This window comes from Pinus tabuliformis, chromosome Q (genome assembly GCF_031772625.1).
Source record: "Pinus tabuliformis cultivar Carrire ecotype Pingquan chromosome Q, CPIR1, whole genome shotgun sequence".
NCBI lineage: Eukaryota > Viridiplantae > Streptophyta > Pinopsida > Pinales > Pinaceae > Pinus > Pinus tabuliformis.
Genome location: NC_142296.1, coordinates 14,218,974 through 14,291,062, shown reverse-complemented (window position 1 = coordinate 14,291,062; position 72,089 = coordinate 14,218,974).

Sequence of the window (72,089 nt, the reverse complement as noted above, 5' to 3'; positions counted from 1 at the left end):
GCGTCGTGACTTCGTGCAACCGGTTCTGCCAGCGTTCTACTTCTTCATCTGAATTTGAAGTACAAGAACTGTCGCACTCCCATGAAATTCTCCCATCTTCAGTCAGGTTTACCCAATCCTGGTCTTGCATCGTTATCTGATAAATGTGATCCAACTCATCGTCGCTATCGTCCTGGCACACAGGTTCAGTGTAGCATGCTCCTTTGGCAAGATCCAGCGGGACTACTACACGAAAGGACTTTTTCTCAAAAATTATTTTCCACTTCTTCAGGTTGATGACCCCATTTATTTCCATGGCCTAATTGATCCCTAATAGCATGGGGTAAGGGTTACTATCATCCACAATTTCTATTACTTCAAAATCGGTCTGTGTGCTCGCACCTTCGATATCCACTGTTACCCCTTGCAATCTTCCCATGGGCATGATCTTTTGTTGGTTCGCCATCTGTAATTGAATAGGAGACCACTGTAGCGCGGGCTTGCCCATGCGTTACCATGTCTGTTTTGTTAACAAATTCGCGTCCAAACCTAAGTCTAAGATCACCTGATCCATTTCATACTCACCAATTTGCGCCGTCAATCTCATTTCCCTCCCAGTGCGCAGTGAATGCCTTCCCAATTTTCGGACTACGCGCGCTTCACCCAGTCCTGCACACCTAGCAATCAACTCTTGTAGCCCCTTAACCGCCTTATTGTTGCATAACAGCTTCATGCATGTCTCTAAAAAGGTAGTAAGCATAGAAGGATCCATCCCTGTTTCTGGTTGATCCTTACTACCTGAAGTAGAGACCTCTGCGAAGCTCTTCTTAGCTTCCATAAATGTTTCTCTTACATGTCCCAAGTCAAATTTAGGTTCCTTTGTAGGAGCCTTGTGTACCCAGGTGTCTTCTTCAGGCTACTTCCCTTTATCTTCCCCTGTAGTTGCGCCACTTATAAGTACCATATTCATGTTGGGGTCTTCTTCATGTGGTTCAGACCTCATCATTTGGATATTTTGAGTTGGATTATGCTGTAGTACCCCTTTATCGTGCATTTGTATGATTAGCGTCGGACAATCTACCATTTCATGATCAAACTGCTCACAATACGGACAAGATATTCTCATTGGGTTGGTACAATCGCGAGCATAGTGCCCTGGTCCTCCACAATTATAACAGATCAACTGTTTGTGCCCTTGTCTAGGTCCCATTCCTCGCCCTCGTCTGTGTCCTTGGAATCCACTGCTTGCTATTGCTACGGCTAGATCGAAACCTCACATTTCTGTCTACATTCAATAGGATGGGGTCCTATCCATAATTAGCTCATAGCTCCGACACGTTCGCTCATCGTGACCCACTGATCTACAAAAATTACAGTACAGTTGCTACGGAGTCTGGGTATACTTTTGAAACAGGTGATAGTTGTCCATCGCATGCTTTCCTCCCACCTGAAAAATTGTGCACCAGAGTGCGGGTGCCACACTTAACCCTGCTTGTGCCTCCGGTCTCAATGGCACCGGTCCCCCTCCCACCAAATAGTTCACGAATACAGGACAGTGATCCTTGTCATGACCCTGGCCTTTACATTTTATACTCCACACTTCTTCGTGCGCCTCTTGCCATGGCACCCTATCCTGCTTCAAACTTTGCATCTCTAAGCATAGGGTTTGTAGTTGCATGTGGATTTGTTGCACTCCCAACCCCGGGTCCTATATCGGTTTTTCATGCAACCTCATCACCGTTTCCAATGCCTCTGCCTAGGTTGAGAGCTTCTGTTGCAACAATGTCGTCCTCAGGTGTGGTGTCAAAGATGCCACAAACTACGCGCCGTGCTATGCATCTTTCAGTGTCATATTAGCCTCACAGATCGTACTTTTCAACCTTTGATCCAAATCCTAGGGGGTTTCACCTGGAAGCATCGCGATCTCCTTGAATCCAATGATTGACTGCGTCTCCGATTTCAGCCAGCTAAATTCTTTGTTTAATGCAATCTAGATTTCTATTATTTTGACATTCAGATGATCATTCGAGTGCTTTATATACCAAGTCAGCACGCGATCATGCGGTGCACTTACCAATGTGGCCTTCTTAATGTTATCATCTGTAACCCCGTGTGCTTCCCATACTACTCTTACTACAAACCAAAACTGATCTGGATCTTCGTTTCCTACTCCTCTAAATATAGGTAGCTTGATCGCGCTCACCATGCTAAACTGTTGGTTTGGTGGAGGCAGTGTGGGTGAAGTTGGAGGTGAAGAAGGTGACGGGAGTGGTGGCATTAGCGGGGATGATATCTGCGGAATGCGTTGCTTGATCAAATTGACCGCACTCCTCGGAGAGACCCAAGTGCACTCTTTGTCACTTGCTCATGGAGGTGAAATTAAAGGACTGTTTCCTAACCCTCCGACCCCTTTGGAGGCCTTTCCACTCCACGTCGTTCCACTCATTAATGTATTCGCATCACCTATTTTTCACATAACAGCAACTTAATCCAGGTATTCAAAGACTTGATGTATTTACCTCGTGGTCCCTTGAGAAAACGTCTCTCTGCTTTGTTGTAGCTGACAATTGTGTCTATCGCAAATTCAGTGATAAACCCTCCTATGATCCGATCCAGCCAGTGGTCTATAGCCCACGCGATCTTATCTTCAAATGCCTCTAGCCTTTGCACCAACTCGGGAGTCCACACTATGGGTTGATCAAGCTTGCACCTTCCCTGGCTATCTGTTAGCCTCGCGATCCACTCATACAGTTCTGAAGAAAAAGACACGAAGAAGATCTCGTGGATTTCTATATATACGTAGCGATCCAGCCACCTTTTTTCAGATATTTGCGGGGTTTTATTTTCCTATACCACAAACTTGTAAAGCTTCTGATCCAACCAATCTTCAATTTCCTTCTTTGTAGGGTTCTAGCGTTTCAACATCAGGCATCCCTTAGGTAGATCCCGGTCTTGGCAACGGAACCATTTGTTGGCTTAATGGGGCCTGACCTAGGTTCAAAAATGTTTAGCCAAACAAATTCTGAAACTACTGGCCCTTTCAGCAACAGTCTGCAGAGCGCGGACTGAAGTCTCACCCGAGATAGTAGGGGAGGGTGCTAGAACTAGGTTTCTGCACCCTAAGGATGTCTTGATCAGGTCTGGAAGGTCTGCGAATCGATCCCACACATCTGTTCAGAACAACGACCTTGCATGGTTTGAAGAATGAGCGCGAATGCTCTTTACCCTTCCTGTGCTTAGTATTATTATAGAAGATGAAATAGCAAGGTCCAAAGTGGAGTCATTGTCCAACAAATGAAGCAGTGGTGGAGTTGCTCTAATTAGTCTCCAAGTGGGATATTTTTGGGAGTGGAGCCTAATTATCTTCTTTATTCAGAGGTATCACGACATTGGACCCCAGTTTGTAATGTGGTGGCAATGCCACCCGTAATATTTGCGCTACAAGGGGGGTTCGGGGGGGCGGCAACAATCTTTTGGAGGCCCCCCCTAGCAAGGGATCGGGGGCAGCACCCCTGAAGCTAAAAATAGATGTAAAATTGCCTTGTAAAATGTTGTAATTTTGTAGTCAATCTGAGCCATTCATCAGGCAAAGATCTGGTGGTAGAAGTTATGTTTAATTTAGGGTTTTTTTCTCTAGAATGCAACCGCTCACTATATATGAGGGAATTGTATTGCGTCTATGTAGATATGTATTCTGAGCGAGAAAGAGAGAGGAGATTGAGCGAGAGATAAGAGGGAATTACAACGGATCTTTTGTAGGCTGTATCTCTTAAGTTTGCTAGATACTATAAAAGGAAGGACTGGTTGTTTCTCCGTGGATGAAGCCCAAATTGGGTGAACCACGTATATCTGTGTCTCTCTTGTTTTATGTGTTTTCTGTGTTTATATTTCTGCAATATATTTTATGTGTTCCATTACTCTGTAATATATAATTTTTCTAACACTATATAAGGAGGAAAATATCATAAGGCCAGTGTGTGCAAGTTAAAAGGGTTTTTAAGGAATACTTCTATCTTAAGTATATTTTATATTGCATGGTCTATGTTGGTAATTTGATCTGAAATATTGTGTGCACTTTGAATTCAATGTTGGATCATGATCATGAGACCTGAATTGACTTATCATTGAATGATCTGATATTGGTTGCGCTAGATATGATTGTGTACACCAGTTTTATTCTTTAAATGTCATGATCTATGTTTGTCTGAAGTCCGAAATAACAACGAAGTTACGAGTTACTATTTGCAGATCTATACGCTAGTTCATCTTGGTAAAAGTGCGTGTACATGTAGGTTCTACTCTTCCAAGTAGTGTATATAGAGGAAAAGCCTATTCTTCAAATATAACTGATTTATCTTATCAGTTTTGTCATTTTACTGTTGTCTACCATTGAAGTCTTCTTAGATATGAATGTAAAACTGAATGCATAAGGATTTTGATATCTGATTGATTGATTGTATAAGTGAGAAGGGTGATCACTACTACTTCTTGTGTAAAGCTCTATAAATTGATAATAGATGTTCAGTATATTGTTGGTTGGTACAGACTTGATTCAGAAGTTTTATGTTTTAGTAGTTTTGAAGGTATACGCAGGTTTGATTAAAGGAAGTGGTGTATACACGTAGGTTGGGTTCAGTAAAGTAGCATATAGTATGATTTTTGGGGTTACAGCTGGTTCGTAATGATGAGGCAGGTTTCTGGGTTCAGCAGAGTGTTATGGTGACAATGATTTGGTTGTTCAGATTAACTAATTGTTGGTTGATGCAGTTTGACTTTCAAAGTTTCGGATGGGTCCAGTATGAAAATTTGATGAAATGAGGCCATCATGTATATTGTTGTGTGCCAGGAGCATCCAGTCTGAAAATTTATGAAACATGGTCCCTGGAAAAAGAGAGAAGGTCGTAGCCTTCTGTAGGCTGGTGCCTATGTACTAGTAAACACATTGGCTAGTACAAGAGCTAGGGGGTTGCAGTTCCCTTCTAGTAGAAGCTAGAAAATGAGAGAAGATTGTAGCCTTCTGCAGGTGGGTTCCTGCGTACTGGTATGAGTCTCCACCAGTACAAGATTGTAAATAGATTTTCTTATTACAGAGACGACATCAGCAGGTGGTTTTCACCCACATTGGGTTTCCACCTTAAATATTGGTGTTCATGTGTGTTGCTTATGTGCGATGGTTTATTCTATTTTTACTGCACTGTTTAATAAGTTATTGATGCACTGATTAAAGATCAACACATGATAAATTAACTAAATCACATGTTCTCTGGGTATATGCTAGTTTCTCTAATCACAGTAGCGTGTACACACTAGTTCACTTCACAAAAATAGCGTATATAAATATGTTTACGAAATGAAAAAGTATTGATCTGATAATATTGATTCACCCCCCCTCTCAGTGTTATTTCCAACAATTGGTATCAGAGCAGGTCCTTCAGAAGAAGCTTGATTGCTTATGTTATCACTCCGAAATTTCCAGGGGTTGTTCAATGCATTAAAAATAAATAGTAGAGGTAACTACAAACCTACTTTAGATCTTAGGATCTAGCCTTCCTAACCTCAGAGAGGGCTCTCTATATATGATTTTTTTTTGTAACCGAAACGGATATTTTATTTATGGGTGGCCAAAGCCATATCAAGTATTACATTTTCTGTTTCTAACAGAATAATTTCTGCTTTTACAAGATCGACTTGCCCTTTTAAGGGATGGCTGCCATACTCGGTTCTCCTGCATTTATACTTATCATGTTCTTTTCTAGATTGCATCCAATATTTGCCAGACTGTCTGCTTCTGAGTTTAATTCTCTGAGGATATGAAAGATTTGAACTGAAGAGAAGTCCTTCAAGAGTCTATTCACTCTTAATATCTGTTTGTTCAGAACTGGATCCTTAAGCCCTTTCTTTTTTAGTAGAGCTTTTATCAGCAATTCTGAGTCTCCAAACACTAAGATTTCCCTTGGGTTTCCTTTTCTGGCCAGTTGGCCAGCTTTTAAAAGACTAAGGACTTCTGCCTGGTTGTTGGTTTTAATTCCGAGTCCCCAACTGAATTCCTCTTTTCTTCCATTCGGGAGATAAATGACCCCCCCGGCTCCTGACCTGCCTGGATTGCCTTTCGAGGCTCCGTCAAAGAAGATAGTGCATTTTCCTTGAGATTTCCACCACTTCTGGAAGCTTTCCAAATTGTCTCGAATCTGCCAGTTTTCCTTGTGATTTGGGCGTGTGATTGTTGAAGGACTCGTTGTAGGAGTGTAATCACCCAACCATGCTCTTTCTTCATCTCTTAGGGAGTTATCTCTAACATTGGATTGTCTCAGAGTTTCTATTAGAAGATTCTTGGCCTTTTCTGCGACATTTCCTGCTGACATTTCCTTTTGGTTAAAGACAATTTCGTTCCGGGAGAGCCACAACTTCCAACACACATATTTTGGAGCTGCTATCCACACTTTGTACCAAAGGGATTTGTCTGCGATGCTGTAGGGATACCTAGCTTTCCAGGACAAAAACATGTCTGTTATCGAACAATGCACTGGGGATCTTACATTCAGTCCAGCCAAGAAGCTAGTCCAGGCCTTCTGAGCATACTCACATTCAATAAAAATGTGAACTGAGGTCTCCAAGGCTTTTTTACAGAACACGCATCGATGTGGACCAGCTATGTTCCTTCTACATAGGTTGTCTCCAGTTAGGATTTTGTTGTGAAACAAAGTCCAGAAGAAGAAATTGATCTTCGGAATGCTGAAGCTTTCCCAGATCTGCTTCCACACTGCTTCCGGGTGCAAAGAGTCCTTTTTGCTTTGCATCTGTAAGTACCCTTGTTTGGCTGTGTATACCCCTGTTTGTCCCCAACCCCATGAATCTTCCTCGTCTTTATGCACTGGAGTAAAGTCTGTGATTTCATCTATGAAATAGTTTAACTGATTTTTTAAGTGCGCTGGTATGTTGGGCAAAATCCAGCACTGCCAATTGCCTTTGTTATCCCACTCTGCAATGTCCTCGATTTTCCTGATTCCTTTTGATCTTAACCAAACTCTTAAATCTGCGATTTCATTTATGTCCGAGAGTGGAGGATGGCCCATGATTCGGTCTCTCCACAGCAATGTTTTTTTGCCATTCCCTGGAATTTTATACAAATGTGTTCTGAAGAAATCTATCCCTTTACAACAGAGCCTCCAAGCCTGTGTTCCTTTAGGAGAAGACGCTGGGTTGAAGGAGATGATCGACCGATTTCTGAGATATTTGAGATTTAAGAGCTGGCTGATTGGATGCTTGGGCTCAGATATTAACTGCCACAGGAGTTTACATCCCAGGGCTAGATTTGCTTGTTGGGGGTCTCTAATTTGGAGTCCTCCCTCAGCAATTGGACGCTTCACCATTTCCCAATTAACTAAGTGAAAACGATTACTGTTCCCCTTCCCACCATTCCACAAAAAGTTCCGCATTAAACAAGAGATCTGATCTGCGATTTGCCTTGGAGCCATCAGCAAAGAGGCTTGGAAAGTAGGCAGAGCTGAAAGTACAGAACGGATGAGAGTGAGCTTGCCTCCTGTGGTAAGCCAGACTCCGCCCCACGCTGCTATCTTCTTATTGAACTTGGAAATCACCTCCTCCCACAAATTATTACGATTGGATCCCATCGTCAACGGAAGACCAAGATACTTTATTTTATCCCACTCTGCGTAGCCTTTGAACCCCAGTTCACTGGCTATCCTTTCAATTGTTTGTTGATCGGTATTCCATCCGTAAACTGCGCTTTTCCTCTCATTGATTAGTGCTCCAGTAACACTGCAATACTTTTGGAGAATTGTCTTGAAGGATTTAGCGATTCTCATGGATGCGCCCCCGAGCAGGAGTGAATCGTCGGCGAAGAGCGCATGATTCACTGGGGCTACGCCTTGCACGATTCTTATCCCAGGAATGGTGCCACTTTGTTGCTCCTGTGTCAACTTTCTACTTAATGAATCCGCCATCAGAATATAGAGAAAGGGAGACAGAGGGCAGCCTTGCCTCAGTCCCCTGGTGGCTGAAAAGAACTCTGTTGGTCTCCCATTCACCATTGGAGCGATCCAGATGTTTTCGATGCAGGCTTTGATAAGGTTTATGAATTCCTGTCGGAACCCAAAGGCTGCAAGTACCCTGAGCAAGAAAGAACGGTTAACACGATCAAAAGCATTACTCATATCTAATTTGATAATCATACCTTGTTCTTTCCGTGTGTGGCTGGAATGGAGAGCCTCTTGGATTTGAATGACATTATCTAAGATTTGTCTGCCTTTCACAAATCCTCCTTGGGCTGGAGAGATGAGTTTTTGCAGAAGTGGCTTAATTCTGTTTGCCAGCAGTTTGGCCACGATCTTGTATGATGAATTACAAAGGGAGATCGGCCTGTATCTGTCAAAGGATCTTGGATTTGTTTCCTTGGGGATTAAAGCGAGAAATGTGGATTTTATTCCACCACCCACTTTTGCCTTCCTCAAGACTCCTCTTATCATTCTGAAGAGATCAATTTTGATAATCTCCCAACAAATTCTGTAAAAGTGTATTGTGAAACCGTCGGGACCTGGGGCTTTATCTGGTTCCATGGACCATACAATACTAGTTATTTCTTCTTCCGTTACTGGGCTCATCAGAGAAACATTATCTTCCTCACTGACTAGATTTGGGATGGTTGTGAGGAACTCTGCTTCATCCTCCTCATTCCCATTTCTTTCTGCACTAAGAAGGTTCTGAAAATGATTTACAGCTGCTTCTTGGATTTGAGAGAATCCTTTATAAACCTGACCACTAGAGCTGGTAATTTCTGTTATGTGATTGCGTGAGAGACGGGCCCTGCACTGTCTATGAAAGTATGAGGTATTTCTGTCCCCAGATTTGAGCCACAGACTTCGAGACTTTAAGCGCCAATATTCCTCTTCATTTCTGAAAGAACAGTATACATTCCTTTGAGCAGATTTTTCATTGGCTAAATCTGTGGAAGAGGGTTCTTTCTCCTCCATTTCCAGTTGTATTCCTTCCAATTGAATTACTGCCTCCTTCCTCTGCCTATTGGGAGATTGCATGGATTAATTTATCCAATCTTTAAGTGCTTTTTTTGTATTTTTCATTTTTTGTTCCCACACATAGCTTGGGGAACCGAGTACATCTATCCTCCATGCTGCTTGAACTGTTTCTAAAAACCCATCTTTGCCTGCCCAAAGAGGGTTGAAACGAAATGGAAGGGGGCCTAAATCCTCTTCCTCTTTTAGGCATAAGAGGATAGGCTTATGATCCGATGTGAGCTTTGGAAGAATCTTGGAGAAAACTATTCTGTTGTCCATCATTAAAGAGCTGCTGATAAGAAACCTATCCAATCTGGCTGAGATATGATTTTCTCCGGTTCTATTGTTTGTCCAGGTGTATTTTCCTTTCACTGGTTTGAAGTCTACCAAGTCCCACTGCAGAATCAAATTGCCCACTGTATTGATGAAAGGATCTCTAGACTGGATCCCTCCTTTTTTTTCTTTGGGATCTAGAGTTATATTCAGATCTCCACCTATGACTAAATTTGTGGGACTGATTTGCGCTATATAATCTATAAGTGACCTCCAGCACTCTCTCTTTTCTTCATAATGAACAGGGACATACAAGTTAAACAGAGCGAGGGTAAGATTGCTTACGGTGTGGCGCAGCTCTGTGAAAATCCAATGTTGGGTCGCTAAGTTTCGTTCTAGTGAGAAGTCTTTTGTCCAAAAAGTACCTAATCCTCCAGCTGTGCCCCTTGCACTAACAGCCTTTCCTGAATCAAATTTCCATTTCTTATCGCTGATGTTTAGAAGGGTTTCCCCTTCTATTTTGGTCTCTTGGAGCATAAGGATGTCCGCGGTCTCCATCTTCAATAAGTCTCTGATAGCCTCTGCCTTGCTGGGATTACCCAGACCCCTACAGTTCCAAGAGATCAACTGCATCATTTACCGCTTGAAGGGGTAGGCCCTCCTCCTTTGGAGGCCCTAGGCCTGATATTCCTCCCTAGTGTCATTTCGATGGTAGCTTGACTGCCGAGGGTTTTTTGTCTTTCTGACTCCTCTTCTCTAGTTTCCTTGTTTGATCTTCGTCCAGCCCTTTTTGTTGACCTTTCTAGTGTTTCATCATCTGATGATCCCATATTCTCTATTGTTTTCTTCTTTTTTTTGATTATATCTGCGTATGATGGAGAAGAAATATTGCTTGGGATGGAGATTGGGTTATTACCTGGTTCTAGGGTTTCAATATTCTCCTGCTGTGGTGGTTCTTCTTCCCCTGCTTCCGGAGGATCTGAAGGAGGCGTGAGGATTTCAAATGGGTTTTTATCCCCCTCATTGCCTTTTGTTTCACTGCTTCCAGCGTTTTGGTTGCTTGTGCTTCCATTATCTACTTTGTTCTCTGTCCCTTTAGCCTTGTTTTTGTTACTCTGTCTGTTGAATGTTGTCTTCTTTGCCTGTTTCCATTGTTCTTCTTTTTCCTTCTCTGTTGTCTCATCACTTCTTTTTTTGCAGTATCTAGCAAAATGCCCATACTCGTGACAGAAACGACACTTGAAGGGCAGCTGTTCGTAATCAAGCTCTTGTATGTGTGTCCAGTTTGCCACCGATAGTTGAATCGCTTCGGGTAATCCTGTTTCCAAATCGACCTCCACGCAGATCCGGGCACAGGAATACTGGTCCTTCCTTGGGGCTTGGTCTATGTATTTTCCAAGAGCATTTCCAATGGACTGGAGTGAGCTTTGATTCCAGCAATGCAGGGGAAGATGCGGGAGGCGCACCCAAACAGGGACCGCCTTGGGCACATCTTGCGCTGGATCAAATTCTGTAGACCATTTGTTCAAGTAGAGTCCTTGAGGCCCCATGAAGTATGGCCCGTTTCTGAAAATCAGGCCTCTGTCCTCTGAACTGTCAAACAGGAAAACAAAGAACCCTTTGCCTACAAAATAGATCTTGATTCCTTCATTTACCAAAGGTACCCAGTTCCTTTTGACCCATTCTTCGACAGCTCTCGGGGATGGCCACAAACCGGTGAACTGGCCGATCAGACCTTTTTCTGCAAGATTCAGTGCAGATCTACAGATTTCCTCCTCTGGTAAGGCCACCTTGGGTATACTGTCCAGTTTTTTGACGAATTTTTGCTGCGGGCCTGTGGCCTGACATTTTCCAGTTGCAGATACAAGAGCCTTGAAGGCTTCGATCTCCGGAGGGAAGGGGGGAGGGGCCGCAGGGCCGCCTCCAGGCTCCATGAGGGAGGGCGCTTGCAGGGTCGCTCAGTGGCGCGGCTAGGGTTGCAGCGCGGCAGCAACGATCTTCTCTCTATATATGATTTAACTTTGTTTATTTTTATGGATTTTAGGCTAGTTATGCATGTTTAATTGGATTGGTTTTGATTGGTTGGTGGAATTAATGATCTAGATGAATAGGTGCTTTTCCATTTCCATTGGGCTATGGATTCAATATGTTATGAAACCAACTCACAAAAAAATAGAAAAGATAGATCAACGCCTTAGAATTCAACCTCTTTGAGTGGGCAACCTCCTTTACATTACATAAATGAACAATTCTTGGATGATACAAATGAAAAAACCTCCTTCTATATATAGGAGTCTAAGGGGTCACAATATAACCAAATCCGACCTAACCATAATAATATAAGGCCACATAAATAACAATAGTGGGCTTCTGGGGTGCACAATAATAACAATATGGGGACAATAGGGTCACAACAATGACAATAAGGAATACAATGACAAAAGTAATGGGGTAATCACTAGTATTATAGGGACCTAGGATGCCCCTCTACTTCAAAAAAGTGTTGTCCTCAACACTTGAGTAGTTCTGCATGCTTCTGTAAAAAATTATCATCCTCCCATGTGGAATCTTCAACGGGTAATTTCTTCCACTTGATGAGATACTCTGAAATTGATCGATTTCATAGCTGTCGAGTTCTTGTTTCTTTAACCGCTTTAGGTTCCAATATGATCTTTCCTTCCTCATCAAGTTTTGGCAATATTGTTTGAATTGGGAGCTTGTCACCTATAACCTTCTTTAAGCATGAAACATGGAAAACTGGGTGCACTTGGGAAGCTGCAGGAAGCTCTAATTTGTATGCCATGGTACCTATCTTTTGCAACACTTTGTATGGACCATAATACTTTGGTGATAATTTGTTATCCTTCTTAGCTTGCTTGAGGGACATTTGTTTATATGGTTGTAGCCATAGGAATACCCAATCACCTACATCAAAACTTCTTTCGCTACGATGTTGATCTGCCTACTGTTTCATTCTATTCTGCGCCAAGGTGAGGTTATCCTTTAAGAGTTGGAGAACTTGTTGTTGATTCTCGATGTGATCTTCCACTGCTTGAACCTTAGAATTTTCTCTTAAATATGATGTGATGGATGGTGGGTGATATCCATAAAGTGCCATAAATGGGGTCATTTTTGTTGAAGTATGGAAGGAAGTGTTATACCACCATTCAGCGAGAGGCAACCATTTGACCCAATGTGTCTGTTTATCATATACAAAGCAACAAAGATATCCTTCCAAACATTTGTTTACTATCTCAGTTTTCCCATCAGATTGAGGATGATAAGATGAACTATGAGCTAACTGAGTACCAAGACAAGAAAATAATTCTGTCCAAAAATTTCCAGTGAAGATGGGATCTCTGTCACTTACAATAATCTTTGGGTTTCCATGTAGCTTTTGAATTGTTTCCATAAATGCAGTAGAAACTGTGCTGGCTTTAAATGGATGAGATAATGCACAAAAGTGTGCATACTTGGTAAGTCTGTCAACTACCAGCATGATGACACTCTTTCCTTCGGATTTGGGTAAACCTGTGATAAAATCCATTGAAACCTCCTCCCAACGTTGATTTGGAATGGATAAATGTTGTAGTAGACCCAGGGTCTTAATTGTTTCAACTTTATTTTGTTGGCAAACCAAACATTCCGCCACGAACTTTTGAATATCAGATTTAAGGCCATCCCAAAAAAATTCCTTCTTAACCCTGTGGTAAGTCTTTAAAATTCTTGAGTGCCCTCCTAAGGGAGGGGCATGCAATTTCATAAGAATATTTTGTTTGAGTTGGGAATTCTTACATAGGTATAAACGATCTTTGTACCATAATGAATCATTTCTCCAGCTAAATGTATCAGATGTTCTGGGATCTTGTTGTAAATTTTGAATGAGTGCCCCCACTTCTTCTTCATTCTTCCATTCATCCCTTGCCTCATTTATCCAATCTGGTTGGATAATAGATATGGCACAAAGCAATGCTTCCACATCCTCATCCTTTCTTGAGAGTGCATCTGCCACAACATTTTGCTTCCCTTTTTTGTAGATGATTTCAAAGTCATAACCCAACATCTTTGTGACCCATTTTTGCTGCTCTTCTGAAGATAATCTTTGTTCTAAAAAGTATTTAAGACTATCATGATCCGTTTTTACCTTGAAGTGTCTTCCCATTAGGTATGGTCACCATTTCTTAAGTGCATGTAGTATTGCCAACATTTCCTTTTCGTAAATAGCTTTGTGTAAATACTTTCCTTTGATTAGACGAATTTTGACAGCAATGGGTCTTTCTTCTTTCATTAAAACAGCACCAATTCCATTTCCTGAGGCATCACATTCCACAATAAAGGTTTTTGTGAAGTTTGGCATAGCTAAGACAGGTGCTTCGCACATTTCCTCTTTAAGATGTTCAAATGTTAGGGTCCCACCCTAACCCCCTTATTTATGTAATGGGATCACGTCATAGTCAAGAGTCAATAAAGCCCATATTAATAATTGTAAGTGGTTAATCCGCAATTAATGACGGAACCACAGTTAGTTGCAAATGGGCCGTAGTATTAGATAGATGGTATTAATAAAACCCACGGTATTGGCCCGTGGTATTGCATGTATGAGTCATATATAAAGGATAGAGACTCCCTGCGAGGAGCATCATGCCTTATTTTGTAATCGAGCTCTGCTCTATTGGAGGTTGCCCCCTCGAAGAGGCAATTGAACATTACTCTTTGAATAATAAAATCATTGCTATTCTGTGTTCTGGGTATCTTTTCTTTGCATATTATGTATTTGGGTATCATTTTGCAGGTTAAGAGCATAACAAGTGGTATCAGAGCACTTTCCAGGGCCGGTGGGATCTCCATTTCTTAGCAAATTTTTTTTTTTGGCTAGAGACGTGTTCCGACGTCTTTAAACCACAAGATCTGTCGTTGAGTGCATAAACCTGCGGATTTGGGGAGGCATGCACACAGGAAATACAAGAGGTGGTCACGTCTGTTGGACTCCCTTGTAACCCCTATGGGTACCCCTTCGAGTAGTAGCGCATTAGACAGAACTGCGCACGGATTGTCTTCCACGTACCCTCTTGGTATATCGAAAGCCCCCTAGGCTCCCTTGAAACCTCGCCATAGATAAACCGTCGGCCGTCTTGCGGCTATAGTACACCGAGAACAGCACTCGGGGAGATTACTCGCCCGTATGATAGGGTAGTCAGGTTGTACGGCTAAGGGTACGGTCGATCCTCCTTAGTTAGAGCCCTGAAACATTGGGCCGAGTACTACTGCCAGACCCTTATGTATATTGCGATCTGTAGCACCTGACACTCCTCAAGACCTTAGTTCCCTTTTCTATCGGGGGATCACACAGCATCTCTTCCAGATCCGCCTGTGCAAAGGGGTGCAGCAGTAGCAGACATCAGTCCCGCAGTCTCGAGTTCGCAGATCAGCCATTTCGATCTATTAGATCCATCAGATCCACAGAAGCAGTCTGTTCCGCCATCAGATCCACCATTCAGATCTCTCAGATCCCCCAGATCAGAGTTGTTGTGAAGGGTTCCTATACCGGGGTATAATTTTCGCAGGACTTTTGGCCGCATTGACATTTTGAGGATTTGGCCATTGCAGTATTGATAAGGAAGGAGTAAAACTCTGCTAGGAGTTTTCAGAAGAAAAAAAAAAAAAAAGAGTAAAAAAAAAAGTCTGGGACGATGAGCTGAGCACGGTGGTACCATTCACTTCTTAGTGAAATTTTTTTTAGGCGGTCCCAATTTTCAAAAAAATCAGGTTGGTGTATGGTAGAAACTAGAGCTCAAGCGATGGCCAATGAAAGGATGGACAAACTTGAAGAATCAGTGCAATCCCTCCACATTCAGCTTAGCGGACTATGTAGCATGGTCGAGAAAATAATCCCGAAGGGCAAGGAGCAAGCCCACGAGGAGGCGTATAATGGCAATGAACACAATGAGGGTGAATCTAGCCACTCTCCTCACGTCTGGCACACCCACCAACAACCCAGTCAGCGACCTCCCAAGTTGGATATGCATAAATTTGACGGTTCTCACCCGTCGGCATGGATAGCACAAATGGAGCAGTATTTCAAACTGAATCACATCTTCGATGATGAGACTCAGCTTATGTTGGGGAGCATGTACTTGGACAATGAAAGGTGGCAATGGTGGGAATGGCATCAACGTTGCACTGGACCTTTTAGGACTTGGACCAAATTCACCAAAGCTCTTCAAGACCACTTTGACCAGGAATCATCTTTTTTGGGTCGTCTTACTAAGCTCCGACAGACTGGTACAGTGGATGAATATATTACAGCTTTTGAAGCCTTAGCCTTCCGCACTTGGGGTCTCTCAGATGTGTTCTACATGGAATGTTTTATCAGCGGTCTTAAAGAAGCTATCAAAGCCCAAGTCCTACTGCACCAACCTCCCACATGGACGGAGGCTTGCAAGGTCGCTCGTAACGTGGAACGTGCATTAGCAGCCCAATACAGTCGCCCAAATTTCTCCGCTAAAGGTCGCCCCCCACAGGCTCACAACACGACTCAAACACTTAAGGTCCAAAAGGTGTCACCCGCGGAAATGGCCAAAAGAAGAAAGCAAGGCCTATGTTACTACTGTGATGAAAAATACTCCCCTAGTCATAAATGCAATAAGCCCAAATTTTTTCAAATTGATGCCACTGACTACATCTCAACAGAGGAAGATCCACCACTGGAGGAACATGAGCCACTAGAAAAATACAACCAAAAGGACAATGTCTCTGATGAACCAGTTATTTCGTTGCATGCTTTGGCAGGGATTTCTTCCCCTCAAACTCTCAAAATCAGAGGTTTTATTAAACATCGCCCAGTAGTAGTCTTGATTGATAGTGGAAGTACACATAATTTCATCCATCAAAAAGGCGCAGAAGCAGTGCATTGTTTTGTACGAGCAGTTTCTAACTTCCAAGTTCAAATTGCGGATGGAGGCACAATGAAATGTGAAGGCCGCTGTGAAAATGTCAAACTTCAAATGGGGGATTATCAGTTGAAAACTCACATGTTTGCCATACACATGGGGGGTTGCGACATTGTCCTCAGCGCTGAATGGCTCCGCACTCTTGGGCCAATCACAATGGATTTCCAGGAGTTATATATGAGTTTTAAGCATAACAACTACACACATGCCCTCCGTGGACTCCAGGCGGGAGCCCCCTCTATCATCAGCTCGTATAGGATGGAAAAATTGTTAAAAAAGGGCAATCATGGAGTTGTAGCTCAATTTAATGCCATCCAGGCAGTCGAAACCAAGCCTCTGCCAATTCATCCTGAGATGCAACAGATTTTAAATAACCATCTGCCAGTCTTTAACAAGCCTCATGAGCTTCCACCCTCATGAGGGGAACATGATCATAGCATCACCTTGGTTCTAGGGGCCCAACCCCCAAATGTGCGCCCATACAGATATCCATTCACCCAAAAGAATGAAATAGAAAAAATCATCAAGGAACTTTTGGAAGCAGGTGTCATTCGTCTCAGCATTAGTCCTTATTCATCCCCAATGGTCATGGTGCTCAAGAAAGATGGGGAGTGGCGGATGTGTCCCGACTTCAGGGCCCTCAATAAGTTGACAGTCAAAGATAAATTTCCCATCCCGGTGGTTGATGATTTGCTCGATGAACTCAATGGGGCTCAATTCTTCACTAAGTTGGATCTTCGCTCAGGCTACCACCAAATTCGTATGAAGGAAGTTGACATCCCCAAGACTGCTTTGCGAACTCATGAAGGCCATTATGAATTCCTGGTCATGCCATTTGGTCTTTGTAATGCCCCCTCTACTTTTCAGAGCTTTATGAAACACATTCTCAAACCATATCTCAGGAAATTTGTCCTTGTCTTCTTCGATGACATCCTCATCTATAGTTGCACTTGGGCCGCACATCTTCAGCATGTAGATCTACTCTTGCAACTGCTCCGCAAGCATAAATTATTTGTCAAGATGTCCAAATGTTCGTTTGGCATGGCAGAAGTAGAGTATTTGGGCCACATTGTGGGGTGTCAAGGTGTCAAGGTGGACCCCAAAAAGATCCAGGCAATGCAGGAATGGCCTCAACCTAAGACCTTGAAGAGCTTGAGAGGATTTTTGGGTCTCACAGGCTATTCTCATAAATTTGTTCGCAACTATGGTCGCATAGCGAAGCCCCTCACCCAACTCCTAAAGAAAAATTCATTCTTCTGGAATGAGGAAGCACAACAGGCCTTTAAAGCTCTAAAAAATGCCATGTGTTCCACTCCAGTCTTAGCACTACCTGACTTCACCAAATCTTTTGTCATTGAATGTGATGCTTCGGGTACAGGTATTGGGGCGGTCTTAATGCAGGAAGGGTGATCGTTGGCCTTCACAAGCCAACAACTCAGTGGGAGGAATTTGGGCCAATATACCTACGAGAAGGAAATGATGGCCATCTTACATGCAGTCGAGACCTAACGACCTTACTTATTGGGGCGACATTTCCAAATCCGCACATATCATCACAGTCTTAAATATTTTTTGGAGCAACGCCTATCCTCCCCACAACAAAATAAATGGCTAGCCAAAATGCTGGGATATGATTATGAGGTCATTTACAAGAAAGGGAAAGACAATAGTGTAGCAGATGCATTATCTCGCCAATTTGAGGAGGAAAGTATTCTGCTAGCAATTTCCCTCCCCATTCCAGAATGGATTGAAGAGGCTCGCAGGGAATGGTTTTCACACCCCGGGCTCTCCCAACTCATTTCTCAATTGCAGGTAGATCCAAATTCCACCAAGGGCTACTCATGGCAAGATGATATTCTTCGCTACAAGGACAGAGTCGTAATATCACCAACATCCACCCTCAAAAGTCGCATTTTGGCAGAATTGCACTCATCTCCCATTGTAGGACATTCGGGCTTTCAGAAGACGTATGCTCGCACCAGAAGATCATTTTTTTGGACAGCCATGAAAAAGGACATCCTTACTTTCGTAGCAGAATGTGATGTCTGTCAACGCCACAAAGGGGAAACCGTCAACACACCAGGCACATTACAACCATTGCCCATTCTGGCATCAATTTGGACGAAGGTTTCTATGGATTTCATTACAGGTCTTCCAAAGTCAGGGAACAAATCAGTCATCATGGTGGTTGTGGACCGACTTTCGAAGTATGCTCATTTATGCGCCCTACCCCACCCATTTACACCAACTTTGGTTGCTCAATCTTTCATGGATTAGATCTTCAAATTGCATGGCATGCCCACTTCTATTGTGTCCGACCGCGACCCGATCTTCACCAGTAATTTTTGGCAGGAAATCTTCAGAATACAAGGCACTCAACTAAAAATCAGTACTTCCTATCATCCGCAAACAGATGGTCAAACCGAAGCCGTCAACAAATGTCTAGAAACCTACCTTAGGTGTTTCACTTCAGAAAAGCAACACCTTTGGGTACAATGGCTCCCTCTGGCTGAATGGTGGTATAACACCAACTATCATGCCACCACCAAAATGACTCCCTATGAAGCAGTATATGGTCAACTCCCGCCTTCACCTACTTCGTATCTCAAGGGATGCTCAAAAGCACAAGCAGTGGATCAACTCCTACAACACCGCGCAACCATGCTCGCCCATCTTCGAGAGAATCTGCATCAAGCTCAGAACCGCATGAAGCAACAGGTAGACCAACATCGTTCAGAGCGCCAATTTCAAGAAGGGGATCAGGTCTTTTTACGGCTCCAACCATATAAGCAAACATCACTCAAAGACAAGGGGTGTCAGAAACTCTCTCCCAAATTCTACGGACCATATCAAGTACTTCAGCGCATTGGAGAAGTGGCCTACAAGTTGGCCTTGCCACCTACTGCAAAAATCCATCCAGTTTTCCATGTCTCATGCCTCAAGAAAGTGATTGGGAACAATTGCAGAATTCAGACCAGTCTACCTGAATTGGATGAAGAAGGGTCCATCTGGCTTCAACCCGAACAGGTCCTAGACACACAAGACAAGCAACTGCGCGGCCGCATGATTAAGGAAGTCGTCGTCAAATGGAAAGACACCTCTCCGGAAGATGCAACTTGGGAACCAGCCACTATTCTTCAGCAGTTTCCGCAGCCTCAGCCTTGAGGACAAGGCTAGTCTTAAGGGGGAGGGCATGTTAGGGTCCCACCCTAACCCCCTTATTTATTTAATGGGATCACGTCATAGTCAAGAGTCAATAAAGCCCATATTAATAATTGTAAGTGGTTAATCCGTAATTAATGACGGAACCACAGTTAGTTGCAAATGGGCCGTAGTATTAGATAGATGATATTAATAAAACCCACGGTATTGGCCCGTGGTATTGCATGTATGAGTCATATATAAAGGATAGAGACTCCCTGCGAGGAGCATCGTGTCTTATTTTGTAATCGAGCTCTGCTCTATTGGAGGTTGCCCCCTCGAAGAGGCAAGTGAACATTACTCTCTGAATAATAAAATCATTGCTATTCTGTGTTCTGGGTATCTTTTCTTCGCATATTCTGTATTTGGGTATCATTTTGCAGGTTAAGAGCATAACATCAAAGGCCTTTGTTGCTTCTGGATTCCATAAAAATGAATATTTCTTCAATAATATTGTTAGAGGTGCTACTATTCTCCCATAATTCTTAACAAACTTGCGGTAATACCCTGTCAACCTAAGAAATCCTTGCATATGCTTTATGGATGTGGGGATTTTCCATTCCTTAATGGCTTTAATTTTGCTGGGGTCTGCCTTAACACCTTAATGAGATACAATATGACCCAGATATTCCACCTCTTGTACTCCAAAGAAACATTTGGAACATTTTGCATATAATTTTTTCTCCTTCAATAGGTTGAGCACCCTGTCAACGTGTTGAATATGATCCTTCCAAGACTTTCTATAGATTAGTATATCATCAAAAAATACTAACACAAATTTTCTAAGGGTTTGAAAATGGAATTCATCAAACCTTGAAATGTAGAAGGTGCATTGGTAAGGCCCAAAGGCATGACCAAAAATTCATAATGACCCTCATGAGTTCTAAATGATATTTTTAGAATGTCTTCAGTTTTCATTCTGATTTGATGATATCCTGAACAAAGATCCAACTTGGTGAAGTAAATCGATCCATGCAATTCATCCAATAGTTCATCAATGACAAGAATGGGAAATTTATCTTTAATAGTGAGCTTGTTGAGCTCCCTATAATCCGGACGCATTCGCCATGATCCATCCTTCTTGTGCACCAATACTATTGGAGCAGAGAAAGAAATTTGACTAGGTTGAATTATACCAGCCTCTAGTGTTTCTGCAACCATACGTTCAATTTCACTTTTTTGGGCATAGGGATATCTGTAGGCCATGATGTTCAGAGGAACACTTCCTGGAATCAAATGAATAGCATGATCCTGATCACGAATAGGTGGAAGACCTTTGGGAGTCTCAAATACCTTGGAATGATTGTCCAAGACCTTTTGGAGATCTAGAGAAATAGATGATTTTGATGTGGGAAACTCTAGCGAACATGATTATGCAATTATTCCCCATTGTTCTTTCCCTAGAAGCTTTGTCATTCCATTAGAGCTGATTATCTTTCCTGGTTTCCCTGTGATACCTCTTAATTCAACTTCCTTTCCTTCCGAAGAAAATTTCATTAAAAGTTCTTGAAAATTAAAAGCTATTGTACCCAAGGATTGTAGCCATTGGACTCCTAGTACAACATCAACACCCCCCATTCAAATGGAAAGCATTGGGCTATTCAATACATATTCTCCCATGGATAGCTTGATATTATGGCACTTTCCAGAGCAATTTATGGTTCCTCCACTTGCAACCATCACTTGACACTCTAGTGCTGGATATAAGAAGCAATTCAATTCCTTGGCTATATTACAATGAATAAAATTATGGGTACTTCCCGAATCAATCAACACTATTACCATTTTATTCTTGATATGTCCTTCTATCTTGATAGTTTGAGGAATGGTAATTCAAGCCAATGCATTACAAGATATGGTTGTATTCATTTCTTCTTTCTCTAGGGTTTGTACCTGGTGTATATCCTCTTCTTTTGGTGTTTCTTGTTCCTTTTCTTCCTCCTCTTCACAATCTATGTAAAATAATTTCTTCTCAGCAAACTTATGACATTTAGTGTATTTGCTATCACAATTATAACAAAGCCCTTTTTCTTTTTTTTCTTCCAATTGTTGGGGTGTCAACCTTGTAGGTTGTGGATGGCTGGGGGAAACAACACTTACATCCTTATAGTTGTGAGTGGTAGGCTTCCTTGTTGCCATAATTTTGCTTTCCATTTTTCTTGCCAACTTGAATGCCTTCTCCAATGAGTCAGGTTCCCAAAGGCAAACATCATGTTGGATGTTATCCTTTAAAGTCCCTATGAACATATCAATCCTATGCTCCTCTGGAATATTTTTTACCCTTATATTCAATTTTTGAAAGTCCTCAATGTGCTCCCTCATTGTACCCTTTTGTTTGAGGTTTATCAATTGGCTCAAAAAAGTGTTGTTTTTCGTATCCTCATAATGTGTTGTCATTTCTTCCATAAAAATTGCCCAAGTCACAATTTGTTTCTGAGAGCAAAGCCATTGATACCATACAAATTGGTTTGGTTCCAAATATAAAGTTGCAATGCGTACCTTTTGTGTGTTTTGCACATTATGGAGATCGAAAAATTGCTCCATCTGTAGTATCCATGTTACGGGATCCTTGTCATCAAACTTCCTCATATCGATCTTTGGAACATGGTGGGTCTCTGTTCCAATGTTAGATTCTATGAAATCATGATTAACATTTCTTTTGTTCTCATCATGAGTTTCCTCTACAACATTTTTGCCATTAAGAAGCCTTTCTTGTAGCAACTTTGTCAAACCTTCCATCAATCCTTCAATGTCTTTCTTCAAATATTCCATGTTGTCATTCTTCAAATCATGATTAACATTCCTTTTGTTCTCATTATGAGTTTCCTCTCCTACCTTTTTTCCATTAGGAAGCCTTTCTAGTAACAATGTTTTCATACCATCCATCTTAGCTTCCATGCCGTCCATCTTAGCTTCCATGCCGTCCATATTAGCTTCCATGTCATTCATCTTAGCTTCCACGCCATTTATCTTAGATTCCACGCCATTTATCTTAGCTTCTGTTAGCTTTTGTGAGAGTGACATTTGTTGCACTTGGTCTCATAATTTTGATATATCATGTAGCATTTCTTCCTCTTCTTCATGAGTCATGCTAGGGCTTTCAGGTTGCTTACTAGGTGTTTCCATTTTCTTTCTTTGGGGCATTAATTACCGATAATAATGCTTCACTATTCACTTCGAATTCCTTCAAACTAATTTTTCAAACCAAGCTTATGCAAATATTTAAAAAAAAATACACACCTTTTTTCACTTTGTAGACACTCGATATTGAATCTGATGTATCTTTGTAATTTCGGATCTTCCAGTTCTGAAATTACAACCTACATTATCCCTCTGTGTCCTCTTTCAAATGCCACCAGTCTGATCGGATTTATATTCTCCAAGAAAGGGTTATGCACAATCTCCCAATATGACCTAATTATATACCTTTTCAGAAGAGTGAACTTTTATGAAGTGCCACGTGTCATTGTTTTGACCTTAGGATCTAAAAAATATATACAAGAAACTACAGTCCGTCCTCTTTCTGTAAACTCTTATGAAATTTCAATCTGATGCTCAAAATAAAAGTTATGACTAATTTCCCCAGGTCACCTGTTTGGAATGTAATTCGGGAGTCTGCAAAAAGGCCAACTTCCTCAGATCATATCTCCGTAAATATAGCGCAAAAATCTCTAAAATTCAGACCCGAGGTTTAGAACGATTTCAACCCAAATGGATTTTTGTTTTCGCATCTAAAACATCGCAGAAAAAAAGTTATAGCGAAAATTCCATGATGACCTGTTTGGAGCAGCGAAACCCTAGAATCCACAGCTCTAATACCAAATGTTATGAAACCAGCTCACAAAAAGATAGAAAAGATAGATCAATGCCTTAGAATTCATCCTCTTCGAGGGGGGAACCTCCTTTACATTAAATAAATGAACAATTCTTGGATGATACAAATGACAAAACCTCCTTCTATATATAGGAGTCTAAGGGGTTACAATATAACCCAAACCGACCTAACCATAATAATATAAGGCCACATAAATAATAATCGTGGGCTTCTGGGGTGCACAATAATAACAATATGGGGACAATAGGGTCACAACAATGACAAAAGTAATGGGGTAATCACTAATATTATAGGGACCTAACACAATATGACTTTGAAAACAAAACAATCAAGAAACTATAAAGAAAGTGTCATAGGGCAAGGTAGGTGAGCAATATCAGATCTCAAGGCTGAATGGTGGAATGATTTTTTAATCGGTATCACGGAGCAATTCCTTAAACCAGATACTGAAGAAGGATGAATAAAATCAATCGGGATCATAGGGAAATTAAAAATTCTCTAAACCAGATATCAAAAGAAAACATAGAAATGTTTAACAATCAAAAGCAGAGTGTATTGTTTAAGCAAATTTTGCAGTAAAACTCTTGTTATAACATTCAAATTTAGAACACATGAAAGTTTATGAAATACTTAGAAAGAAACATGAAAAATTGAAATTCATACTTCACTGAGATAGATCAACACATGAATCCTATAAAGAAGTCTCTTTATAACTTGTTACGCATGTCAACTGGAAGTTGGTACAATAACCCTCAAGTAATAGATCATTCAGCTACAAAAATATTCAGAAATCCACCTCTGATACTTCAAATGATGAAGTATTTATACAAAACTTTACCAAATATCCTGTCAACTAACTAGGATTTATTTAAGGAAAATAAATATCTTTAATGCAAAAAGATAGTGAAACCTATTTAACTAACTAATATCTATCCCTTTTTATTTGCTTGTTGTTACTAGACTATTTCTTTCATCTGATTTTCTTTCACCTGCTTTTCTTTCACGCTGTCTATTCCTTTCACTTACTTGTCTTTCACCTGAATCTTTTTTCTATCCTTTATAGTAAGTCACACCATTTTTCCCATGTTTCTGCATCTGGAAGTTTGATTTTCATCATCCTCCGATAAATCTCATCTACTTCTGTATATTTGGAAAATGTAGGCTTGTTCACAAAAAGGTGATTTACCTCATGTTGGAGGTAAAAGAAGTTTTCTAAAGTCTAGAGGAGCACTTTTCCTATGAGCACACCTTTCATTAATGAACTGTTGGAAGTCTCTTTGTCTACTTCTCTCATCCTTGTATCATAGTCTTCATGTTTCATCAGTTTATCATTAATTACCAAAGGATTAGGCAGACCCTTCTATCTCAATACTTCAAACTTGTCAAAAAACCTGTTTACTGCAAGTTTCATGTTTTGACATTTCTCCTCAAGCTGTATCATCAGATTTGTTATGCTCTTAACCTGCAAAATGATACCCAAATACAGAATATGCAAAGAAAAGATACCCGGAACACAGAATAGCAATGATTTTATTATTCAGAGAGTAATGTTCACTTGCCTCTTCGAGGGGGCAACCTCCAATAGAGCAGAGCTCGATTACAAAATAAGACACGATTCTCCTCGCAGGGAGTCTCTATCCTTTATATATGACTCATACATGCAATACCACGGGCCAATACCGTGGGTTTTATTAATACCATCTATCTAATACTACGGCCCATTTGCAACTAATTGTGGTTCCGTCATTAATTGCGGATTAACCACTTACAATTATTAATATGGGCTTTATTGACTCTTGACTATGACGTGATCCCATTACATAAATAAGGGGGTTAGGGTGGGACCCTAACATGCCCTCCCCCTTAAGACTAGCCTTGTCCTCAAGGCTGAAGCTGCGGAAACTGCTGAAGAATAGTGGCTGGTTCCCAAGTTGCATCTTCCGGAGAGGTGTCTTTCCATTTGACGAGGACTTCCTTAATCATGCGGCCGCGCAGTTGCTTGTCTCGAGTGTCTAGGACCTGTTCGGGTTGAAGCCATATGGACCCTTCTTCGTCCAATTCAGGTAGACTGGTCTGAATTCTGCAATTGTTCCCAATCACTTTCTTGAGGCATGAGACATGGAAAACTGGATGGATTTTTGTAGTAGGTGGCAAGGCCAACTTGTAGGCCACTTCTCCAATGCGCTGAAGTACTTGATATGGTCCGTAGAATTTGGGAGAGAGTTTCTGACACCCCTTGTGTTTGAGTGATGTTTGCTTATATGGTTGAAGCGGTAAAAAGACCTGATCCCCTTCTTGAAATTGGCGCTCTGAGTGATGCTGGTCTACCTGTTGCTTCATGCGGTTCTAAGCTTGATGAAGATTCTCTCGAAGATGGGCGAGCATGGTTGCGCGGTGTTGTAGGAGTTGATCCACTGCTTGTACTTTTGAGCATCCCTTGAGATACGAAGTAGGTGAAGGCGGGAGTTGACCATATACTGCTTCATAGGGAGTCATTTTGGTGGTGGCATGATAGTTGGTGTTATACCACCATTCAGCCATAGGTAACCACTGTACCCAAAGGTGTTGCTTTTCTGAAGTGAAACACCTAAGGTAGCTTTCTAGACATTTGTTGACGGCTTCAGTTTGACCATCTGTTTGTGGATGATAGGAAGTACTGAGTTTTAGTTGAGTGCCTTGTATTCTAAAGAGTTCCTGCCAAAAATTACTGGTGAAGATCGGGTCGCGGTCGGACACAATAGAAGTGGGCATGCCATGCAATTTGAAGATCTGATCCATGAAATATTGAGCAACCAAAGTTGGTGTAAACGGGTGGGGTAGGGCATAGAAATGAGCATACTTCGACAGTCGGTCCACAACCACCATGATGACTGACTTGTTCCCTGACTTTGGAAGACCTGTAATGAAATCCATAGAAACCTCCATCCAAATTGATGCCGGAATGGGCAATGGTTGTAATGTGCCTGGTGTGTTGACAGTTTCCCCTTTGTGGCATTGACATACATCGCATTCTGCTATGAAAGTAAGGATGTCCTTTTTCATGCCTGTCCAAAAAAATGATCTTCTGGTGCGAGCATACGTTTTCTGAAAGCCCGAATGTCCTGCAATGGGAGATGCGTGCAATTTTGCCAAAATGTGACTTTTGAGGGTGGATGTTGGTGATATTACAACTTTGTCCTTGTAGCGAAGAATATCATCCTGCCACGAGTAGCCCTTGGTGGAATTTGGATCTACCTGCAATTGAGAAATGAGGTGGGAGAGCCCGGGGTGTGAAAACCATTCCCTGCGAGCCTCTTCAATCCATTCTAGAATGGGGAGGGAAATTGCTAGCAGAGTACTTTCCTCCTCAAATTGGCGAGATAATGCATCTGCTACACTATTGTCTTTCCCTTTCTTGTAAATGATCTCATAATCATATCCCAGCATTTTGGCGAGCCATTTATTTTGTTGTGGGGAGGATAGGCGTTGCTCCAAAAAATATTTAAGACTGTGATGATCTGTGCGGATTTGGAAACGTCGCCCCAATAAGTAAGGTCGCCAGGTCTCGACTGCATGTAAGATGGCCATCATTTCCTTCTCGTAGGTAGATTGGCCCAGATTCCTCCCACTGAGTTGTTGGCTTGTGAAGGCCAACAGTCGCCCTTCCTGCATTAAGACCGCCCCAATACCTGTACCCAAAGCATCACATTCAATGACAAAAGATTTGGTGAAGTCAGGTAGTGCTAAGACTGGAGTGGAACACATGGAATTTTTTGGAGCTGTAAAGGCCTGTTGTGCTTCCTCATTCCAGAAGAATGAATTTTTCTTTATGAGTTGGGTGAGGGGCTTCGCTATGCGACCATAGTTGCAGACAAATTTACGATAATAGCCTGTGAGACCCAAAAATCCTCTCAAGCTCTTCAAGGTCTTAGGTTGAGGCCATTCCTGCATTGCCTGGATCTTTTTGGGGTCCACCTTGACACCTTCACGCCCCACAATGTGGCCCAAATACTCTACTTCTGCCATTCCAAACGAACACTTGGACATCTTGACAAATAATTTATGCTTGCGGAGCAGTTGCAAGAGTAGATCTACATGGTGAAGATGTGCGGCCCAAATGCAACTATAGATGAGGATGTCATCGAAGAAGACAAGGACAAATTTCCTGAGATATGGTTTGAGAATGTGGTTCATAAGGCTCTGAAAAGTAGAGGGGGCATTACAAAGACCAAATGGCATGACCAGGAATTCATAATGGCCTTCATGAGTTCTGAAAGCAGTCTTGGGAATGTCGACTTCCTTCATGCGAATTTGGTGGTAGCCTGAGCGAAGATCTAGCTTAGTGAAGAATTGAGCCCCATTGAGTTCATTGAGCAAATCATCAACCACTGGGATGGGAAATTTATCTTTGACTGTCAACTTATTGAGGGCCCTAAAGTCGGGACACATCTGCCACTCCCCATCTTTCTTGAGCACCATGACCACTGGGGATGAATAAGGACTAATGCTGGGACGAATGACACCTGCTTCCAAAAGTTCCTTGATGATTTTTTCTATTTCATTCTTTTGGGTGAACGGATATCTGTATGGGCGCACATTTTGGGGTTGGGCCCCTGGAACCAAGGTGATGCTATGATCATGTTCCCCTCGCGAGGGTGGAAGCTCATGAGGCTTGTCAAAGACCGACAGATGGTTATTTAAAATCTGTTGCATCTCAGGATGAATTGGCAGAGGCTTGGTTTCGACTGCCTGGATGGCATTAAATTGAGATACAACTCCATGATTGCCCTTTTTTAACAATTTTTCCATCCTATGCGAGTTGATGATAGAGGGGGCTCCCGCCTGGAGTCCACGGAGGGTATGTGTGTAGTTGTTCTGCTTAAAACTCATATATAACTCTTGGAAATCCATTGTGATTGGACCAAGAGTGCGGAGCCATTCAGCGCCGAAATTTGGGGGACGACCTTTAGCGTAGAAATTTGGGCGACTGTATTGGGCTGCTAATGCACGTTCCACCTTACGAGCTACCTTGCAAGCCTCCGTCCATGTGTGAGGGTGGTGCAGTAGGACTTGGGATTTGATAGCTTCTTTAAGACCGCTGATAAAACATTCCATGTAGAACACATCTGAGAGACCCCAAGTGCAGAAGGCTAAGGCTTCAAAAGCTGTAATATATTCATCCACTATACCAGTTTGTCGGAGCTTAGTAAGATGACCCAAAAAAGATGATTCCTGCTCAAAGCGGTCTTGAAGAGCTTTGGTGAATTTGGTCCAAGTCCTAAAAGGTCCAGTGCAACATTGATGCCATTCCCACCATTGCCACCTTTCATTGTCCAAGTACATGCTCCCCAACATAAGCTGAGTCTCATCATCGAAGATGTGATTCAGTTTGAAATACTGCTCCATTTGTGCTATCCATGTCAACGGGTAAGAACCGTCAAATTTATGCATATCCAACTTGGGAGGTCGCTGACTGGGTTGTTGGTGGGTGTGCTAGACGTGAGGAGAGTGGCTAGACTCACCCTCATTGTGTTCATTTCCATTATACGCCTCCTCGTGGGCTTGCTCCTTGCCCTTCGGGATTATTTTCTCGACCATGCTACATAGTCCGCTAAGCTGAATGTGGAGGGATTGCATTGATTCTTCAAGTTTGTCCATCCTTTCATTGGCCATCGCTTGAGCTCTAGTTTCTACCATACACCAACCTGATTTTTTTGAAAATTGGGACCGCCTAAAAAAAATTTCACTAAGAAGTGAATGGTACCACCGTGATTAGCTCGTCGTCCCAGACTCGTTTTTTTTTTTTTTTTTTTTTTTTTTTTTTCCCTGAAAAACTCCTAATGGAGTTTTACTCCTTCCTTATCAATACTGCAATGGCCAAATCCTCAAAATGTCAATGCGGCCAAAAGTCCTGCGAAAATTATACCCCAGTATAGGAACCCTTCACAACGACTCCGATCTGGTGGATCTGAGAGATCTGAATGGCGGATCTGATAGCTCTCGATGGCAAAACAAATTGCTTCTGCGGATCTGATGGATCTAATAGATCGGAATGGCTGATCTGTGAACTCGAGACTGCGGGACTGATGTCTGCTGCTGCTGCACCCCTTTGCACAAACGGATCTGGAAGAGATGTTGTGTGATCCCCCGATAGAAAAGGGAACTATGGTCTTGAGGAGTGTCAGGTGCTACAGATCGCAATATACATAAGGGTCTGGCAGTAGTACTCGGCCCAATGTTTCAGGGCTCTAACTAAGGAGGATCAACTGTACCCTTAGTCGTACAACCCGACTACCCTATCGTATGGGCGAGTAATCTCTCCAAGTGTTGTTCTCGGTGTACTGTAGCTGCAAGACGGCCGACGGTTTATCTATGGCGAGGTTTCAAGGGAGCCTAGGGGGCTTCTGATATACCTAGAGGGTACGTGGAAGACAGTCCATGAACGGTTATGTCTAATGCGGTACTACTCGAAGGGGTACCCACAGGGGTTACAAGGGAGTCCAACAGACATGACCACCTCTTGTATTTCCTGCGTGCATGCCTCCCCAAATCCGCAAGTTTATGCGCTCAACGACAGATCCCGTGGTTTAAAGACACCGGAACACGTCTCTAGCCAAAAAAAAAAATTGCTAAGAAATGGAGATCCCACCGGCCCTTGAAAGTGCTTTGATACCACTTTTTATGTTCTTAACCTACAAAATGATACCCAAATACAGAATATGCGAAGAAAAGATACCTAGAACACATAATAGCAATGATTTTATTATTCAGAGAGTAATGTTCACTTGCCTCTTTGAGGGGGCAACCTCCAATAGAGCAGAGCTCCATTACAAAATAAGACACGATGCTCCTCGCAGGGAGTCTCTATCCTTTATATATGACTCATACATGCAATACCACGGGCCAATACCGTGGGTTTTATTAATACCATCTATCTAATACTACGGCCCATTTGCAACTAACTGTGGTTCTGTCATTAATTGCGGATTAACCACTTACAATTATTAATATGGGCTTTATTGACTCTTGACTATGACGTGATCCCATTACATAAATAAGGGGGTTAGGGTGGGACCCTAACAAGATTTCTTTTGGAAATAACTTTCTTCACTTCTAGAATAGTCTATGTTCTATTATCTATCCCAAGCTCCTCTAATTCATACTTGTTTTTAGAATTTATAAATTTGATTATTTTAGAGGCTTCCTTTGGTTTCTCCCCAAGATCTTCTTTTACCCTTTGAATTTCCTCACTGGATTCCTTTACCAAATCATTCTATTCAAATATTACCTGTATAGAAGGCCAAATATCATTAACTGAGTTAATGATATTGACCCACAAATGTTGCTTTTCTTGGGCCAAAGGCTCCTTTAGTGACAATTCTTTGTCTACCTAGTGGATCTTGTCATTCAATCTATTGGCTTTTTGTTTCTGAGCTTGATGCATTACTTGTGCTAATTTATTTTCATGTTCTAAGCTCTTCACTTGCTCCTTGAGCTTATTAATCTATGTTGTTTGAATGGAAATATCTTCCATTGCTTGAATCAATTTCTTGGCCTCATCAGTGGAATGGGATGTTGGTTTTGCTGATGTTGTTGCTGTTGGAACTGATGTTGGTGTTGTTGCTGTTGTAGCTCCTATGGGAATAACAGTAATGGGAACTGCTTCTCTGCTAGCCTGTTTCTCCTGTACCAGTTTATCCATTTCTGTCTCCATTTCTCTTAGTTGAGTTGTCAACTGGATGATTAAGTTCATCATCTCATCCTTTTGATTAAGTGTCTCCAAAACCTCCTTGGTTTGTGGATGCTCAGTGGTTGGTAGCTTTAGTTGTTTCTTGAGTGCAGCTATGTCTGCATTTTTATTTTTAATGAGTTCTTCTGCTGCCTTGATGTCAGTTGGATTATAGCCAATTTCAATTACCAAATCTTCCAGTGACTTAATCCTATTTTCCTTTGCTTGTGATGAGGCCCTTTCCAGCTTTAACTGTGACTATACATTTTCAAGATAATTCTTCAATTTATAGACACTTAGAGCTTTTTGTGTCATGGTTGAATATATCATTTCTCCTGCCTGTTTATGAAATTCAATCTGGTCAATTGGATGCACATCCTTGGCATGAATCTCAAAGGTTGTTTTCTTATGATCTTCTGAAGTTCTTGGGGCCTTTACCTCTGGTTGTAGGAAAGTCATCTTCATTTTCCTTGTTTTGAGGTCAAAAGAAGAAAGCAACCTACTCTGACCACTGGGAGTTTGTTTTCAATATTGTCTACATATAGCAGCTTTCAATGCTTCATTTTTTATTTTAATCTCTTTGAACCTCTCCATGATATCTTTCTCTTTCTCCACTGTTTTGCTAGATGATGAAACTTCTGCATTATTCTGATTTTGAATGATCTATGCACTAGAAGATGAGAGCATAGGTGTTTCTTCTATAGGTGTTGAGGGTGCATCACCCTTGATGATAATCTTTGTTTCTGCTTCAACTGTCTTTTCATGCTCTATTACTACATTTAACTTGGTTTTCTTTCTGCTCACAAGCTTAAATTTTGTATCAGAGGTAGTTTTAGCTGAGTAAGATCCTTCTTCTCTAGCCCTTTTTGAATTTCTTTCTTATGGGTCTAGAGTATGTAGGATGGAACTAGTATCAACCTGCTTATCCACCTCATGAAGAGTGTTTTCCAACCACTTTGACTAGTTGGAATACTTTTCAATTTCTGGTTTTGACTCATGGATGAAGGGGGTCAATTTGAATTTGACTCTTAATTTACTTATGACACCTAAAGGATCATAATTCCATTTGAAACTGCTGTTGAACTTGAACTCTTGTAAAAATCTATCTGCTTCCTTTCCAACATTTCTATTGTTACATATAAAAGGCCCTATTTGGTTTTTAATCTTGAACTAGGTCTTCTTTTTAGCTGAAAGGAAATGGATTTCATCAGAATTCAAGATTTGTCTGATGTATTCCAAAGCAAATATCCTCATTGGGAGGTATTTGGGAAGCTTGTATGGAACTAGTTGGATTCCATACACTCTGATCTCTATATGATTTTGGTATAAATACCAATCTCCTATTTTACTTTGATCTGACAACTGTAACACCTTCTTTATCTCTTCACTGATTCTAGGCTGAATGCTACTACTTAGCATATTGACAATTGGATAAACAAATGAATCAATGAAGTATTTATAGTTGGATTCTATGGGATCCTTTCTGATCAAGGATGTCCAAAAGACAATAGATTGGGGATCACCCTCTATGTCCATTTTTTGGAGGTTGACTACAAACTTTTCTGATTGGAAATACAAAAACATATGGAACAAAACTGAGGAGTATTTGAACACTCCTTCTTCAGGTAGCTTGACTAGCTGATCATGGATTGCATCTGCTAGGAATTGGGCAAAGTTGAAAGTTATAGCTAGAGGCTGGCCTAGGCAAAAGATAGAGAGGAAACCCAAGATGGATTCATCTACATGCTCATCAGTAAAATATCCTAAAATACAAGATAACATGGTTACAATTTGCCTGGTTTGTTATGGGAACATGGTAGCAGAGTATGGTGGGTTTTTCTTAGGAATTTGAGCTATTTCAGGGAGGAAGGTCTGAAAGATTTGAGACCTTTTAGGAAAGTCTAGCTTTAGGTAAAGCTCAGTAAGGGTTTCAATGGAAAGAGGCACTCCCTCTGGTTGTGGTTGAATCTGTAACATTTGATTAATGGATTGAGCATTGATAGTGAATAGGATTTCTTGGGCAGGGGTGACTATGGCTCTTTCATTTGGCAAATAATTGATTTGGCACAGTCTGATGAGTTCAGGGAATTGGTAGGTCTGTGGAAAGGCATACTTGGGCAGGTTAGAATCCCAGAGATGAATATCATCTTCCTGGTCAATAAATTTGTCATGGCTCCAACAGTGGAGCTCCAAGAGGTTGGAATCTGTCACAGTGTCAATGATTTTGAAGTCTTTATCGACCAAGGGTAGGTGTTCGACATCTACTACTGGAGGTTGAAGAGGGTTTACGTTTAGAATGCTATGGGAAGCCATTACTTTTAATTCTTTTATCAATCTGGTATTCAATTGATGGAGGTGGGTATTTAGAATTACCTGGAAATCGTGAATTTTGGTTGTGGAAGGGTTCAAGCGGCAGAAGGGGCTTTATTTCCGATTGGCAATGGGTTTTGGTCTGCTTCGCAATATTAACAAAGAATGGGAAAATAGAGAAATAGAGAGGGTTTTATACTTTGGAGATTGGGCGGTTTATCGCATGGCATAGTGGTTTATCATATGGCATGGTGGTTTATCACATGGCGAAGGGCGGTATGGTGGTTTGGGGACTAGGGGATGCGATACGATCTGGTGGCGCCACGTGGCAGGAGAGGGGGTGGATGAAACCACCCATTTCGCAACCTTCTTTAGCTTTAAACGTCGGTCATAGGGAGGATGTGATAATGCATGAGGACCGTTAGATGTGATCAATGATCGGGTGGTGGACGGGGTTTTTATGTGTGTGGAAGAGTATGAAGTGGGGTTGGACATCAATACCATGGGGATTTAACCATATAAAGTGGGGGAAATGTATTAAGCGAGGGGAAAAAGGAAATTGGGGTCCGATTTCTTTTTATTCTACACTTTAAAACCATGCAAAAGTGGGTTTTTCATGTTTTAATTGAATTATGCAGAGTTATTAAAGGGAAAAGGGATTTAAATGATGGACATGGGTCTTTTAAGGGAAAAGTGTTTTAGGGTAAGGGGAAAGGGATTTAAAACAAGGGAAGTGGATTTTCATTTGGTAAGGGTTAAAAAATGATATTTTTTGCTAAGCATAAGGATGCTTATGATTTTTTTTTAAATCCTTCTACCTACCCTCCAATTTATACTAACATTTTTCTTTCCTTTATTAGGTGCATTTGAGCTTGCTGACCCTTTTATTTTCTTTTGATAAGCAAACTAACTTATTTCTAACCTTATGTCTTCCAATGGCTCAGATTAAACTTATGAGCTCATTTTAATTCTCTACCTAACTAATGATCTTCCAAGATTAAATGGTTTGGTCAGATATTTATTCACTAATTATTATGACATAAAATTTAAAAGCATAAATAATGAAGATTAAACTATATGATTATCATGAATTGTCGCATTTTGGACAAGCTGCACACAATTTTATTTGCCAAGGAAAAGTAAACAAAGAGTAGTGGCATTTGAACATGAAACACTTTCAAAATTTATTTTTGTTTCTTTTTGTGGGATTCATATTTTATATCTCTTTGATCTTTCTTTCTTTTGGTTCTTTGATTATTCTTTTAGGACATACCCTCTTTTCATTTTTTAATATGGAAAACTTTCTCAAACAAAGCAAAGGTATGTACATTATTACAAGACTTAACATAGTCAATTCAAAATTATGATCCCTATTATTATAGGAACCTAACAGTGGCTCCACTTAGGGATGGCATCTCCATGTGAGATGTCAAGAACTTTCTGATCAGTGGCCTTGGAACCTTGACTGTGCTTTACCTGGAATTGATTTCTGTGATCTCCTTTATTCAAACATATGATGTTATATCTTTTAAAGCTTAAGATTTCCTCTTCAGGCTTGAACTTTACAAGAATATCATCCACTCCAATCCAAACTTTTCTATGGTATTTACAGTGAATAGAACAAATGAATTACTGATTATTCTAGTGAAAAATAGTGCTTCAGCATTCGACCATTGACTGGTCCACTTTGTAAGTCTGTCCCATCTAATTCTTTTAAGAAAAACGCATTGTTGCCTCTGTAACCATAAATAATATATGGGCCTTTCCAGAGAAAGTCAAATTTCCCATGTTTTCCTTTGTCTTCCCTTCTGGAATCCCATTTTAGTACTTGATCACCTATGAAGAAATCCTCTGCTTTAGTTTTCTTATCAAAAATCTTCTTGATTTTGTCTTAAATTACTTGGGATTTGATATAAAATTCTTCCCTGGTTTGCTGCAAATGAATTGTTTGGTTTATCCTCCTTTGGATGTCATTTGGTTCTACTTGCAGCTCTTGAATCATTTTCATTACTGGCACTCCTAATGAGGATGGAAACAAAAAATCCATCCCATATACCAATTGATAAGGAGATGTACCAATAGATTTCTTAGTAGCAAGTATGTTTGCCCATAGGGCATTCACCAACCTTTTATTCTAGGTTTTCTTTTTATCTTCTAATAGCTTCTTGATGATGTTGACTAGGCTTTTGTTTGAAGATTCTACAAGTCCATTACCTTGAGGGTAATAGGCATTGGAATGTCCTAGGGTGATATGGTATCGGTTACAAAAATCTACCATTTTCTTAGATTTGAAGGCAACAACATTATCAATGATGAGCTTTTGTGGGCACCCAAATCTAGAAAGGATGTTGTTCTAAAGAAATGAAATAATGACAGAATTTGTGGCTTGTCTAGAAGGGATTGCTTCTATCCACTTGGTGAAGTAGTCAGTGACTATCAAAATCCATTTATGTTGGGAAGAGGAGGGTGGGTGAGTTTCCCCAATAAAGTCTAAACCCCATTGTTGAAAAGTCATTTCTACTGAGATAGGTTTGAGGGTAATGGTAAGAGTTTCTTTTTTCCTTCAAATATTTGGCATTTGTGATAGGAGGTCACATATCTTCTGACATCTGGAAAAAGGGTGGGCTAGTAAAAACCTGCCCTCAAAATCTTATCAGCAGTTGTTTTCCAGTATAGGTGTCCCCCACAATCTCCTGCATGAAATTCCTACATGACTTTGTCAGCTTCATCTTTTAACAAACAATTTAACAGGATGCCACCATGATCTTTCCAAAATAAAACATTGTCTAAGATACAATATTTTGTTGCTTTCATTTTTAGGAATCTACTTTTAGTTCTAGATAAACCAAGAGGAGCTTGTAGGTTGAGTAAAATGAATATAATGTCTGCATACCAGGGTGAATCTATAAAAGGCTCACTGATTTGTGGAGTCGCCATATCTTCCTAATCATCTATAGCAGCAACGAAATTTATGTCTAAGGCTCGATAGTTCAATTCAGCCATGAGTTTGGCTAAACCTTGGCCTTTAATCAATTTTGTAGGATTTATCTCAATGTCATATTCTAGTATGGTGGCAATCCATTTGCCTCTTTTTCCATCAGGCCCATTTTGAGTTAGAATGTCCTTTACCACTGAGTTTGGAACATATGCTATTATGTGAGAGTATAGGATATATACTCTGAAATCTTTTATGGCTTTCACTAAAGCAAGAGCTTGCTTTTCCATTATATTATACTTTAGTGTAGCATCTCTCAAAGTTTTACTAAAGAAAGTGATGGGTTGTTCATAACCCTCATCATTCTTTTGCAACAAGACTACTGCAATAGTGTGCTCTGAAGCAAATTAAAAAATTATGAAATCTCTATTAAAATTAGGACTTATAAGGACAGGTGTTTTAGTAAGGGCTTCTTTGATTTCTTCAAAAGACTACTTAGCCTCTACTATCCATTTAAGTGTTGAACCCTTTTTTAACATGTTATTCAAATCTCTAATTAGTTCTGCTAAGTTAGAAATGAATCTTCTAAGAAAATTTATTTTTCCTAAGAATGCTTGTAATTCTTTAATGTTCCTAGGATGATTGATATTTAGGATTGCTTCTATTCTAGTTGGATCAATTCTAATGCCCTCTTTTGAGATTATGTGTCCCAAGAGTTTTCCTTCTTCTAATCCAAAAAGTGATTTTTTAGGATTTAAGGATATGCCAAACTTTCTGCATTTTATAAATACTCTTCTTAGATGATCTAGATGTTCATTATCTAACTTGGAAAACACTGTGATATCATCTAGGTAGATGACTAAAAAGTCATGGATTTCCTTTGCAAAGGCTATGTCCATGGCTCTTTGGAATGTTTCTCCAACATTCATTAATCCAAAGGGAATTTTCAAATACATGAAAGTTCCCCAAGGAGTGGTGAACGCAGTCTTTGCTTGATCTTCAGGTTGGACCAGGATTTGATTGTATCCAGAAAATCCATCAAGTAATGAAATTTTGGATGACCCTACTACCCTTTGGAGAATGTGATCCATTTTAGGAATGGGATAGTTATCCTTTAGTGATACTTTGTTCAAGTTTCTGAAATCAACACAGAGTCTGATTTCTCCTGTTTTATTTCTAGTGGGGACTAAATTAGAGACCCAATCAGAATATCTGATGGGTGCTATGATCTTAGCATCATACATCCTTTTAAATTCTTTCTCTATTAATGGCATAAGAACAGGGTTAATTCTCCTTAGCTTTTGTTTAAAGGGTTTCTGATTTTCTTTAATTGATACCTTATGTTGGATAATGCTGGTATCATAAGACTTGAGGTCTTCATAACTCCAAGCAAAGACATCTTGGAATTCTTTAAACTGTACTTCAACTTTTCAGCTGGGGGTAGTGTCTTGGATATCTTGATAAGCTTAGGATTTTCTTTTTTCACTATGTTGCATTCCTCTATATCTGCCCTTAGAGGCTCCATTTTAGGTTTTCTAGTGACATCATTGGAGCCAAAGAGGTCTTCTAGCGGGGCTAACCCCTTAGGAAAAAAGTTGTCTTTGAGAATCAACACTTCTGATTCATCACTGATTAATTCCTCAATTTCAATTATTTCTAGTTGTTCTATTTCTAGTTTGGTGAATTTAGTTTGTTCTAGCTTATTTACATTATTTACATCTAGTTCATTGTTTATGGTATAATCTGATGTACAGTCAGTGTCTATATTACCATTTCGAAATTCCCCTTCAGAAATCATAAAATCACAAATTTGATTGTCATGTGAAAAAATTTGCCAATACTTTAAATTATCAGGTATGGTTGGTCTATGTCTTACCTCAGCTGTGTACTGATGATTTGGCTGGAAGGGTAACCTGCATGTGCTGGAAAAAGTGGCTAAGCTATGAGCTTGCATGTTTTTCTTTCTTGTAATCACAGCAAAGTTAGTTTCATGGAAACAATTTATCAAGTCTAGGATGGTTTCTCTGTAACAGCTAAGTCTAGGGTTATTAGTAATGTACTCACCCTTGACTTGTTTTATAATGAGTTCTGAGTCTCCCATGATGGAAACTCTTTTAGCTCCCAGTTTTCTTACAATTTGAAGGCCTAGCACTAATGCTTCGTATTCTACCATGTTGTTAGTGCATTTGAAATTTAATCTGAAAGCATGTCCTTTTGAATGATCATTTTCTAAATTGTAGATCCATACTCCAGCTCCTGCTCCTAATCTATTTACAAAGCCATCAAAATCTAAATGCCACAAAGATTCATGTGTTATGTTTTCACTATCAATTTATTTTTCTTCTACAGCTGTGATTTTATCTTTGCCATTGTCTAAATTATATAAGATAAATGAGTCCAGATCAGAATGCATGGAATAAATAGGGTAATTCTGTGGTCTTTCTGAACTACTTACCATGTATTTCATCAAGGTCTCTTTGTAAAGCTTTCTTTGTTGACCAAATACAGAAATGGTAGCATATGACATGTCTAATTGCAATGACCCTTGTAATTTTGCTCCCCATGAGCGAGATAACAACATACCATACTTGGGTGGGATATCAACAACTACTATATCCATAACAATACTCTTTGCTGGGCATTAGACTAGAGTTACACACATATCTTTTATCAGGCCAAGACATTTGACTTGACTAGAATCAAAGGAAAGCAGGTCCTTGTAGGGTCTAGTGATGTCTAAGTTTAATCTTTCCATGACTACTTTAGGCATTAGGTTATGAGATGCTCCTGAATCCAACATAGCATTATGTAAGATTTTATCATGAATGTTTAAGCTAATATAGAATGGAGGGATACCCCCTTGTTGATGTTTTCCATTTACTTCTGGGCCAAATAACAACTCAGGTTGATCATCATTAAGGTTTACAGCATCTTCGCCTTCACCTATGTTTAGTGTTTCAGTGATTTGTGCTTTGTATGATTCATTTTTTACCAGTTATGTTAAAGGAACTGGTATTTTCAATTTGGCTATCTCAATTTTGATATTGAATGGTATTTGAGTTTTTCCTAATTGAATGATTTCATTCTTAGCAATTGTGGTTTGTGTATTCTTGTCTTCTCTATCAGCACTTGGTAATTCAGTTTGTATGTCAACTGTTTTGTTTTCAATTTTCTTGTTTGGAACAATTTGAGTTGCATTTGAAGTTTGAGTTGTAGCTGAAGTTTGAGTTGCAGTTGATGTTATGTCCACAATTTTTGGGCTGTAATCCCCTTGAGCTCCTCTAGGTAGAATTTGTAGGATCTTGGTCACAAGGGCTTCTACTATTTTCTTAGTTTGGGTTTGGACTGATTTCTTAGGAGGAACTTCTATGTTCTTTTTGCTTCTAAGGCTATATTGTTTATGAACTTTGTAGATAGCAGATTCATAGCCTTGTTTGTAGTCAAAGGACTCTCTAGAATCTAATTGTAATTGTTGTAACATGTACAATTCATATTCTTCCTGAGTAAGAAAAATGGAATCCTCATTGTTTACTCCCATCAAGTTTATCTGGGTGTCCTGGTCTTCTTCATGTTGTTGTGAACTTTCAACATAATTTTCCTAGAAAGGTGGTCTAACCTGTTGATCGGGTACAACTTCTCTTGATTTTCCAGTATTGGGATTTTTTCTAAAGTTAAGGTTCCTAATTTGGGGTCCTTGTTGATTTTCCCACTAAGGATTTCTTTCCATATTCTCTAACCTATCCATTAGCCTTTCTACACTTTTAGCTAAACTATCAATATTAACATCTGAAGTGGATGGTTCTTCTTTAATGGTAACTCTCCTCTCATTCCTCATCCTGGCTCTTTTAGCCAATAAGTTAGATTCTACACTAACTACATCACTCTGCATTTGTTCTAAAGTTTCATGGTTTCTTTCTGTTAATTGATGGGACATTTTAGCATCAAAACCATCTGGAAATTTAATCAGGGCAAGGTCTGGTGGGGGTCTGATATTTACTAGAATTGCATTGTAAATGTTGTTAAACCTAGTACAGTAAACCTGGATAGACTCACTAGGAGATCTCCTTATGTTCTCATATTCAGATAATCTCTGGAGAGGGTTTTTCTTTCTTTCCCACCTATTTATGAAAAATTGGTGGAAAGCAACTAGATCAGAAATATGGTTAGGAGTTAAAGATTTAAACCACTTTTTAACATATCCTGCTAGTGTTTGTGCAAATAATCTCATTTGTACATCATCCTCATCAACTTCATGTAACTCAAAATAATCTATCAATTTATTTACATGTTGTTGAGCAGTACACTGACCAGTACCATCAGACTGCAAAATTTTACTTTGGTAATCCTATGTCATAGCATGTAAAGGAGCTTGTAAGGCCAAAGGTGCATATCTGTCTGCCATGGCTAAAATTTTAGCTTGACTGGAAGGTGAAGTAATGTTTCTTGAAGATGAACTTGAAAATTTAGGTTGGAGAGGAAGTTTAGGTATGAATGGTTTTGTGGAATGAACTGTGGTAGATATTATAGGTGAGGAGGTACTGAATGAGGCTTTATTTACAGTTTCAGAAGATATTGTAGAGTGTTCAAGGGTAGCAGCAGTTAGGGCAGCTAATTCAACTGACTGTTGAAAATAGGCTTCGTCTATATGCCTTATCAAAGTGGAGGTTAACTCATCAAGTTTGTCAAAAGTATCCAGAACATGTTGATCTAAATCAAGATGTATAGTGTCCTTCTTTGATTCAATAAATTGAATAAAATTGGGATCTATTATAGTATCATAGACTAAATTTTCATATTTGGTACGAAACAAAGAATGCTCAAATGATAAGTCAAATTGAATATCCTCTAAGCTTGATAACTCTTTAGGAAGTGAATTTGATTTGTTTAACTGACTAACACTTCCTTGACTTTCTACCTTTTTAGGTTTTCTTAAAATTTTGTTAGGATCATCAACAATTGTAGCAGGTTGTGGATCAGGATAAGCCTTGGTATAATATGTTCTTTTAGAAGCCAGAATTTTAACTTATAATGATGATTTCAAACAACCCTTTAAAACCTTAATGTGAAAAATGTTTCCTTTAAGATTGATTTTAACTAGGGACTGAGTTCCCCAGTATGGTCGCCACTATATTATCACTCCGAAATTTCTAGGGGTTGTTCAATGTGATAAAAAGAAATATCAGAGGTAACTACAAACCTACTTTGGAGCTTAGGATCTAGTCTTCCTAACCTCTAAGAGGGCTCTCTCTATATGATTTAACTTTGTTTATTTTTACGGATTTTAGGCTAGTTATGCATGTTTAATTGGATTGGTTTTGATTGGTCGGTGGAATTAATGATCTAGATGAATAGGTGATTTCCATTTCCATTGGGCTATGGAGTCAATATGAATTTGAAAATAGAACAATCAACAAACTATAAAGAAAGTGTCACAGGGAAAGATAGGTGAGAAATATCAGATCTCAAGGCTGAATGGTGGAATGATTTTTTAATCAGGATCAAGGAGAAATTAAGAATTCCTTAAACCAGATACTGAAGAAGGATGAAGAAAATCAATTGGGATCAGAGGGAAATTAAGAATTCTCTAAACCAGATATCAGAAGAAAACATAGAAATGTTTAACAGTCAAAAGCAGAGTGTAATGTTTAAGCAAATTCTACAGTAAAACTCCTGTTATAACATTCAAATTTAGAACACATGAAAGTTTATGAAATACTTAGAAAGAAACATGAACAATTGAAATTTATACTTCACTGAGATAGCTCAACACATGAATCCTGTAAAGAAGTCTCTTTATAACTTGTTATGTCTGTCAACTGAAAGTTGGTACAATAAACCTCAGGTAATAGATCAGTTAACTACATAAAGATTAAGAAATTCACCCTTGATACTTCAAATGATGAAGTATTTATACAAAACTTTACAAAATATCCTTTCAACTGACTATGATTTATTTAAGGAAAATAAATATCTTTAATGCAAAAAGATAGTGACACCTGTTTAACTGACTAAAATCTGTCCCTTTTTATTTTCTTTCTATTACTAGACTGTTTCTTTTATCTTATTTTCTTTCACCTGTTTTTCTTTCATGTTGTCTGCTACTTTCATGTAGAAATTTACAGGGTAAGTTCCTAAGACAGAACACCAAAGGACACAGCTCACAAACAGATAACAGATCAGTACACCAATATTCTTGACGTGGTTAAAACCCTCAAAGAGCGAAATAGACCACGGCCTGAGCCAACACGACCACTTCAGGAAATTTATTAATAAAAGAAATAAAATTTACATAAGCTTCTCTCGTGAACGGTTACCCTACAAATGACACTCCATGCTCTTTAAATAGAGATCATGGACCAATTGGGTGTTAAGCCATGGATCAAGTGTCAGTAATACCGAGGAGAGAATGAATCATTGGATCACTTCATGTCTAGAACATATCATGATCGTCGGATTGTAAGTTACAAATGTACATAGTAAATAAACACACTTTACCTAACTCTACACTAGACCAAGTTATACATAACTATTTCCTGTGTTGGAATATCCTAACATCCCCCCTTAAGAACAACTTGGGATAAGATTGAAGGATGTACAAATATGACACAATAGGAGAAGGAAGGAGGCATTAGAGCCTATCCCCCCTTAGTGACAACTTCCTGAACTCCAACCATAAATTGAAGTTTAGTAAACTTTGCCTCTGTGAGAGCCTTTGTAAAGATGTATGCAACTTGATCATCTATTGAACAATATTGCACTTCAAGAACATGGTCATGAATGAGCTTTCCGATGAAGTGCATGTGTAGTTCAATGTGTTTGTTGTGCTGATGTTGGACTGGATCTTTGCATAGTTGAATGGAACTTTAATTATCACACCAAAGTGTAGTCGGATGCTGCTACTGAAAGCCAAACTCTGACAGGATCTGACGAATCCATACGGCTTCCTTACTAGCTTCTACAACGCCATGATACTCTGCTTCTGCTAAAGAAAGAGAAATGGCACTTTGTTTCTTACAAGCCCATGTAATATGTCCTGAACCAAGAGTGAACACATAACCTGCAATAGACATCCGATCATCAGGGTCACCAGCCCAATCGGAATCAGTGAAACCAACCAATAGAGGAGATGCTTCTGCACTATAATGAATCCCAAACTAAACTATACCTTGAACATAGCGAAGTATTCTTTTAGCTTCTTTCCAATGACTTCCATATGGGTTTTGCATAAACCGAGCAATAAGGCAAACAACAAAGGAAAGGTTAGGATGGGTATGGGTCAGATACAAAAGTTTTCCTACAAGCTGACGGTATAAGGTAGCATCAACTTCAGGGTAAGTACAAGTGACAGAAAGGGAGAAGGGGCTGGCTTACAGTCTTCCATGTGAAAGTGGCGTAGAAGATCACATGCATACTTGGATTGGGAAAGGGAAATACCTTCCTTGGTTTGCAAGACTTGAATACCAAGAAAATAATGCAAGTGTCCTAAGTCTGTCATTTCAAACTTCTTTTTAAGGTTGGACTTCACATGGTTTATAAGGTTGGTATCACTACTAGTAAGGATAAGATCATCAACATAAAGAACAAGAATGATAAGAGACTTACCCACTTCTTGGTGTACACAGTATTGTCGGAATGACACCTAGAAAAGCGAGTATCTAAAAGAAAGCTATCCATTTTGGCATACCAAGCCCAAGGGGCTTGCTTGAGACCATAAAGGGATTTCTTAAGCTGACATACAAGGTTGGAGTCTATTTGTATAAAGCCAGGAGGTTGTTCCATATAGATTTCTTCATGCAAGTCCCCGTGCAAGAAGGCAGATTTAACATCCATCTGATGGACTTCCCATTTGAAAGAGGCAGCAAGGGAAAGACCAAGGCAGATAGAGTTCATTTTGGAAATAGGGGAGAATGTTTCATTATAGTTAATGCCTTCAACTTGTGAAAAACCCTTAGCAACAAGACGAGCTTTATGTTTATCAACTTTTCCATCTGGTCCAAACTTGGTTCTGTAAACCCATTTTCATCTAACAAGTTTTCGTCCCTTTGGAAGAGGAACAAGATGCCATGTATCATTTGCCAATAATGAATGATATTCTTCATTCATAGTTGCGTCCCAATATGGATGGCCTAAAGCTTCTGCAAAGGTGTCAGGATCATGATTTGTTGAAGCTTGAGCCAATAAAGAAGAGGCTCTATCGAGCTGAGAACGAGTATGTTGCTGATCTGTAGGATCACCTGCAAGAGCACCTACTGCATCCCGAGTAGCACAGACCCATTTTGGAAGATGAGGAGCTGAAGGAAGATCTTGAGAAGGTGGGGGAGGATTTTCATCCTCGCTATCATCATCTGAAGAAGAAATGTTTTCAAAAGTAGTATGGATAGAGAGAGGTGGCACATCCATCGAACTAGGCTCGTAGGCCGATATATTTTCAGCAAACTTTACATCTCTTCTAATGATAAAATTTTTGGACTTAAGTGGAATAAGTCTATATCCTTTAACATCTTTAGAATATCCAACAAAAATACATTTTTCACTCTTAGGTTCTAAAGCTTTATGTTTCTCATATAGAATATGGGTCCATGCTTCACTTCCAAAAACACGAAAGTGACTTACATCTGGTTTAATTGAGCTCTATGCTTCTTCTGGAGTGATATTCTTTAAAAACTTAGTAGGAGTGCGATTTACTATGTAATTTACACAATTAATTGCTTCTACCCAAAAATAAAGACTAAGTCCTTTAGATTGAAGCATACAATTAGCCATTTCCTTTAAGGTGAGATTCTTCCTTTCAGCTACACCATTTTTTTGTGGAGTATATGGAACAGTATGTTGCATTCGAATTCCATGCTCAGTGCAAAAGTTGATGAATTTGTTGTTAACATATTCTCCGCCATTATCAGATCTTAGCTTAAGAATTTGATGTCTAGATTGTTTCTCAACAAAGGCCTTAAAGGCCAAGAACATGTTAAATACTTCACTCTTTAGTTTTAAGAAGTATACCCAAGTGCATCTGGAGAAATCATCAATGAAAGTTAAGAAATACTTGTAGCTAGAGAATGAAACAACTAGAAGTGGACCACATAAATCATTATGCACAAGCTGTAAAGGGGCTAAGGTGTGTCAAGAGGCATGTTTTTCAAAACTATCCTGATGATGTTTTCCGAGTATATATCCAAAACAAACACCATCTCTACAAGATACCATAGGAAGACCTGTCACCATATTTTATTTACATAGATTTTGAAGGGAGCGATAGTTTAAGTGACCAAATTGCTCATGCCAAAATTTTCTCACTTCATCATTATGAGCAACAAATACAGAGGGAAGATTTGATGACCCAAAGTTGTTAAACTTATACAACCTTGTAGAATCATCAGCAATGCCAGTAGCTAAAACTTGTCTAGGATCTCTTAGGCCCTTAATTACAACATCATGAGGTGAAAATTCAACAATTTTACCTTCACCTCAATGAGTTATCTGATATATAGATAGAAGGTTGCAAGATAAGGTTGGAACACATCTTACATAATTAAATTAACCATTATCTAGATGAATAGTTCGAGTCCCTACAACACTAAGAGATCTATCATCACCAACATATATATTTTTGGTTTTACAATCATTTAAAGAAGAAAACATGGCTTTGTTTTTGGCCATGTGATAAGAAGCTCCATAATCAATGAGCCACTCATGAGAATGAGAAGAAGAAGATACATTTAGTGTATAACCAGACCGAGATGCTTGACAACCACATGCAGAAAGTGTTATTCCTGAAGATGAAGTTGAAGTTGAAAAGTGATCCAAATGGATGTTATGCTTCTTCATTGCTGCTTCTAAGGCTTCCATCTTCTTAAAGCATTTGGATTCTAAGTGGTCATCTCGATTACAAAAGTTGCAATGTCTATCAGTCTTCTTCCCTTTGTTTTTATTTGCCTTATCATTTTGTTGAAATGATTTTCATTTTGAGACTAAAATTGCTTAGGACCCTTATTTGGTTTAGGACCATTCCTTTTAGGATACTACTTCTTAGGTTTCTTTGAATTTGGTTGATGTTGGGTGGCTAAGGCTTTCTTAGAAGAGTTTCTGAGATTAAGAAGACCAAGATGTAAGAGTTTTTCTTGTTCTCTTATTAAAGAATCACAAAATGCATCAAAAGAGGGGGACTTGTAGTCTTTTCCTTGAGAAATAAAGGCTTCTCTAGTAGAATGGAAGGTGGAAACAAACACAGAGTAGGTTGGTCCCAACTTAGTAAGAATAGAATAGATAAGGCTACCATCTTCTTTCTTAACCTTAACACCTTCCAAGAGAAGTCTAAGGGTCTTGAACATGGACAAAAAATCTTCAATGGGAGAAAAATTATTGGGGTCCAATGTAAGCAACTCATTTTCAAGTTGATGGGCTCTAATTTCATTTTTAATTCCAAAAACTTTAGTGAGCTGTTTCATTGCTTCATTAGGAGTATCAAGTTCTACGATATGGAATTTAAAGTATGGAGAAATAGACATCCCTATCAACCCACGTGCTTTATCTTGCCTATTTTCCCATTTGGTTGCCTTATCTTCATCTTGAGGTTTGGTTTCTTGGCCTGAGGATATTTTGTAAACACATCTACTTCTAAGTAAATCCACAATGTAGGACCACCATTGGAAGTAGTTGGTGCTGTCAAGAATAACTTGGAATGGAATTTCCATTTTAATAGAAACTGAAGTTATAGATGCTGAAACTAAGCATTCCAATGGAAAGATCTCAAAAAATTACGCTGATTAAAAAAATGGCTCTGAAAACGGCTTTTGGATAAAGAAGTTATGGCTTTTTGAAGAAAAGTTGTTGAAGATGCCGACGAAGTGCGTGAATGTGCGGAAATGAATGATAATGTTATATTTAAAAAAACCCCCCACCCCTTTCCAAACTTAATCTAATTAGCTCACTTTAAAAACATATTTTATGTGACTCACTTTTATAAATAAGTGAAAGTCACTTTTACAATGGTACTTTATGAGCTACCCACTAAATTGTAACTTAAATAAAAGATAAAGAGACTTTAGAATTATAAGTGACTCACATTTTATAATGAGTGAGAACCCTTTTACATAAAGTAACTTTAAAACATAAGTTACATGTGTTTTTTGAAAAAGTAACTCAAAAAAAGAAAGACTTGAACTCAAAACCTCTATTCTCATAAAGTAACTTTGAACCAAGTGAGCTAGTTTAAAAGGTTAGTAATTTTTGGAAAAGAGGAAGGTTTTTTTTTTTTTAAGTCATTGAAGCTTTGGGGTGCGTGCTTATTTGAAAAAGCTATTTTTTGCCTACAAAACAAAAACCACAAAACTCAACACAGACATACAAAAAAAAACAAACCTTACCTCTTGAAGTTAGCTTTTGCTTAAAACCAAATATTTTCCTCAATGTTTCTGATTTTTCGAGATCACACTAAGGCACGGTGAAAAAGAGCATACACATGACAAAAATCCTTCATTTCTGTTTCTGATTTGCCCAGATCGCATAGAGTCGTAGGGCAAAAAGCATACACAGAAATAAAATGTATAGATCCGGTAATAAAAAACATAGATCTAAATAAACCGAAATAAATAGATAGATGAATAGCTAGAACTACAAATAAACACTGTATACCTCCAGATCTTAAAAATGACATAGATAGGGCTAATGGAAACCTTTTCACGTGAAACGAAAGGGGTTCCTCACTTGAACAAATGCTCCTAACACAATACAATAGTCCTCTCACCCAAAAGCAGTTAGAAATAGTAGATCTAGGAAACGACAGTCGGATGCAGTTGTACCGGCTTCAGATTTGGATCACCAATGTATGCGACCCTCAAATAGCTCTGATACCATGTAGGAATTTACAGGGTAAATTCCTAAGACAGAACAACAAGGGACACCACTCACAAACAGATCACAGATCAATACACCAATATTCTTGACATGGCTAAAACCCTCAAAGAGGGAAATATTCCACGGCCTGAGCCAATGCGGCCACTTCAGGCAATTTATTAATAAAAGAAATAAAATTTACATAAGCTTCTCTCATGAAAGGTTACCCTACAAATGACCCTCCATGCTCTTTAAATAGAGATCATGGACCAATCGAGTGTTAAGCCAGGGATCAAGTATCGGTAATACCAAGGAGAGATTGAATCTTCAAATCATTTCATGTCTACAACATATCGTGACCGTCGGATTGTAAGTTAAAAATGTACATAGTAAATGAACACACTTTACCTAACTCTACACTAGACCAAGTTATACTTAACTATTTCTTATGTGTCGGAATATCCTAACATTTCACCCGCTTGTCTTTCACCTGATTCTCTTTTCCCTCCTTTATAGTAAGTCACACCATTTTTCCCATGTTTCTTCATCTGGGAGTTTGATTTTCATCATCTTTCGGTAAATCTCATCTGCTTCTGTATATTTGGCAAATGTAGGCTTGTTCACAAAAAGGTGATTTACCTCATGCTGGAGGTAAAAGAAGTTTTCTAAAGTCTGGAGGAGCACTTTTCTTGTGGGCACACCTTTCATGGATGAACTGTTGGAAGTCTCTTTGGCTACTTCTCTCATCTTTTTATCATAGTCTTCATGTTTCATCAATTTATTATTGATTACCAAAGGATTAGGTAGACCCTTATGTCTCAATACTTCAAACTTTCTGTATTCAAGCTTTTGTGATCCATAATGAATTAAACAAAGTCTTTCGATAGAAATCACATGAAAGAATTTTTTGGCCGATGCGTTTTGAACCAACAAGTGTGGTTCATCATCAGGACCAGATGAAGAAGCAGACCATGGCAAAGGCTTAAATAGAGAGCAATGCAGAGACATAATTTCAAGTAACGGCTATATTTGAACAATAATGTTTAAATTATAATATTAATTTATTAATATATTAAAAACAAATATTATTAAGTAACGGTTATATTAAACGACTAGTTTTTGAAAAAAATATTTAAATAATGATATTATTTCGTTAATTTATTAAAAATATTAATAGGTAACCACTATATTAAACAACGAGTTTTTGAAAAATAATATTTAAATTAATTTATTAAAACCAAATATTACTAGTTCTTGAAAAATAATATTTAAATAATGATATTAGTTTTTTAATTTATTAAAATATTAATATGTAACGGCTATATTAAACGGCTAGTTTTTGAAAAAATATTTAAATAATAATATTATTTCATTAATTTATTAAAAATATTAATAGGTAACAACTCTATTAAACAGCTAGTTTTTGAAAAATAATATTGAAATTAATTTATTAAAACCAAATATTACTAGTTCTTGAAAAATAATATTTAAATAATGATATTAGTTTATTAATATTAATATGTAACGGCTATATTAAACGGCTAGTTTTTGAAAAATAATATTTAATTAATTTATTAAAACCAAATATTACTAGTTTTTGAAAAATAATATTTAAACTGCGATATTAGTTTATTAATTTATTAAAAACAAATATTAATAAGAAACTGTTATATTAAATAGCTAGTTTTTAAAATAAATAAATAAATAATCAAAGTCAAACTTTAAAAGAGGGGAGTCAAAAATTATAAAAACGAGTGAAAACCCTAATCAAATCAAGATCATTTGATAAATGAAATAACTAATGGAAATAAAATAAAATACATTAAAAATAATTAATGGAAAAATAAATAAAACAAAACAAAATATACACAAGTCTATATATATATATATATATATGTTTCTGTCATATATATATATATATATATATATATATAACCAAACAAAAATAATCAATAAATAAAATGGGGTCAACAATAAAATATGGGGCTCAGACCCATTAAACAAATAACAAAAATACTAAAAGGAGTTAAGAACGAATAAGATGATAAAATACATAAAAAACATGAAGGATCAAGAAAATAAACTCTAATGAAGAATAAATCAACAACAAATACTACAAAAAGGATGCCAATACCTACTTAGATAAAATAAAAATAAATAAATAAATATTTTTGTTATTTGTTTAATGGGCCTGAGCCCCATATTTTATTGTTGACCCCATTTTATTTATTGATTATTTTGTTTGGATATATATATGTGTGTGTGTGTGTGTGTTTCTGTTATATATATATATATATAGACTTGTGTATATTTTGTTTTGTTTGATTTATTTTTCCATTAATTATTTTTATATTATTTTATTTTATTTTATTTCCATTAGTTATTTTACTTATCTAATGATCTTGTCTCAATTAGGGTCTTCACTCGTTTTTATAATTTTTGACTCCCCTCCTTTAAAGTTTGACTTTGATTATTTATTTATTTATTTTAAATACTAGTTGTTTAATATAGCGGTTTCTTATTAATATTTGTTTTTAATAAATTAATAAACTAATATCACAGTTTAAATATTATTTTTCAAAAACTAGTAATATTTGGTTTTAAAAAATTAATTAAAATATTAATTTTCAAAAACTAGCCGTTTAATATAGTTGTTACATATTAATATTAATAAACTAATATCATTATTTAGATATTATTTTTCAAGAACTAGTAATATTTGGTTTTAATAAATTAATTTAAAATTATTTTTCAAAAACTAACTGTTTAATATAGCCGTTACATATTAATATTTTTAATAAATTAATGAAATAATATCATTATTTAAATATTTTTTCAAAAACTAGCCGTTTAATATAACCATTACTTAATAATATTTGTTTTTAATATATTAATAAATTAATATTATAATTTAAACATTATTGTTCAGATATAGCCGTTACTTGAAATTATGTCTCTACATTGCTCTCTATTTAAGCCTTTGCCATAGTCTGCCTCTTCATCTGGTCCCGATGACGAACCACACTTGTTGGTTCGAAATGCGTCGGCCAAAAAATTCTCTCATGTGATTTCTACCGAAAGACTTTGTTTACTTCAAACTTGTCAAAAAACCTATTTACTGCAAGTTTCATGTTTTGACATTTCTCCTCAAGCTGTATCATCAGATTTCTTTTGGAAATAACTTTCTTCACTTCTAGAATAGTCTCTGTTCTGTCAGTTATCCCAAGCTCCTCTAATTCATACTTGTTTTTAGAATTTAGAAATTTGATTATTTTAGAGGCTTCCTCTGGTTTCTCCCCAAGATCTGCTTTTACCCTTTGAATTGCCTCACTGGCTTCCTTTACCAAATCATTCTATTCAAATATTACCTATATAGAAGGCCAAATATCATTAACTGAGTTAATGATATTGGCCCACAAATGTTGCTTTGCTTGGGCCAAAGGCTCCTTTAGTGACAATTCTTTTTCTAGCTGGTGGATCCTGTCATTCAATCTATTGGATTTTTGTTTCTCAGCTTGATGCATTACTTCTACTAATTTATTTTCATCTTCTAAGCTCTTCACTTGCTCCTTGAGCTTATTAATCTGTGTTGTTTGAATGGACATATCTTCCATTGCTTGAATCATTTTGCTGGCCTCATTAGTGGGATGGGTTATTGGTTTTGCTGATGTTGTTGCGGCATGAATCTTAAAAGTTGTTTTCTTATAATCTTCTGAATTTCTTGGGGCCTTTACCTCTAGCTGTAGGAAATTCATCTTCATTTTCCTTGTTTTGAGGTCAAAAGATGAAAGCAACCTACTCTGACCACTAGGAGTTTGTTTCCAATATTGTGTACATATAGCAACTCTTAATGCTTCACTTTTTATTTTAATTTTTTTGTACCTCTCCATGATATATTTCTCTTTTTCCACTATTTTGCTAGATGAAAAAACTTCTACATTATTATGATTTTGAATTATCTGTGCACTAGAAGATGAGGGCAAAGGTGTTTCTTCTACATGTGTTGATGGTGCATCACCACTGATGATAATCGATGTTTCTGCTTCAATTGTCTTTTCATGCTCTATTACTAGATTTAGCTTGGTTTTCTTTCTGCTCACAAGCTTAAATTTTGTATCAGAAGTAGTTTCAGCTGAGTAGGATCCTTCTTCTCTAGCCCTTTTTGAATTTATGTCCTGTGGGTCTGGAGTATGCAGGATGGAACTAGTATCAACCTGCTTATCCACCTCCTCAAGAGTGTTTTCCAACCACTCTAACTGGTTGGAATACTTTTCAATTTCTGGTTTTGACTCATGGATGAAGGGGTCAATTTGAATTTGACTCTTAATTTACTTATGACACCTAAAGGATCATAATTCCATTTGAAACTGCTGCTGAACTTGAACTCTTGTAAACATTTATCTACTTCATTTCCAGCATTTCTATTGTTACATATAAAAGGCCCTATCTAGTTTTTAATCTTGTTGGGTATGGAATCCCCCCAAGGCATGCTTTGGGGCTTAGAGCCCATGTTTTGACCAAATCTTTTTGTAAAAGCTCCGCGAATTGTGGGTGTGGAGCACGAAATTATGATAGAGTCATAGGTTTGTCCACCCTCATTTTGTAATGTAATGTCAGCTTAATAGACCTACCCATGATCTGCGGACCATGGGATTATATAAATAGAGTGAGGCTTTAAGTGTAGAGAGGAGCATGAGAAGTCTAAGTGATTGAGAAAAAGTGTGTACTGTGTCTTTGGATCATAGAGTAGGGGAAAGCTCTGCAGCTGAGTGTGCACAGGCCTAGTATTCCACAGTTGAGTGCGCAGGAAAAGTCAAGTCTGTAACTATTAGAAGAATCAATAAAGAGAAGTTTACCATATTTCTGTGCATCTTTTCCTGTTTTAATATATGATTGGGTACAATTTGCAAGTATATTGTTTATTTGATGTGCAAACTTATATGAGTTTTGTATAACTAATTATAATGTAAGACATCCAAGTACGTGAAGGTAATTAATTGGTATAGGAAGATAAGTAAGATCTCGGGTAAGAGCGCAGAGCATGGCTCTAGCAGCGCGGAAGCTCCACAACCCTTGTTTAGGGCTGCACGAAGGTAGTGTATCAGGGCATGAGGAATAGGGAAGTGCGCAAAGTGACCTATGCGCAAGGAAAAACAGTGGGACCAGTCGAACCACTCAAACATCTCAAGGGTGTGGAAGCCTAGTTCTAGCACCCTCCCATACTACTTTAGGTGAGACCTCAGTTCGCGCTCTGCAGACTATTGTCGAAAGGGCTAGTAGTACAAGGATTTTTTTGGTTAATTAACTCCGAACCTGGGTCAGGCCCCAACAAGCCAACAAATCTTGAACTGGGTCTTCTTTTTAGCTGAAAGGAAATGGATTTCATCAGAATTCAAGATTTGTTTGATGTATTCCAAATAAAATATCCTCATTGGGAGGTATTGTATGGAACTAGTTGGCTTCCATACACTCTGATCTCTATATGATTTTGGTATAAATACCAGTCTCCTATTTTACTTTGATCTGACAACTGTAACACCTTCTTTATCTCTTCACTGATTCTAGGTTGAATGCTACTACTTAGCATATTGACAATTGGATAAACAAATGAAGTCTTTATAGTTGGATTCTGTGGGATCCTTTATGATCAAGGATTTCCAAAAGACAACAGATTGGGGATTACTCTCTATGTCCAGTTTTTGGAGGCTGACTACAAACCTTTCTGATTGGAAATACAAAAACATATGGAACAAAACTGAGGAGTATTTGAACACTCCTTCTTCAGGCAGCTTGACTAGTTGATCATGGATTGCATCTGCTAGGAATTGGGCAAAGTTGAAAGTTATAGCTGGAGGCTGGCCTGGAAAAAAGATAGAGAGGAAACCTAGGATGGATTCATCTACATGCTCATTAGTAAAATATCCTAAAATACAAGATAACATGGTTACAATTTTCCTGGTTTGTTTTGGGAACATGGTAGCAGAGTATGGTGGGTTTTTCTTAGGAATTTGAGCTATTACAGGTTCAAAAGTCTAAAATATTTGAGATCTTTTAGGAAAGTCTAGCTATAGGTAAATCTGAGTAAGGGTTTCAATGGAAAGAGGCACTCCCTCTGGTTGGGGTTGAATCTGTAACATTTGATTAATTGATTGAGCATTGATAGTGAATAGGATTTCTTGGGCAAGGGTGACTATGGCTCTTTCATTTGGAAAATAATTGATTTGGCACAGTCTGATGAGTTTAGGGAATTGGTAAGTCTGTGGAAAGGAATACTTGGGTAGGTTAGAATCCCAGAGATGAATATCATCTACCTGGTCAATAAATTTGTCATGGCTCCAGCAGTGGAGCTCCAAGAGGTTGGAATCTGTCATAATGTCAATGATTTTGAAGTCTTTATCGGCCAAGGGTAGGTGTTCGACATCTGCTACTGGAGGTTGAAGAGGGTTTACATTTAGAACGCTCTGGGAAGCCATTACTTTTAATTCTTTTATCAATTTGGTATTCAATTGATGGAGGTGGGTATTTAGAATTACTTGGAAATCGTGAATTTTGGTTGTGGAAGGGTTCAGGTGGTAGCAGGGGCTTTATTTCCAGTTGGCGATGGCTTTTGATCTGCTTCGCAATATTAACAGAGAATGGGAAAATAGTGGAATAGAGAGGGTTTTATACTTTGGAGACTGGGCGGTTTATTGCATGGCGCGGTGGTTTATCATATGGTGCAGTGGTTTACTGCATGGCGAAGGGCGGTATGGTGGTTTGGTGACTGGGGGATGCAATAAGATCTGGTGGCGCTGCGTGGCAGGAGAGGGGGTGGATGAAACCACCCATTTCGCAACCTTTTTTAGCTTTAAAAGTCGGTCATAGGGAGGATGCGATAATGCATGAGGACCATCAGATGTGATCAATGGTCGGGCGGTGGACGGGGTTTTTATGTGTGCGGAAGTGTATGAAGTGGGGTTGGACATCAATACCGTGGGGAGTTAATCGTATAAGGTGGGGGAAATGTATTAAGCAGGGGGGGAAATGAAAGTGGGGTTTGATTTATTTTTATTCTATGCTTTAAAACCATGTAAAAGTGGGTTTTGCATGTTTTAATTGAATTGTGCAGAGTTAGTAAAGGGAAAATGGATTTAAATGACGGACATGGCATTTTAAGGGAAAATTGGGTTAGGGTAAGGGGAAAGGGATTTAAAACAAGGGAAGGGGATTTTCCTTTGGGAAGGGTTAAAAAATGATATTTTTTTCTAAGCATGAGGATGCTTATGTTTTTTTTTTTAAAGCCTTCTACCTAGCCTCCAATCTATACTAACATTTTTCTTTCCTTTATTGGGTGCATTTGAGCTTGCTGACCCTTTTATTTTCTTTTGATAAGCAAACTAAATTAGTTCTAACCTGATGTCTTCCAATGGCTCAGATTAAACTTATGAGCTCATTTTAGTTCTCTACCTAACTAATGATCTGCCAAGATTAAATGGTTTGGTCAGATATTTATTCACTAACTATCATGACATAAAATTTTAAAAGCATGAATAATCAAGATTAAACAGTATGATCATCATGAATTGTCACATTTTGGACAAGCTGCACACAATTTTATTTGCCAAGGAAAAGTAAACAAAGAGTAGTGGCATTTGAACGTGCAACACTTTCAAAATTTCTTTTTGTTTCTTTTTGTGGGGTTCATATTTTATATCTTTTTTATCTTTCTTTCTTTTGGTCATTTGATTATTATTTTAGGACATACCCTCTTTTCATTTTTTAATATGGAAAACATTTGCAAACAAAGCAAAGGTATGTACAATATTACAAGACTTAACATAGTCAATTCAAAATTATGATCCCTATTATTATAGGAACCTAACAGCTTGAAGGAGGATCTTTCAAGATGAATAATCACGAAGACATGGGATCCATCAGACCACCAATCTTCAATGGGAGCAAATTAGTATATTTGAAAATAAGAACCAGATCCTATCTACAATCAATTGGAGCCGATGTTTGAGAAATTGTGGAAGAAGGATATCAATTTCCAGCATCAATTCCTACGGACTCTGTAGGTAAGAAATTATGTGAAACCAATGCCAAAGTTGTCAATACGTTATTGTGAAGTCTGTCAGAATCAGAATTTGTCAAAGTCATGCAGCTCAAGACAGGAAGGCTGATATGGGACAAAATCATTCAAAGCTACAAAGGAGACTCTCAGGTAAAACGTGCTAAGCTTCAAACTCTCAGAATTCAGTATGAAACTTTTAAGATGCATAGTGATGAGAGTGTTTCTAGTTACTTTTTATGTATAGATGAGATTGTTAATTGTATGAAGAACCTGGGTGAAGAGATAAAGGAAGCTACTTTAGTTGAGAAAATTTTGAGATCTTTATCTTCTAAATCTGAGTCAAAAGTGTCTACCATAGAAGAAAAACATGATCTTCAAACTATTATTGTGACTCAACTCCATGGAATCCTAACTGCCTTTGAAATTAGGAAAGGGTGTCCATCAGATATGAGAGAAGCCGCTTTTAAAGCATCAGTAAAGGGAAAAGAAAAGGAAGAGAAAAATGAATCAGAACACATTTCAGAAGAAGAAGATGAGGTAAATTTTGTCAAGAAGCTTCAACGGGGTTCCGGAAAATTCAGAGGTAAGCTACCTTTCAAATGCTTTGCTTGTGGTAGAGTCGGACATTATGCTGCCAAATTTCCTCATAAAGATAAATATGAAAAAGGAAAAGAATATGCAAAAGGAAATAGAAAACACGTTGTGAATAGAAGGAGTTACTATACGCATGAAGATAGTGATGTCTTATCCAATAGTGATGAATATGAAACTGACCAAGATTATAGACTACTCATGACTTATGACAAAGATGATTTTCTGGATGCCTTAAAAGAGGAAGACTTTCCTAAAGAAATCACTAAACTCAAAATCTATTTAGAAGAAAAGAATATGATCATCGATATGTTGATACATCAACTCACTAAAGAGAAAAACACAATGAAAATATAGAATGTGAAACTGTGGGTCTAAGAAAATAACTTGAGAAGACAAAATATCTTAATCTTATATTTTCTAAAGGATCTGAAACTTTAAATGAAATCATCAAAGTTCAACATTCTCCTTTGATAAAGACGGGTCTTGGATATAATGAAGATCATCTCAATCACTGAAGTCGTCAACCTCCACCAGAAGCTATCTTGATGCAGCAAATACCAGTGAACAGTATGTCAATCGTCAGCGCAAGCCTAAAATTACTCATCAGGTAAATCATACCCAATATGCTCCAAGGATGAATATCAGTAGAAGCTTCAACCAACAGGTAATCAATGGAAAAAGATTCTATGATCGTAGAAACTTCTTTATTGGGAAATGTTTTTCATGTCATAACTTTGGACATAAGCTTGCTCAATGTGTTGCTTACAAAACTATCATGACTAGAGAAGCATGAAATCAAAGGAGTGTAACAAGAATCAACAAAATTTCCTATAATAACTTTTCTCCTCTTAAAAATGAAGTAGAATTTTTTATTTGTAACAACTTTGGTCATGAAGAATTTGAATGCAGGAGAAAATTTTGGCCATCACTTCAAAAGGAGCAAACATCATCAAATCCCAAGATATGGAGAAAGAAGGAATCTCAATCAAAAAGATGTGGCATAGCTCTGTATGCAGAAGAACAAGAAAATCAATGTTACATCGACAACGGATGCTCCAAACACATGATAGGTGATAAAGAGAAACATCATTCATATAATGCTTTAGAAAAGGAAAAGAATGTCTCATTTGAAAATGACACTCTAGTGGTCATCAAAGGTGAAGGTTCTTTCTTTTTGAAAGAAAAGGTTAAAGATGGAAATTTCATGTATGTAGATGGTTTAAAGCATAACCTGTTGAGTGTCAGTCAAATGTGTGATTAAGGAAATGAAGTTGTGTTTCGATCAAATGGATGTGTGGTTCGTGAGCTTGATACAAGAAAGACCGTGATCAAAGGAACAAGAACTCCAAACAACTTATACATACTCAAAGGAGGACAACAACAATGATATCTAAGCAAAACAGATGAAAACTGGCTATGGCATAGAAGATTGGGACATCTAAGCTTTTCTCAAATAAGAAAAGCATGCAGGCTCAAGGCAGTTCGTGATCTTCCAGATATCAACATCCTAGAAAATACCATATGAAAACCATGTCAAGTCGGTAAGCAAACTAGATTTCACTTCAATGAAAAAGAAGGATCAGCAAGTAAGCCTCTTGAACTCATCCATACTGATTTATGTGGACCAACAAGGAAAAAGTCACCTCGTGGAGAAGAATACTTTATTTTATTTATTGATGATTTTTCCAGGATGTGTTGGATAGGTCTACTAAAGAATAAAGATGAAACATTTGAAAAGTTTAAAGCCTTCAAAGATTTAGTTGAAAATGAATTAGATCGAAAAATCAAATGTCTCAGATCTGATCGAGGGGGAGAATTCATATCAGATGAATTATTTGACTTTTGTGAACAACATGGAATAAAGAGGCAATTCTCCATCGCAAGAACACCTCAGCAAAATGGCGTGGTGGAAGGAATGAATAGAACAGTTCAAAAATTGGCTCGATCAATGCTTAATGAATTTGGAACTCCTACAACCTTCTGGGGTGAAGCTGCATTTGCTGCCATGACTATTCTCAACAAAGCAAATGTTTGGGTAAATAGAAATCAAACTCCATATGAACTTTGGTATGGTAAACCTCCTACTGTAAAACACTTTAGAGTGTTTGGAAGCAAATGTTTCATCAAAAGGACTGATGAAAAACTTGATAAGTTCGAACCTAGAGCAGATGAAGGAATTCTTCTTGGTTATTCATCTAGAAGTAAAGGATACAAATGTTATAACAAAAGGCTTCAGAAAATTGTTAAAATCATTGATGTTGTAATTGATGAAGCATGCAGAAATCCGGAACAAATGAAATCAACATAGGAATATGACAATGAGGAAGATGGGGAATGCTTTCCCACATCAAATCAAAATGATATAGAAGAAGAAACCAATGAAGCACCAGAAGAAGGTACAACAGACAAGGAAAAGAATCCATCCAGGTATGTTCAGAAGAATCATCCAGAATCTCAAATTCTAGGAGAAAAAGGGGCTAGTGTACAGACAAGAAGAACTCTTACAGGGACCTCAAGCTATCTAGCATTACTATCATCCACCGAACCTCAAAATGTAAATGAAGCGTGCAAAGATGAATGTTGGGTCAAGGCCATGGATGAAGAACTGGACCAAATTGAAAATAATGATACTTGGGAATTAGTTCCTAGACCTCATCATAAAAATGTTATAGGAACAAAATGGATATTTAAGAATAAGCTGAATGAAAATGGAGAAGTTATTATAAATAAGGAAAAACTTGTTTGTAAAGGGTATGCTCAACAAGAAGGTATAGATTTTGAAGATAATTTTGCACCTGTTGCTAGACTTGAAGTCATAAGGATGTTTCTTTCTCTCTCTATTTTTCAAAAATTCAAAGTATATCAAATGGATGTAAAATCAACCTTTCTTAATGGAGATTTAGAAGAAGAAGTTTATATTGAACAGCCAGAAGGATTCATTCTTGGAAATGATGCAAAACTCATATGCAAGCTCAAAAAGGCTCTCTATGGTCTAAAACAGGCTCCAAGGGCTTGGTATTACTGCCTTGACAAATATCTACAACAATAAGATTTCACAAAAGGTTCTACACATAGCAATTTATACACAAAGATTGAAAATGATAAACTGCTAATTATTGTTGTTTGTGTTGATGATATCATCTTTGGTAGCAATGAAGAATCCATGAGTCAGACTTTTGCTTCAGTAATGCAGCAAGAATTTGAAATGTCCTTAGTTGGTGAACTTACTTATTTTCTTAGTCTACAAGTACAACAAACAAAAGATGGTATCTTTCTTTCACAAACCAAATATCTCAAGCAGATCTTGAAGAAATACGGAATGGAAGACTCTAAACCAGTATGTACTCCAATGGTAACAGGATGCAGTCTCAGTTCTAATGATGAATCAACAACAGTAAACCAACCAACTTACAGATCTATGATTGGGAGTTTGCTTTATCTAACAGGTACCAAACCTGATATCATGCATGCAGTAGGTGTTAGTGTCAATCTTTGAAACCTTCCACCAATGATCAAATATGCTCTTACAAAGCGGTCTTAGCGTGTCAAAGTCAAATTTTGTCATTTCAGTGAGTCTTCAAGTAAAATTTGGTCACTAGGTATTAGATCTAGGGTTTGTTTTCACTCTTTCCAAAGTTTTCCAAGTGTCAATCCATGTCACCATTCAGCTAAGTGTACCATCATTCAAAGAGTTGTCATCATCATTTCAGGTTCCAATGGGTCATTTTACACCTTGTTCGTGTTTCAGTTGTACTGGGTAAGGCTCATTTCCCTCTCCTAGGGTTTTGAAGGTAATTTCTCTTGGATGGTCAAATCATCAACAAAACTTGTATCCTAATGCTCATTCACCTTCCCCTATCCTTAATGTACCTTCTTAAGCACTTCCCATCACTGATATCCCTCAAATTCATCATTTTCCCACAAACCCTAGCTTCTTGCTACAATTTGACAATTTTCTAGGCTAGGCCTGTGTTTTTCCCTTTTGAACCCCTTCCCCTCACTCAACATTTGAAATTTCACTTTCCCTTGCTTCCTAACATCCCTCCCTACTTCCCAAAACTTTCTCAAGAATTTAGAAGCCCCTTATCCCCTTCATTTCACTTCATTTTGACAAATCCCCTGTTCCACACATCGGGATAGGTTTTACTCAAATGATGTTTCTGAGCAAGAAAAAATGAATTTGGAAAAATTGAGAGAGGTTTTTGTCCATAATAGGCCAAGGAAGAAAACATCCTTCACTTTTTACATAGGTGTCATGGTTTTAGAGAAATGTCAAAAATAAAGTTTCCTCAGGAGAGTTGCTGCACCTCTGGAGTGGCCTTGGGAAAATCAAGATTTCTCCTAGCTTGGTTGGCCAAATGACTTACTTGATGAGTGAAATGATAACTAGACACAAATAGCTTTCTAATGAGCTATCATGAGCTCAATTTTCAGTTGAGGAAGACCTTCAAAAGTTGACTGCAATACCACTCTGCATTTAGACAGCCCCATTTTGTACATTTTGACCAGTCTTAGGAGATTTGACTTTTGACAGGGCAAATGAACTCCAAATTGAAAAATTCAAGATGTTTTGGAAAATAGACTCAATAATATTTCCAAAGCACTATCCTAAACCCAACTTGGACACTAGAAAGGCCTCCAAAATCAGTCTGCAAAAGGGCGCTATGCATCAAATCAGTGGTGTTGTGCATCAAATTTTGCAACACAGGAAATTTCAGCTGATGCGTAGTGCCACCGGCGCTGTGCAATGAGTTGGCTAGGAATTTTGAAAAATGGCTTACATTTTTGGATTCCTCATGGAAAAATAATGAAACCCAAAAAGTTTCATGAAATTTGGAGGAGATCTGGGTCACCTAAAGGGAAAAAAACACCTAAAAAATGCCCTCTCTGCCATGTTTTGGACCCACAGGAACCAGTCTTAGGAGAAATGCTTTTTGAAGGGGAAAATGGACTCCAAATCCAAAAATTCCAATTTTCCTAGAAAATAAATAGGTAGAGCTTTCGAACAAGCTATCTTGGGCCTGATTTGGTGAAGTAGAAGGCCTTCAATAGCAACCTTGAATTGGAGCTGCGCATCAGGCTCAAGGCACTGCGCATCAGCCAAAATTTTGCCATTTTTGCCTAAAAACTCAGAATTTCGCCTAGTTTTCTGTCAGTTTGACTTTTTCTTCTCTCTTTGGTAAATTAATGATGTAATATGATGTACCATGATGTAAAAATGATGAAAAATGACTTAAGGAGGTAGATACATCAGTTTGAGTTGGTTTGAGGATGAATGAATCAGTTTCCATAGTTTTAGAGGCAAGTTGTTCCACTGCCTATTTTTCAGTTCCTAGTTTAGATCTTGTTGAAACAACTCATTGAATCATGGATTCGACCCCTGATGGCTAGCATAGGTGGTTTGATGCTTATATCTTGTACTTTCTTAGTCATTTGTCAAGGTTGGACTCTTGTGGATACGTTGAGCTACTTTGTAAATCACTTTTGTAGTTTGGCAAGGAAATGAACTAGAGTTTTGCAACATTTTGTGGGATTCTTGTGGCAAGGTGAATTAGCATTGTTTTCTCCTATGTTATTTAGTGTTTCTCTTATGTGTGTATGTGCCATCATCTATCTTTTTCTACATAACTAAATGAATCAAGATTAAAGGGTGGAATTCATTGGTGTTCAGTGCTCTTCCTTGGGGTTTTATTTAATTTTAAATGTTTTCTTTTGTTTGAAGAGGACTCATGAAACTTTCATGCCCTCTCGAACTCCCCACCAGTCTTTAGACTCACCATGACATTCAATTCAAAGTGCTAAAACACTTGCCTACCTCACCCCACAGAAACCTCAGCAAATCTGAGTTGATTTCCTGGACCCTAAGCTGCCTTCCTCATATGATCTAGAAAACAACCATTAAAATCAATCAAATTCCTCTGAGCATATACCTAGCCTAAAATTAGTATTCATTTTAGTCATCTCAGACCTTATTCGCCATATTTTATTTGAGATTGACAAGGACAGAGCCCTCTCCCGACCTGGTAGGGCTAGCTACCAGGTTAAGCGTGGTTTGATGTTACCTTAGACCTGCCTTCCTTCAGCCTGAGGTAGATTTAGGCTATAACATAGTGGCGACCATACTGGGGAACGTAGTTTTATGTTCCTCAGCAAAATGTATCAAGTTTAGATTTGATTGTTGATGGTGGACAACGATCAGACACCGGAAGGCTGAAATCATTCACCTGGCGACTCCAGTGTCAAAAAATCCCAAGGTTCAGAATTTTTATGGCAACTCTACTCTTCAAGAACCAGTAGCCTGAAGAATTTTTTTGGTAAATTCATTGTTATCTAAATGGATTCATTGGATCGAAGGTATGCTCCCATGAGCCGAGATCACATTCCAGGTTTCCCAAATAAAATTCCTAAGGTAGATTGGCAAAGGAATTTGCCTATGTTTAAAGATGATGATAGGAATGATGCTGCTTTACATCTAGTTAGATTTCACATGCATATTCGCAAGTTGAAGGTTGATTTTCCTGAAGACTGCTTGATGAAGATATTCATGGCCACTCTGGAAGGTGAAGCCCAATCTTGGTATGAAAGTTTGCCGCCTGCTAGTATTTACTGTTTGAAGGATTTTCATGCCATGTTCTTTGAAAGGTATAAAGAATCGTATCCATCCTTAATATTAGTTCAGAACTGTTGCAAACATGTTTATAGTTTTATTGAAAATCTTGAGAGAATTTATGAAGATGATGACTTCATGGACGATGAGATCATGGAAGCCCTGTATGAAAATCCATTTCAACAGCATAAAGAGATCGATACTTATCAAAATGATCAGGAAACTTTGTAGCAGGTTCAAGATCTTAGTACAATTGAAAATGATGAAAGAGAAGGTCTTACTCCCGATCTGCTCATAGTAGAAGACAGTATGTAGGGAAATCAAGTTTCAATTTCAGATTGTGATAAAGTCAAGTTGACTAATTCAGATCTAGATTCAGATCATGATGATGAAGAAGATTCAAATCGTGATGATGAGGAAATCATTGAAACTAGTCACTTTGTTACACAAGATCATAATCAGCATATAGTAGCTTCTTCTTTGCTTGAAGATGAAGGAATTTTGCATCTTGATAGTCAACAGGAATCATATAAAATGAATCAGCAGTATGAGGAAAATTTGTATACTCCTTTGTTTGAAATTAATGAAGACAATCACTGTTTGAGCAAAAGAAAACAAAAAGTATTATCTCCTTTGTCTGAAGATGAGATAGATCAACTCCTGAAAGGTCATGTTACAGCCCAAGATAATGCAAGTTTGTAGTGTGCACATGGTCAAGAAGGTGTTGGTGAACCTTCTTCCACTTATGAAAATGATGATAGTCTTGAAATTGGCTTTATAAATCAACAAACAAATAATGTTTTCCTTCATGAAGATGATATGGCTGTCATGTTTGATAATCTTGAAGAATGTTTTCTGTTTAAGCAAGGCTTAGATTATGACATTGAGGAGTGTGAGCCTAAGAGGCATAGTATGCCAGAATTCAAGTCAGAATTTCTAATGGTCGAGGAATTTATAGCTAGCACTCAGATAGTAGAAGCTTACACTGCTCTATGCCTTCCTATCAATCAGCAACCAACTGTTCTTTCAGATCAAAATGAAGGGAGTACTTGTATCTTTGCTGCTGGATCTCAAGACGAGTTAGAGCTTCAGGACTTTCAAGATCCTTTTGACATTCTTTTGCGAGCACTAGAGAAGATGGATGTTTCCTGGTTCGTTAGCATAAGCCTTGGTTTCAGTTGTTATTATGAGTTGCCTACATGTACATCATTCTACCCGCTTGGCAAAAGTGAGAGCAGAATTTCAGTGAGTAGCCATTTGTTGGATTAGTTACATTGGAAGGCCCACTTCACATGATTGTACATATTTCATTAGTAGGCAGGTGGTTGTCATCATGATTTGAAGCCCTCAAATGTCGATGGACTGCTGCCATTAAAAAGCTTTGTAAGTACTTGTTTCAGTTAAGTAAGTCTTGAGTCATTTTTTGTTTTCGTCAGTTTTGAGATAGTTTCAGCTGCTGAGTGTCTAGTTTTAGCTTTTGAGTGTCTTGTTTTAGTTTTGAGTTAGTCTTAGTTCTTAGTCATTTCAGTTATGAGTCTTGAGTCTTGCATCTTGAGTTTTGATGTTTTTGTTGCCAAGATGTTGATTCCATATTGCCTAATGGATAAGGCACTGGTCTGCTCTCCCAAAGATCTGCGGTGTTTTGGCACCTCCAAGGAGCTACCATCCCCATTAGAGCCAATGTTAGTGTCAGTCTTTGAAACCTTCCACCAGTGATCAAATATGCTCTTACAAAGTGGTCTTAGGGTGTCAAAGTCAAATTTTGTCATTTCAGTGAGTCTTCAAGTAAAATTTGGTCACTAGGTATTAGGTCTAGGGTTTGTTTTCACTCTTTCCAAATTTTTCCAAGTGTCAGTCCATGCCACCATTCAACTGAGTGTACCATCATTCAGAGAGTTTTCATCATCATTTCAAGTTCCAATGGGTCATTTTACACCTTGTTCGTGTTTCAGTTGTACTGGGTAAGGCTCATTTCCCTCTCCTAGGGTTTTGAAGGTAATTTCTCTTGGATGGTCAAATCATCAACAAAACTTGTATCATGATGCTCATTCACCTTCCCCTATCCTTAATGTACCTTATTAAGCACTTCCCATCACTAATATCCCTCATATTCATCATTTTCCCACAAACCCTAGCTTCTTGCTACAATTTGACAATTTTCTAGGCTAGGCCTGTGTTTTTCCCTTTTGAACCCCTTCCCCTCACTCAACATTTGAAAGTTCACTTTCCCCTACTTCCTAACATCCCTCCCTACTTCCAAAAACTTTCTCAAGAATTTAGAAGTGCCTTATCCCCTTCATTTCACTTCATTTCGACAAACCCCCTATTCCACACATTGGGATAGGTTTTACTCAAATGATGTTTCTGAGCACGAAAAAATTAATTTGGAAAACATGAGAGAGGTTTTTCTCCCTAATATTCCAACTAAAAAAAACCTCATTCACTTTTTACACAGGTGTCATGGTCTTAGAGAAATGTCAAAAATAAATTTGACTCAGGAGGGTTGCTGCACCTTTGGCGTGGCCTTGGGAAAATCACGATTTCTCCTAGATTGGTTGGCCAAATGACTTGCTTGATGAGTGAAATGATAACTAGAAACAAATATATTTCCAATGAGCTATCATGCGCTCAATTTGGAGTTGAGGAAGACCTTCAAACGTTGACTTCAACAGCACTATGCATTTAGGCAGCCTTATTTTGCACATTTTGACCAGTCTTGGGCGATTTGACTTTTGACAGGGCAAATGAACTCCAAATTGAAAAATTCAAGATTTTTTGAAAAATAGACTCAATAATATGTCCAACGAGCTATCCTACACCCAATTTGAATACCAGGAAGGCCTCTAAATCGGTCTGCAAAAGGGCGCGGCACATCAAATCAGTGGCGCTGCGCATCAAATTTTGCAACACAAGAAATTTCAGCTCGGTGGCGTTGTGCATTGAGTTGGCTAGGAATTTTGAAAATGGCTTGCATTTTTGGATTCCTCTTGGAACAATAATGAAACCCAAAAATTTTCATGAAATTTGGAGGAGATCTGGGTCACCTAAAGGGCAAAAAACACCTAAAAATGCCCTCTTTGCCACTTTTTGGACCCACAGGAACCAGTCTTGGGAAAATGAACTCCAAATCCAAAAATTATAGTTTTCCTAGAAAATATATAGGCAGATATTTCCAACAAGATATCTTGGGCCTGATTTGGTAAAGTGGAAGGCCTTCAAAAGCATCCTTGAAGTGGCGTTGCGCATCAGGCTCAGGGCACTGCGCATCAGCGAAAATTTTGCCAATTTTGCCTAAAAACTCATAATTTCGCCTAGTTTGCTGTCAGTTTGACTTTTTCTTCTCTCTTTGGTAAATTGATGATGTAATATGATGTCATATGATGTACCATGATGTAAAAATTATGAAAAATGACTTAAGGAGGTAGATACATCAGTTTGAGTTGGTTTGAGGATGAATGAATCAGTTTCCATAGTTTTAGAGGCAAGTTGTTCCACTGCCTATTTTTTAGTTCCTAGTTTAGATCTTGTTGAAACAGCTCCTTGAATCATGGATTCGACCCTTGATGGCTAGAATAGGTGGTTTGATGCCTATATCTTGTACTTTCTTAGTCATTTGTCAAGGTTGGACTCTTGTGGATACGTCGAGCTACTTTGTAAATCACTTCTGCAGTTTGGTAAGGAAATGAACCAGAGTTTTGCAGCATTTTGTGGGATTCTTGTGGCAAGGTGAATTAGCATTGTTTTCTCCTCTATTATTTAGTGTTTCTCTTATGTGTGTATGTGCCATCATCTATCTTTTTCTGCATAACTAAATGAATCAAGATTAAAGGGTGGAATTCATTGGTGTTCAGTGCTCTACCTTGGGGTTTTATTTAGTTTTAAATGTTTTCTACTATTTGAAGAGGACTCATGAAACTCACATGCTCTCTCCAACTCTCCACCAGTCTTTAGAATCACCATTACATTCAATTCAAAGTGCTAAAACACTTGCCTACCTCGCCCCACAGAAACCTCTGCAAATTTTAGTTGATTTCCCGGACCCAAAGCTGCCTTCCTCATCTGATCCGGCAAACAACCATTAAAATCAATCAAATTCCTGTGAGCATATACCTAGCCTAAAATTAGTATTCATTTCAATCATCTCAGACCTTATTCGCCATATTTTATTTGAGATTGACAAGGAGAGAGCCCTCTCCCGACCTGGTAGGGCTAGCTACCAGGTTAAGCGTGGTTTGATGTTACCCTAGACCTACCTTCCTTCAGCCTAAGGTAGATTTAGGCTATAACAGTAGGAATTTTTGGAAGGTTCCAAGTAAATCCAAGGGAATCACATCTCCAAGCAGTCAAAATAATTTTCAAATATCTTCAAGGAACTCACGACTTTGGTCTATGGTATCCTAAAGATACGGATCTTACTCTTCATGCTTATACAGAGGTTGATTAAGAAATAAATGTAGATGATCGAAGAGTACTAGTGGAGGAGCATTCTCTATGGGTTCACGGTTGGTGTCTTGGTTCAACAAGAAATAAAGTTCGATTACCTTATCTACAACTGAAGCAGAATATGTGGCTGCTACATCTTGCTACACACAACTACTTCGGATGATGCAAACATTGAAATACATTTAGATCACATGTACTCCACCCATATCCATTCTATGTGATAATACAAGTGCCATCAGTATTTCCAAAAATCCAGTCGTGCACTCCAAGACCAAGCACATACCCATTAAGTACCATTTTCTATGAGAACAAGTGCTTGAACAAAAGGTTAAATTGGAGTATGTTTCCTCCAAATAACAGGTTGCTAATATATTCACTAAATCGCTTCCCAGAGAAACATTTGAATATCTCAAACAAAAGCTAAGAATAGTTGCTACATCATCCTGTTGTTAAATCCAGTTTCAGAGGAAGGTTATTATACGCAGGTTTCATGAAGTATAGTCACGTATACACATGGGTTTTTGTGGCTGAAGGAGCCTATATGTTTTTATGATAGAAAAATAATGGGTAAGACTCTGATATGGTTTCTATGTCTGATATTGATGATTACAGTCTGACGATATGCTTTGTTCATTGATTCTTATCTAACTAAAAAAGATGCCTTGACAAATGACTTGTTGACAATGCACAGGTAGCACAGGTTCAGGGGGAGGATTAACCTTCACACACATTTTGCATTGTTGGCATCACAATTGTTGATTTCAGCTATGGCTTTAGATACTTATATCATTTGTTGCATAAGTCATGTAAAGATCTAGGGTGTGATATGACTTCTTCTGCCATAGTTTATGTTTGAATGAGTCCTATTGGAAATATGATGTAATTTATATCCCCACTTTGCATGGGATGGATGATGTAATAATTGATGTATTTCTGTCATGTATAAAAAATTGGTATATCCCCAGTTGCTTGGGTGGATGAGTCAAATATGGTGTATCCCCACCTGGTTGGGTGATTGATGTATGTATGAGTAATTGGTCATAGGGAGGTCATAATCACTTAGTTGAGTTATAGAGTCATGTTATTCTCTTGAAACATATCTCTGCAGACTCGACATGTACTCAGGGGGAGCATGGACAAAATAATGTATATCAAAGGGGGAGAATAGCTTGGTCTGCCCTTTGCCCTTGATGTTAAAGTGGGGGAGTATTTTGGTGTTGCTTGTTATCTCTAATAGTTTCTACAGCCTACAGTAATAAACACCAGCATGGTTTCCATCAAGTCCAAAGGGGGAGATTGTTGGCATTATGAGACAAGTGTTGTCCTTGATGGCAACTCACTCACAAGTCAATTCAGTTTTGATGAAAGGCAACCCATAATGTAACAGGTCCATTCAGGTGTAACAGGGCATTGGTACAGAAGAACAAGAAGATGGAACTAAATTCTACTAATAAGAATGAAGAAGTTGAAGGTAAAGAACGGTGAAAAGAAATTTAAGATGTATACGCAGGTCCACTTAGTCAAAACAGGGTATACACTCTAGTTCACAGAACAAAAAGAGTGTATACGTATAGACGCACTTTCACAAGAAGAAAAGCATGTATATGTTGGAAAATCAAGGAAATTCAAGAGGAGACAATAACAGGGGTCAATACCATGGTATTAGCACACAATATTGAGTGGAGTAATGACTATTTGATCCCGTCCAAGAATACCATGGGTCCTAAGTGGTTTTGGTCTGAGGTATTGAGAAATTCCTAAAACTATATAAGGAGGAGAAGATCATAATTCTAGTGTGTGCAAGTGAAAATGGTTTTTAAGGAATACTTCTATCTAAAGTATATTTTATATTGCAGGGGCTATGTTGGTAATTTGATATGAAATATTGTATGCACCTTGAATTCAATTTTGGATCAGGATGGTGAGACTTGAAATGAATTATCATTGAATGATCTGATATTGGTTGGGCCAGATCTAATTGTGTACACCAGTTTTATTCTTTAAATGTCATGATATGAGTTTGTCTGAAGTCCAGAATAGCAACAAAGTTATGAGTTAATATTTTTAGATATGTACGCTAGTTCATCTCGGTAAAAGCACGTGTACACGCAGGTTCTACTCTTCCAAGTAGCGTATATAGAGGAAAATCCTATTCTTCAGATCTGACTGATATATCTGATCAATTCTGTTGTTTTACTGTTGTCTATCAATGAAGTCTTCTTAGATCTGAATGTAAAACTGAATGCATAAGGATTTTGATATCTGATTGATTGATTGTATAAGTGAGAAGGGTGATCTCTGCTACTTCCTATGTAAAGCTCTATAAATTGACAGTAGATGTTCAGTATATTGCTGGTTGGTACAGACTTGATTCAGAAGTTTTATGTTTCAGTAGTTTTGAAGGTATATGCAGGTTTGATTAAAGGAAGTGGCGTATACACGTTGGTTGGGTTTAGTAAAGTAGCGTATACATTGTGATGCATGATTTTTGAGGTTGCAGCTGGTTTTGAATGATGATGCAGGTTTATGAGTTCAACACAGTGTTCTTGTGACAGTGATCTAATTTTTCAGTTTAACTTATTGTTGGTTGATGCAGTTTGAGTTTCAAAGTTTCTAATGGGTCCAGTACGAAAATTTGATGAAACGAGGCCTTCATGTATATTGTTGTGTGCCAGGAGCATCCAGTCTGAAACTTTATGAAATGTGGTACCTGGAAGAAGAGAGAAGGTTGTAAACTTATGTAGGTCAGCACGTACGTACTAGTAAACACATTGGCTAGTACAAGACTTAGGGGGTTGCAGCTCCCTTCTAGTAGAAGCTGGAAAACGAGAGAATGTTGTAGCCTTCTACAGGTGGGTTCCTGCGTACTGGTATGAGTCTGAACTAGTACAAGATTGTAAACATATTTTCTGTTGGGTGTGGAGCCTGATTATCTTCTTTATTTAGAGGTATCACCACATTGGACCCCAGTTCATAATGTGGCAGCAATGCCGCCTGTAAAATATACGCAGCAGGGGGGTCCAAGAGGGGTGGCTACAACCTTTGGGAGCCCCCCCTGGTGGGGGGATCAGGGTTAGCACCCCCGAAGCTAAAAATAGATGTAAAATGTTATAATTTTGTAGTCAATTTGGGCCATTCATTAGGTGGAGATCTAACAGTAGAAGTTATGTTTAATTTAGGGTGTTTTTCCCTAGAAGGAAACCCCTCGCTATATATGAGGGAATTTTATTGCGTCTATGTAGATCTGTATTCTGGGCGAGAAGAGAGAGGATATTCAGCGAGAGAGAAGAGGGAATTACAGCGGATCTATTGTAGGTTGTATCTCTTTAGTTTGCTGGATAATATAAAAGGAAGGAATGGCTGTTTCTCCGTGGATGTAGCCCAAATTGGGTGAACCATGTATATCTATGTCTCTCTTGTTTTATGTGTTTTCTGTGTTTATATTTCTGCAATATTTTATGTGTTCCATTTCTCTGTAATATATAATTTTCTAACATTTTCTTATTATTAAAAGAAGACAGAGACGACAGTAGCAGGTGGTTTTCACCCACATTAGGTTTCCACCTTAAATCTTGGTGTTCATGTGTGTTTCTTATGTGTGATGGTTTATTCTGTTTTTTCTGCATTTTTTAATAAGTTACTAATGCATTGATTAAATATCAACACATGATAAGTTCACTAAATCACAAGTTCTCTCGGTATACGCTAGTTTCTCTAATCACAGTAGCGTGTACACGCTAGTTCACTTCACAGAAGTAGCATATATAAATATGTTGTTAGAAAATTATATATTATGGAGCAATGGAACACATAAAATATTATAGAAATATAAACACAGAAAACGCATAAAACAAGAGAGACATAGATATACGTGGTTCACCCAGTTTGGGGTACGTCCACCCCGAACAGCCAGTCCTTCCTTTCTATTATCCAGCAAAATGAAGAGACACAACCTACAACAAATCTGCTGTAATATCCTCTGTTTTCTCTCACAGTCTCACCTCTCTGTTTCTCACTCAGAGAATACACATCTATATCTCAGCCTCAAATACAATGCCCTCATACAAAGAGAGGGGTTTCCTTTTAGGGCAAAAAACCCTAAACTAAACATAAGTTCTATCGTCAGATCATCCACCTAATGAACGGCCCGGATTGACTAGAAATTACTATACTTTTACAAGGCAATTTTACATCTGTTTTTGGCTATGGGGGTGCTGCCCCCGGACCCCCGCTGGGGGGACAAGTCCCCCCCGCGTGGAGGGGTGTACAAACTTCCTGGGGTATACATCCGGCTGAAACAAAATACCTCTGAACAATCATGCTCCACACACAACAAT